The 72,089-nt window shown below is 39.1% G+C and overlaps 2 protein-coding genes across 2 annotated transcripts; both read right to left on the reverse strand.

The window, feature by feature from the left end:
* Nucleotides 1–46,026: 46,026 nt before the first annotated feature.
* LOC121924197 (E3 ubiquitin-protein ligase Topors-like) lies at nucleotides 46,027–48,245 on the reverse strand. The gene has a single exon (XM_042455393.1). It carries the CDS (start codon nucleotides 48,243–48,245, stop codon nucleotides 46,059–46,061), a length of 2,187 nt encoding a protein of 728 aa, XP_042311327.1. The 3' UTR covers nucleotides 46,027–46,058.
* Nucleotides 48,246–57,353: 9,108 nt separating this feature from the next.
* LOC121923949 (E3 ubiquitin-protein ligase Topors-like) lies at nucleotides 57,354–62,497 on the reverse strand. Its single transcript, XM_042454911.1, has 2 exons — nucleotides 62,380–62,497; nucleotides 57,354–59,196 (listed from the first exon to the last, which is right to left on the reverse strand). Exon 2 carries the CDS (start codon nucleotides 59,194–59,196, stop codon nucleotides 57,433–57,435), a length of 1,764 nt encoding a protein of 587 aa, XP_042310845.1. The 5' UTR covers nucleotides 62,380–62,497; the 3' UTR covers nucleotides 57,354–57,432.
* Between the last annotated feature and the right edge of the window lie 9,592 nt (nucleotides 62,498–72,089).

Here is a 72,089-nt window from a genome sequence, read left to right on the forward strand (position 1 = left end):
TTCACAAACATCAAATTCCTGGGGCATCTTTAAATTTAGATTATTTCATAAAACCTAATCCAATGCCAGGAGCATGTAGATCAAGGTTGGACAACTGCAGCAAAGACCACATTTTGGCTCAGGCACAAGGCTGAATCAATAGGAAATTGAAACTTGAAGTCACTTGTAATTTCTGGTTTCTAGTAAGGGCTTCTTGTATGTGTTTGTTGGGGGTGGGTGGGTGGGCGTGAATAAAGGCAAGTTGTAACTCCAGGAATCATGGTTTGCTTTTTTGCCTTTTGAGTGGTCACAGATTACCTGAATTGTTTTAAATGAGGGTGCCAAGATTTTGGGGGGGCATCTTGTGGAAACCTTGGGACACAAATAAGGTCTTGGATGACACCTCTAACTAGGCCATACTGTCCTGCCTGTGATGTACAGTTAGGCCAGTTTTAGAGCCTAAACGTATTGGGGACTGATGTGACTATAAGAAAAAACCTGGATCAGAACCGGGTCGTTCAAGTCCAAGTTCCAATACTGGCCAGCCACAGATGCCTCTTAAGAGCAAGACATTAAAAAAGCAGGGTTTTTTTAGCCATCATTGTAACAATAATTCATACCAACACCCATTCACAGACTTTTAAGAGCCATCATACATTTGTCTAATTCTCCGTTAAAGTCTAACCTGCAGCATCTCTCATCTTTGTTTTTTTTTTTGTTTTTTTTTATTTATATACCGCTATTCCAAAGATCATAGCGGTGAACAGCAAGTAAGCTAATTAGCAAGTAAGCTAATTTGCCCCCAACAATCTGGGTACTCATTTTAGCGACCTCGGAAGGATGCAAGCCTGAGTCGAGCTTGGGCCCTTTTGCTGGTCTTGAACTCGCAAGGTTATACATTATTAGAGCTTGGAATATCTGGTTATAAATAATGAATTACTTGTTATTGCTTCATTTTTGCAACAACCAAGGCATCACTTAATTTTAATGTAACTATTATTTCATAGACTTCGTCTAGTTCCTCAGATGCCCCTCTTTCTCTCAGTTAGGAAGGAAACAGATGGGAAGGAGGGGGTGGCTTGAAGTCGTCCCTTCCAAAAATGCATTGGGGCCATGGCAACTACATGCCATGGCCCCAGTCTGCCTTGAACCCGGGCCAAAAAAAGGAGCAGCAAAGATCTTCTCCTTTTTGAGCCATGGAAAAGCTGACTTTAGTGGCTGTGCTGCATCCCCATGGCAGCTTCAAGATGCTCTGACATTGTGCGGCATCTAAATGCCATACTGTAAGAGTATTGAAACCATCCACATCTGGGCAGCTGCCTGGATTCTGAGCAACTTTAGGACATCATCAGAGGATGCAGTGTGTAAATGCCACATTCCTATGATGCCCTGAAGGCATCATTTAAGTGCTGTCTGTTCTGGCCCTTACTTTAAAAGGTGCTACAACATCCCTTTGCATACTGATACTCCAGACACACACACTTATGTCTCCAGTTTGACACCACTTTAATTGCCATGGCTTAATGCTATGGAATTCTGGGAACTGTAGCCATGCCTCTATTCAAGCCAATAGGGCTTGAATATGCACGATTTTCCATTTTCGCAGGGGGGGGGTCTGGAATGCCCCCCCTAAAATGGAGGGAGGACTGTATTTTAATGTGGAAGCTGCCACTTTGGGGAAAAGGTGGGGTAAAAATAAAATTGATGATGATGATGACGATGACAACAAACCATGAGCTCCACCACTTAGCTATAGCCATTTCTTGTTTCTATAACATAAAGATCTACCAAAATAATAAAATAAAATGCAATAAAAGCTCCAGACCCTTACAGGGCCAATTGATAAAGAAAGACATTGAGATCTTTTTATAGGGATAAATAGCTAATAATCTAATAACAAATTAGATTGCTATTTAATTTTTCTAGAAGAATGAAGTCTGGTGCCTTTCCCCACAGTCACTGTCTGCTCTGTAACAGGTTGTAGTGCTCTTATGACATTAGCTTGAAATATATTTCACTCCCTCATAATTTCAAATGAATCATGCACAGAAGAGAGGGTAACTAATGTACTTTGCATAAAATGCCACTCAAACTGGCACTGGCCTTAACCTTGCAATGTCTTTGCAAGAATACATAAGGGACTGCTCTCCCCACACCTTGCCATTAGCCCTGAAAATCCAAATTGAAACCACCCACTCAGTTTCACATAAAGCATTTTTTAAAAGATTACTTCAGTTTCATAGCTTTAATTCTCCAGTCTGAACTTCATGATTTGAAGAAGAAGAAAAAGAACCAAAAGGAAGGGCATTGAAAGACAGAGCATGATGTGCTAGTACATAAAGGGTCTTTGTGTGAGTTCCCCCCACCAATAAAATAAAAAGGTTGGCCTTGTTCCTGTAATTTCCCCCCTTCCCAATAAAATCTTGCTACAAGTGATGTCTGAGTTTGATATGACCATGAACAAGTAACAGCATGTTGCTACAAAAGTAAGAAGTCATATATTATCTTTGCTTTATAGTATGGAAAGAGATACACATTATTTGCTGTTCTGTACCTTAAAATAATTTCCTACTCATAGTGACCCTAAGGTGAACCTATCATGGGTTTTTCTATGACTGTGAATGTGTGATTCATCCAAGGTCACCCAATGAGTTTTTACGGCTGGGCTGGAATCAAACCTTGATCTCCAGATTCATAGTCCAATGCTCAAACCACTACATCATGCTGTCTCCATTAAGTGCTAGAACCATATCAAAGTCAGCATATGTAGTGGCATTACACCCGCTATCCATTGCCAATGCACGGGCCAGGTACCCTTTCTGTTGGCCACATGTCTGGATCAGCAATTATTATTATTATTACTATTCGTAGTAGCAGTAGTAGCAGCAGCAGCAGTAGTAGTATTTCTTACCTACCTCTCTCCATGGATCAAGCTGGGGAACAACAACAATTAACAGACAAACAACATCAGTTAAAAGACATCGGTTAAAATATACATCAATTTAAAAGGACAAATAAGATATATACATATTTAAACAATGCAACAACAACAACAACAACAACAACAACAATGGCAGAGGGGTGCTACATGTGCATACATATTTCTGTGTGTAAAACTGTGAAGATGCACCAATAAATGTATGGATTTAGGTATGGTACAAGATGCACTAAAAGAGGTGTGCCCCTCCTGCTTCTTGCAGTAAGGGAGAGAGAGTGAATTTGAATGCAGAATTACAAACATCTAAGTGAGAAAGCCATCTGTTTGCCAGACTTTTAATGCCATGCAGGTTGGCCTGACATTTCCTATTAAAGTACTTTAATAGAGGCCCAGGAACTATCAGATTCTAAAGCCATAAAAAGACTCCAGAAGTAGTAGTGGTAGAATAGTTTTGCAAATGAAATGTCTGACATCAGCAGCAGACAGACAGCATCCATTTATTTAAGAGTTTATATACAGAAGTTTTCTTCTGAGTACGTTTGGGGGTTTTCTTGTTCATTATTGCAACAACAAAATAATGCTTCTCTGTGCACTGTGCATATTGGTATGCAAATGCACACACCCAAATGTACACACAGGATTTAGAAGCGGAATCTGTCCCTATAGATTCTGTGTATATGTGTGCCTAGTCAGAAGGAAAATCCACTGGATGCATTGGTTATTACTGTCTAGAAAGTGAATACACAAGTGAAGGAAACAAAAGTAATCACTTTTGAATTTGCAGGCACTGTGTATATCTGACTCTTTGTAGTTACTGATATGTTAGAACATCTGAATTCTTATGTGAATTCTGTTCAGATTTTTTTAACATCCCTAAAGTGAAGGGAAAATGTATAAAACCCTACAGACATTAAGGAAAACAAGTATACACAAAGGGTATATTGAGGAAAATGGCTTGCAAAATTTTATATATTAGAAAAACAAGTAAAAATGTGCACAAATATTTCTGTGCACTTTTTTAAAAGGCAAACTAATGTGGAAACAGAAGGGAGTAGCATTATACATAGTCACAGAATTGTGTAAATGTTAACAGAAATCAAAGCAGACAAGATTCATTCAGTCCTTAAGAGAAACTCTTCAACCTTTGACTGAAGAAAAAAAAGTTCCAATACATGACTAAGAGGCAACTGAAAATATATTATTTTTTATTACATCTTAACCCTACTCTTCATTCAAGGAGTTCAGAGGGCCCTTTCACACTATCCAACTATGATAGTATGGTCCAAAACACACTGTAGAAATAATCCAGTTTGAGACCATTTTAATTGTCCTGGCTCAATGCTAGGGAATTCTGTTAAATTAGTTTTGTGAGACATTTAGTTTTCTCTGTCAGAGAGCTCTAGTGCCACAATAAACTACAGTGGTGGTTCCTAACAGGTAAAGGGGTCAGGCAAGACTGCATCCTATCACCCTATCTGTTCAACTTAATTGCTGAAAACAACATAAGAAAAGCAGAATCAGAAGGAGGAGAATTGCAGATAGGAAGAAGGAACACAGAGACGAGTTACAGACTTCCCAAAACGGGCGTTCTGCCACCACCGCCAGTTGCGATGTCCAGGAACTGCAGTGGCCAAACCGCATGGTTCCTGGGCGCAGCCAGAAAGAAGCGCTGAAATGGTGCTTCTTTCTGGGCCCTGGAAGTGGTGCCGCGAGGCACTAGTCGCGCACTTGCAGCGTCACTTCCGCCGCACAACATCCAGACGCTATGCGTCCGCGATGTCAAAATGACGCCCCCCATGTGGACGGGCGCCGTCATTTTGTACGGAGTCGGTCCGTACTAGGGTTGAGGGGCGTCAGGAAGTGACGCCCCTTCTCAACCCTAGCACGCCCCTTTCAAACCCTAGCACGCCCTTTTGGCGCATCTGTAACACGCCCAACAGTTTAAAATATGCTGATGACACCATAATATTGGCGGAAGACATCAAAGATTTGGATGAATTAATAGGGAAGGTCAGTGGTGAAAGTGCAAAGGCAGGTTTAACGCTGAACATGAAGAAAACAAAAATGATGACCACAGAAGAAATATGTAAATTCAATCTAGACAATGAGGAAATTGGAATAGTTAAAGAATTCCCATACCGAGGATCAAACACTGGCCAGAATGGTGACTGCAATCAAGATATAAGAGGAAGACTAAGAATGGGAAGGACAGGTATGAAAGAACTAGGAAAGATCTTGAAGAGTAAAGACATACAACTCAGCATTAAAGTTAGAATAGTCCAGGCCACTGTATTGCCAGTCACCATGTACAGGTGTGAGAACTAGACAGTGAAGGAAGTAGACAGAAAGAAAACCAACTCATTCCAGATGTAGTGCTATAGAAGAGTGCTGAGGATATCATGTACAGCCAAAATTTCAAACAAATGGGTCTTTGAACAGACCAGAGCTCTCCTTGGGAGCCAGGATCATGTTGAAGCTACCATGCTTTGGCCACGTAATGAGAAGGCATGTGTCACTAGAAAAAAACAATAATACTAGGGGAGATAGAGGGTAGATGAAGGAGAGGAAGACCATAGACCAGATGGATGGACTCAATCAGAGGGGTTACGGGTATGGACTTGCAGGTCATAGCAGAGCAGTGGAAGATAGGGGTTACTGATTATGTCTCATCCACAGGGTTGCTATGAGTTGCAATCAACTTGAGGGCAGCTAACAACAACAACAAAGCTGGTCTTATGCATTTATATGTCTTGGTTTAGATGTTGGTCAAAGAAGATCACTCTCCCAACATCTGTGGCACTGCTTGGTCATTTCCCCCCTTTGTTCCCAGATAGCAATCAGCTGCAGCAACATCTCACTGGTTTTGACAGCTGTGGAGAAAGAGGTGTGGCTGTAGAGCGCTACACATCAGAGTGCTACAGTCTGAACACTCCATTGTTGAATCTCAGCAAGGGTGAGATGAGTCCTTCCTGCCTGCCTTCGCTTCAGGGTACATGCAAAGGGTATAACCCCAGTGATGTATCAAAATCCCAGATGTCAAAACTATCTTCAGTCAAAACTTTAAAAGATTCATTGAAGTCAGTGTCACTGCGGAGACCATAAGTCCCTATGTGTGACTAGATATCCACAAACTAGGCATTTCAAGATGACCCATTGTCCCGTGCATTAGAACCCTGACTGTTGCGGTACCTGGCTATATAGATTCCATTCTCAGACCACATGCCATCAACAAGTCAACCTACTGTACATGAAGGATACAACTGATTTCCTGAGGAAAATACAGCCCACCCACAACCTCCTAAGGAACACATTCTAGTTACTATGAATGTAGAATCCCTATACATCAACATTTTATACCAGAATGGACTACAAACCATCAAGAATACCATCCTGAGGCTACAGTATACCTAGCCACCACACCCTGGCACTTAGTAGTCACTCATAGCTACTTCACTTTTAAGAATAATATTTACTTCCAAGTTAGTGGCACTACAGTGGGCAACCTCATGGCAAACAAATCAGCCAAAAGAGTGGCTTCCAATGTACATCTACAAAGCATCTGGAAGCCGCTCTGAGGCTGCCTAAGGCAGCCTGAAGTTGCCATCAAAAGCAATCAGTGGCCTGTTTGGGACCATGACAGCAGCCCACATTGTGAGTGGTCCCAGAGTGATCATAGCCAGGGCAGCCAGAGATTGCTCCTTCTATGCCATCTGCTTTGGCCCACGGCATGCAAACATCTTCATGATGGACCTGGAACAACATTTTCTCAACATGAAAAAAAGGTGAAGGGGAGAAGGAATGGGGAACCAAAGGAATATAGGAGCACATTTTGACTAACTTTAAAAATTATTTTTGCATGAGCTTTTCTTGATATAAATTCACTTCTTCAGAGAACAGAGTGATAGTAAATGCTCAAGTATAAAGCATGTTTACACAGCTGTGGGAGTGAGATGAAATATAATAAGATCCAGAAGGATGCCAATCATCATTCTTCTCCTAAATTTTCCAAGTGCTGGGTGAGGTGATCTTTACAGTGGTCCATTAGATGTGTAAAGGCAATAAATCTAATTACTAAAAGTCAGTTTCCTTGAGTTCAAAGCCTTCTCTGAAAAGATCCCTTTTGTTATATGTGCAGTAGAAAGGACTCTTGTATTAAAGCATATAGTATGCCAAGAAGCCATTGTTCAAATCTCAGTTAATGGAGTTAGTCTTAAAGGTACTACTATATTCTTTTTTCCCTTCCTCCTCCCTTCCTCTTGTTTGGGTTGCAAGAGACTAAGGAGTTTATTGCATCACTAAAAACTCAGCTTACCTTTCCCATTTTGAATTCAGGATGCAGCCGATTTTGCCACCCATGCTGGCACTGGATGAATCCCGGCTGATTTCTGGATAGAAATCGCACTCAGCCAGCCTCTTTTCAAAACTAGGAAGCTCCCGGCTTTGCAAATCAGCTGGCTAAGTATGGCTTCTAGCCAGAAGTTACCCAGGATTCCCAGGATTTACCTGGAAAAGGTAAGCCAGGTTTTTTAGTGATAAACTCCTAACATAGCTACTGCATTGTAAACTGGGCAGGTATCTGCAAAATTCACAGTATGTTTTGCACTGGGTTTTGAAGGTTATTTTGTTGTTTAGCGGTCAGCTTAAACCACATCTATTTTAAGCAGAGGCTTAATATATGCTATTAGGCCACACATTAACTAGAATATATTACACTGAGTCTTGTTGGTTAGTCCTAACTAAAGCAGAACTATTCAGTCCATTGTTGAATGGTGAGTCAACACATGGGTAAATTCCATTTATTCTCTGGATCTGCTATAGCTCAGGCCAGCATAATATTTACTATAAAACCTAAGGCCATATCTTTTCTGTGTTTGAAGAGTATCAGCTGTTCTGTTCTCTTGTTTCTCAAAAACATTTTATCATGATTCTAAAAAAGGAAATAACTTTCAATGGCAGCAATGAAGGCCTGGCTGGAGAAAGAAAGGATAATAGATGTGATTTTCAAATTGACTTGCAACATATCTCAGCTCCTCTTTTCAAATATGCAATAGAATGCTTATATCTCAATAGAATGCTTAAAAGAATAGATTGCTCCAAATTGAAAAGCACAGCAGATATTAGCTATAAAGGGCAATGTTTGATTTGTCAGTGGCTGGTATTGTTACTTCTCAAACTTATACCTGCTTTAAAATAAAAACAAGCTAAAACTAGGCTTATCCCGCCTTGGGAAATTTGGACAATTATAACCTTCATGTTAATTCTGCATAGCCCTGCATCTGCGAGTCATTATTGTTTTGGGGAAGAGACTGTGTGATGTTTTTTGGTGTTTAAGACAAATAGGGAGAAAAACCATTATGTTTTTCACATTATAGTGGAAGATAATGGCTTGTTCTGTACACAGCCTCATCTAATCAGAATAGGAGCACTAGACAGAGAAGCAATTGCAGAGATCCTATCAACAGTACTTCTTCACTGCTAGTGTGAAGCAACGGCATGGGTTTTGGAGAAAATTGTGGAATTACAATGCCAGTCTGTCTTCTCTTTTTTCTTCAGATGGACAGAATAAGTCAAAAGAGCAAACAGAAAATACATTTTCCTGTATTTCTGCAAGTTATGTCTGCATTTTTTGTTTGCTCTTTCATTATATACACACTTGCTTTGTATTTTGATGTTGGAACTGCAAAACTGTAAATTTTTTGTTGAAATGCAGATTGTGTGAAATTCTGCCCCATTGTCATTCTGAGGATGGCTGACATAATTTCATAATTTTGTAATATTGGAGTACATGTAAAGGCCTTCTTTGTCAGGGATGACATAAAGATTCACACAGTTTCCTCTCTGTGAATTCATATCAAACAACCAGAATTAAATAAACATACAAGAATTAGATGGAATCCTGTTCATGCCTTGCAGAGGCAAAAGGGTTATTTGCATAAGTGACTTTTTTGACCAGGGCCTAGCAGCAGCAAGGAACAGCAATGAAAGTTGTTTCAGTCAGGAGATAAAATGCATCATCTTGTGTCTGGGAAGCTGAGATGGTTTATTCCGGGTGGGTCTGCATTGAATAGAATACTCCAGGCTGCTTCTGGAGTGACACCAGATGGCTGTCACAAATGAGAGGCCCAGCATTGCTAACATGGCTGGACACTTCACTGTGACCTCAGAAGGAGTGACTTGTGTCAGTGGCAGAGCTGCCAGGCAGCTCAGTAGTGCACTGTGTAAACAGCCACCTGGCTTCACTCTGGAGTTCTCAAGGTGAACAGTTTCATTTGGCCCATGTAGACATGCCCTGAGAGGAGGTTTGGCATTTCCCTCCTCTAAGGCTGCGAGAGTGTGACATGTTTAAATTCACCACATCGGTTTCCATGGCTGAGCAGGGATTTGTACCCTGGTTTCCTGTAATCCTAGGCCAACACATAATTCTCTACTTCATGCTATCAGCGTAGTGCACCAACATACCTCTGTCCATAGTAATTAACATTAGTAACACCACAGGAGGTATTTGCTTCCACATTTTAAAAATAACACATGCATTTGAAGGCAAAATTAAATCAGGAAGTTTTCCTAAACTGATTAATTAACATTTCTATAAATTAAGGGGCTATACAGATGCCCCATGGCATGAGGTGGTCTGCAGCCACCCTTTACTGGCCAGATCGGAGCCGCAGCCACTTCATGCCATGACCCTGATGAGGTCTCTGAGAGCACAAAAAGGAGCCGCCAAAAGACTCTCTTTTAGATTATAACTTTCCTTAATATTTTCTTTGTCCTTTTTACCCTCCTTTTATGGATTTTCACAAAGACAAATTAATTCAACACCAAAAACAATAAGTTCTAATAAAACATTTAAGGCTTACTATATTACAGTAGCACTCGATTTTTTAATTATTGTATTGGATGTCTGTGATATTTCCATTGCACATTATTTAGCTGGGATGAGGGGAGCGATTGTTTTTATTGGGTGCATTTCCGTTTGACATCACTTTAACTGTCATGGCTCTATCCTACAGAATCTTGGTATTTGTAGTTTTGTGAGAGACCAAGACTCTTTGGCACAAAAGATTAAAGATAGATAGATAGAGAGAGAGAGAGAGAGAGAGAGAGAGAGAGATGATAGATAGATAGACAGACAGATAATCAATATACGATTAGAGGAGATTTAGTGGCACTGTAGTTAAATGTCATTACCACAGCCACTCATAGCCACAAGGTTGTTAGTTCCAGGGTCCACTCAGCCATCCATCCTTCCGTAGATCAGCAAAATGAGTATCCAGCCGGTTGGGAGCAATTGGCTTACATACTGTAAACCGCTCAAGGAGTGTTAGTTCACTGATAAGTGGTATAGAAATGTACTTGTCATTGCTATTGCTACTGCTATAATCCATTATTCATACATATATTTTTGAAAGTTTGGCTGTTTCCCAACCTTCTTACTGGAACAACAAGGACTGTTTGAATTTAAACGTTTTAACTTTGACAGCTTATTGGCAGCTGTTCATTGTTAGAACAGTATCCAAGGTTGGTTACTTCTTTTTGATCATTTTCCTTAATAGTGCAAGAAATGCCATTCAGAAACAAATCCTTCAGTTAATGTAAGTTCAACCAAAACAACTTGCTTTAAAAGAGCGCTTTTTAAAAGAACAACTATTATTTAAGCTAGTGGCCTTAACTATTTATTGTTCTGATTTAGTCCTATATTGGTGTAGTGTCCTGCACATTAATGCCCAAATAAACAAACAAATCTATTTTTTAAAATGGTTTAAAGAGGAGAAAAAACAATGGTTTAAACAAACAAGCAAACAACAACAACAAAAATCAAATTTTTAATGTGTGTTTTTATTCCAACTCTGCTGATATCCTTTTTCACGACCTTTTTCAAGGTACTTGAAAGACCTCCCTTCTTCCATATTCAACCTTTCTGGATATGTTTTTAGGTGTATTTTTTAAATTTGTAAGCCACTTTATATTATAGTTTTGGGGGGAAAGCAGGATAATAATAATAATAATAATAACAACAACAACAACAACAACAACAACAACAATTTCAAATGTTTTTATTCATAAACATGGTCATCATTATCCATATATCAATTACACTCACAGTTTCATTAATTATATAAAAGAAACCCTATCCCCCATCTCCCTTTATTCCATTTCATGTTGGCTTTACTCTTGTATTTTGAGTGCATCTTTCCTCTATTTCTCCTGTTAGTTAACAGTTAATATACATTATGTTATGATATAATATTATGCTATTATATTATGATATAAGTGGAGACAAAGAATAAGGCATATAAATAGGTACTCATCTAGAATGCATAAAAGCTGAGAAGATAAGAAGAACTTACTGATATTAAATAACAAAGTGGTATGAATTACCAAAATTAAGGGGAGTAGACATGAATTGGAAATCATTAAATATTATATAGCTCTATTACATATAAGATAACTTCCTGAACATTTAGACATTGGAGGCCTTTCTCAGGAGATCATCACCAGGGAAATGATTGGAAAATAGCCCTGTTTCACTTTTGGCAAGGTTTTTTTTATAGAACTTATTTCTTGGTTGTTGCTGTTGTTGCATGCCTTCAAGTCATTTCTGACACATGGCGAGCTTAAGATGAACATATCATATGGCTTTCTTGGAATATTTCTTCACAAGGGATTTGCCATTGCCATCCTCTGAGGATGAGAGAGTGTGACTTGCCCAAGGTCACCATGTGTGGTTTCCATGGCTGACCTGGGATTCAAATCACAGCCTCCCAATGTCCCAATCCAGCACTCAAACCACTACATTGTGCTGGCCTTGGACAGGCTCATTTTCAGTTCCAGTCCTACTATGAGGCATAACTAAACAACTACCCAAAGTGATTGATGCTGAGTGGTACAAACTCTTAGGGGTTGTACGTACTGGCAAAATAAAGTGGTATTAAACTGATTTCAAGCCTGTCCATACAGTGTACAACACACCTATCCAGATGACGTATGATGTGAAACTGGGTAGAAACTGGCATGAAGCCACACTCCAGAGCTAAAATCCAGAGCAAAAAGAAGCTCTGATACTCTGCTGTAATGCAGAAAATGAACATCATTGCACATGCATAAACAGTACAGTGCAGGTGTGAGAATGAAGGAAAGCCCAGGCAGTATATGGAAGCATCCTGAAGCATGTACCCTGGGACCAATGTGATGCAGCCATTTCCATTGCTCAACATACAGTTTTTCAGTTTAGCATACAGGTGCATGAGTGGCCAGCTGCACCACTGACCCATCACACCATCGACTTGTCACACACCTGTGCAAAAGTATGACAAAAAAAGCAGGTCACTGTGGAGAACTGGTAGAGGTGGGCCAGCCAAGCAACAACAAATAGGAAGAGAGCTGGTGCCAGCCAATCACAGTGAAGACTAGAGAAGATAAATAGGGCTATTGCTGAGAGGCAGAGTTAGATATTATTACTATTATTATTAACATTTATTATTAACATTTATTTATAGAGAGCTGTAAAGTTTGCACAGCGCTTTACATTGTAAAGGTCAAATATTTTAAAATAGGAAAAAAAGAATTAAAACCTGCGAAGTGGCATACAATCTAAAACAACAACATTATGTGAACTGCAAACATTGCTGCAAACTGCCTGTGGGGGTTCAGCCCACCTTTGGAACAGCTGTGTTGACAGTGTAGCTTCCACCTGCTTTCATGAAAACCAGTGTGGCCCAATTTTTCCTGTCTGTCTGCTCAGCCTCTGCACAGCTAATCACTACTACCCCTTTTTGACATTTCCATATTGTGCTGCATTTCTTCCTGGAACTGAAATGGAATTAACTGGCAGGATTGCTACTCGATGTACACAAAGCGCTCAACAATGAAGGTGCAAAAATAAACGAACAAGAAAGAAAGAATAAAAACCCCAATGTTTTTTCTGCAAAATCCTATATAATTTTTTATTTTAAAAATGGGTTTTGTACAAATAGAATGTCCACATAGAAGTCCTGAATGCAACAAACAAACAAACAAACCTTGCAAACAGTTCTATTTTTTCCCCGAACACTGTATGAATGTGCTGCAACAAGATTCTACCATAGTGGTAGAGTCTCCTTCTTTGGAGGTGTTTAAACCTAGCTTGGATAACTATCTGTCAGGATTGTTTTGATTGTGTTTGCCTGCATGGTAGGGGGTTGGACTTGATGGTTCCAACTGTATGATTGTATGATTTACTCTTCATCATCAAACGTCTGGAAATGGAATGGTCAATGTATGGCCCTCCAAAGGCTGCTTGCTGCATTTACCATCCGCTTTCACAATTGGCTGTGCTGGGCTAGGGCTTATGGAAGCTGCAATCCAGCAATTATCTGGTAGTCTACAGGTTGTCCAGGGATGCGGTAACTTAGTAGTTAAGATGCCAATTCTGCTGATCAGAAGATTGGAGGGTTAGCAGTTCGAGGCCCACGTGCTGCATGATAGAAAGAGCTCCTGTCACTAGTCCCAGCTTCTGCCAACCTAGCATGTAAAAGTGGAAGTAGATTAATAGATGCCACTTTGTTGGGAAAGTAACAGCGTTCTGTGCAGTCATGGTGGCCAGATGACCACCAGAGTAGTCCTCAGACAACACCAGCGCTTTGACATAGTAAAGAAGAGACTGGACATTCATGACAAGGGACTAACTTTACCTTTATCTACAGGTTACCCACCCTAGGAATGGAATCTGTATGCACGTTCTATGCTAGAGGGAAGTCCCATTTTGTTTTATTGTTGCCGTTGTTATTTGTTACTAAATGGACTTTGACATATGGTTGCACAGTAAACAAAAGACCCCCAAGATCCCTGGTAATCAAATGCCTTGTTCAGGTCTTCAAACTCAGGGCCATAGGTTCCTTCCCATTTTGTAGCAGCTCTGAAATTTTCTCTTGAGATGGTAATATGCATCTCTAGTGATGAGAGAGATGCTTTATTCAATTCAGTTGCCTCATCCATGATGGCATTTTAGTTCAAGCTCTGAGCAGGATATTTCAGATCATCCTCGACAACAAGATTTATTTGCTTGGCATCAATCATTGTCATAAATCCGAAACCCACCATTCATTAAGGGGAAAATTGCTCAGTATAATCACTTACCCAATGTTAATTAAAAGGTGCTGTTTGGAGCATTAATATTGCTTAAAGCTTTGTTGAACATTCATCAATCTTTTGTATGCTCCCTGTGCACACTAACAAGCAAGCCAAGCATGTAAATGAAAGAAAATATTGCCGATCCAAATTATCCAACCTGTGCTAGGCATGAAGAGCATCTGCAATGTAGGCAAGCTTCCTGGATGCTTTTCTATTACACTCAGGTAAGATTTTTTTAAAAAATGTGGGCATGATCCATGTGAAGCTAAGAGCATTTAAGTATCTGTGATTTCAATAGGAACACTACAATTCACACTAGTAATTTTTTCAGCTCATTAAAAAACAAAAAAACTAAAAACAAAAATCGACTACATTGTGTTCTTGGGTCCTATCTTGGGTAGGATTATTTAAAATTTTATTTTATTTTATTTGGTCAAGTTGAGTTGGACACTAACCAAATATACTTGGTATTTGAGAAATATAAAAAAAATACAGACATTTAAAAAGTGTGCATAAAAGTGGTTTGAATGTTGGACCAGGAGACCAAGGTTGGATTTTTTTCTGTGCAGAAAATAATATTTGCAGACCAGGGTTGGAATCTTGGCTCAGCCATGTAAAACCACTGGGTGACTTTGGACAAGTCACACTCTCTCAGCCTCCAAGGATGGTGATGACAAATCTTGCCATGAGAACCCTATGATAGGTTGCCTTAGGGTTGTCATAAGTTGGAAATGACTTGATGACACACAAATCAAAATATGTACAATACACCACATGAACATGCTTTAGAAACAGTGAGATAATGTATACAATTAATGGATATAATTTGAAAATATATGCATAACACACATATATGTATCCATAAAGGGACCGGATTTTGGCCAGTAAAAACAGCCACTCTAATGAGACAAAACTGGGTACAAATTGGATGAAAAAGAAAAAAAGAAGGAACACTTCAGATGCAAAGTTGATAGATATTGATATTAATAGATACTGGAAATGATTTTTTTTAAATTTCACAGTCCTGAACAGTTAGAGATTCTGTATGCTTTTAAGTTTTAAATAAATGTTTACTTATTATAACTTTATGTGCACTTAGCTAAGTAGCAGAGACACTAAGAAGCCCTGTTAATGATTTGCAAAGATACTTATAAATACAAAAAGAGTGCCTAGTGCACATTGATGCCTGATGCATAGCAGCATGGATACACATTGGTGCCTGATGTGAATCAATCCTATTATGTAATGGTCATTTTGCCAGTCCTGCTACATAGTAACATAACAGCAGCGCTCCGCTGCATATGGACATTATGACACATCTGAATATCCACTTACAAAGATTTAACCTCCATATAGGATTCCGACTGGTATTTCTTTGTAGAAATATTATTTTCTACCCTGAAAAAAATGCAAATGTTGTACAGACTAAGTTCCCATCAGCCCAGATTTCTCCTCATCAGGCTGTCCCAACACTCAACATCTGATATGGGTGTGTGTGTCTGTGTGTGTGTCTGTGCATGTGTGTGTGCATGCACGCGCACGTGTGTGTGTGTGTGTGTGTGTATATTCTAAATATTTTTTTTCATTCCTAACCCCCCCCCCCCCCCCCCCGCAACCTTGGCTGACAATATAAAGTGAGAAGAATGGTTATTGCTTTAAATTAGCTCCATCGTATTGTTTTAACTGTTGTGAGAGTCTGGAACAGGAAATAAAATTGGACAATCCTGTTAAAATGGGAGGAAGAAAAATGGCTTCTGTCTTCTTTTGGTTACAGCCAAACAGAAGGAAACTGGGGTAGTCAGTAGTGAAGATCATGACCTCTGTCACCATCAAGATGGGTAAACACTTCACTTCAGTATTCAGCCCCACTCTTACAATAGTCTATGTGGGACCACCATCTTTACAGCCTGACACATTCATGGAAAAGCGGGAGGAATAATGTACTCCTGTACTTAAAGCTTTTGTGCAAAGAAAAGAATATCAGCACTTTAGTATTCTAGATTGGTATAATCTGTGTAAATGAAAACTTTATAGTCAAAGTAGCACAATAATGTGCATTGTGATGGGGAAGAAAAACAGATTCATACAGAGAGTTGAAAGCTTTGGCCTGTGTGTTCTCAGTTCTTTTGCCAGTGGAAGCACTTCAAACAATAACACAGTCTTCTGAAGTGCCAACTGCCTTTGCTTCAAAACAAAAAGACCTTGAGAGCTTTGTTAAGGTAGTGTGTGTAGGTCTCCTTGGAGTGGAAATCAACAAGGCTAGCAGTCTAGTTTACATTTCTTGTATGGTATGTGCCAAAAGCCATTGAGAACCGTCTTCTATTCTGAAAGTGAGGAAACTATCAAAAGTTCCACCACCCTCTGGCTAAACAAGGGCTTGAATGAACTTTATTGGGAGAGAGTTGTATAGTTCCTTAAGGAACAAAGAATATTCGCTGCTTGTCTTCTAGCCATTTTCTTACAAAAATTTACCCCAGAGTGAATAAGATGATTACAAGCAAAGCTCTCCACCCTTTTTTAAAGGAAGATTCTAGTTTTACTTTCCCCCCTAAAAAAATACTATCTCAACTAAATTACAGTGGGTCCTCATCTACTGGAGTTTGGTTCCAGGACCCCCCATGGATGCCAAAATCCATGGATGCTCGAGTCCCATTAAATACAGTAGCATAGTGAAATCTTGTCCCTTATATAAAATGGCAAAACCATGGTTTGCTATTTGGAATTTATACTTTTTTTGGAATATTTGCAGATTGTGGATGCTTGAATCCTTGGATAAAGAACCTGTGGATATGGATAGCTGACTGTACTTCAGTTTGTTCAGATAACAAATTACTTGTTATCAAGTTCCAAGTGACTACCCTTAGGTTTCTTGTTTAGCAGCAATCTGCCTCAAAAGTAGATCTACTTTAAAGCCCAGTTAGAGCTGTAGAAAGATGTTTGGCATTCATCTTGAGGTTATCTATAAATAATGGGATCCTAGGTTAGAGGGTTGCTTCATTTTTGGATTTTCGTGGCAAGATTTATTCAGAGTGGGGCTGTCATTGCCTTCCTCTAAGGCTGAAAGAGTGTGTCTTGTCCAAGGTAACTGTGTGGATTTCCATGGTAGGGCAAGAATTTAAACCCTGGTCTTCAGAGTCCTACTCCAACCCTGAAGAGACAACATCATACAAGCTGAGTATCCTTTATTCAAAATGCTTGTGACTAAAAGCGTTCTGTATTTTGGATCCCCCCCAGACTTTGGAATACCTGTGTGTGTGTGTGTGTGTGTGTGTGTGTGTGTGTGTATATATATATATATGGTGGAGACTGAGAATCTGAGAAACTGAGAATCTGTGAAATGACAGGAATCCAAACATAGTACCTAGCATGAATCCACACCTTCCACAGTTTCTCAGATCCTTGCTTCTCACTCCAGCAAATACAGTACAAGTATGTAGTTAGAATAGTTTTGGACTTTGAAATTTTGGATAAGGGATAATCAAACTGTACTAGCTCTTTATCAAATCAATGGTAGTGTATCAATGGTACACTAATCAATGGTAGTGTCAATGAACTATTTTTGGGAGGATGCAATTTGTCTACTTGAGAGTTAAATCTCAATAACTGCCTTTTTACTTGGAACTATTGCCAAAGTGCTAATTAGTGCTGAATATGCAGCTACATCTGTCAGATCAAGGTAAGAGCCATGCCACACACCTGCTCTCATGGCTAGGAGTAGACTGATATGAAGACGTTGACGTCTGTATACACATATCCCCTGTAGCCGAATATGAAACCACTAGCAAGATGTGGCTTGTCTTAGATGGTGTGTGTGTGTGTGTGTGTGTGTGTGTGTGTATGTATGTATATATGTGTCTATATATATATATATATAGAGAGAGAGAGAGAGAGGGAGGAAGGGAGGGAGAGAGAGAGAACTGGAAACTGGCATTTATTACCCTTGCATAAATATTTGTACTCTGAACTGGAGATGTAGTCGACAAGGTCACCTTTCTCCTGGATTTATGAATTTTAGATGGATTACACAGAATCAGAAGACCTCTGTATACAAACAATGTAAAATGTCATCCTTAAATTCAAGGGCAAGGAATATGTGTCACTATAGATGTTCTTGAGGTGCAATTCCTATTATCCTGCAATGGAGGAAACATGGTCTTGTTTAAAGTGCCCTAGACTGTGTCTTTCATAACCACTGCACTTAGGGATCATGATGGTCCCAATGCATCCTAATCTAAGAGTCTGTAGAGAGACTGAAGTATCAGAGTTCCTTGAGGATGGAAGTGGGTTAAGAACCTAATGGGCAGAGTAGAGAAACCTCTTATTTTCTATGGCAGAAATTACAAATAACAGAAAACATGACACATAAATTTGCTTTGGTTTTTTAATAATGAAAGGAAATGGCTTCACATTTTTGCTTTCAGTTTATCATGGTCCAAACTCATAATAACATTTTGGCATAGCAAAGACAAAGCATTGAATTTAAATATTCTTTTGCCTCATCTCTGAGGAATGATCAAAGAGTGGAAAGAAGTTGCTATTTAAAGCCTGGGAAATTTTTGCAGAGAAATTAATTCTTATTTGCAAACGTAAAGAGTTTGAATGGATGAGGTGTAACTTCCACGGTATTGCATGCAAGAGGAGCTTCAGTTTGCAGACTCACTATTTTTGGAAGAATCAAAGATTAATCCAACTATCAATTAGCTAAAACAAATTGATTGTTTAGGCAAACACATTGTACGAAATGCGGCACAGGAGATGTAAAGTGCTTAGATTGATTGCTGTTGCCCCTTCCATATGATATAACATGAACAAGATATAAAAACTTAAATGGTACAATGAATGGGATGAAGACTCTGGAATTGGCTTCTTCCTCTTTCCTGCACTGATGAATTTCAGTGACATTTTAAATTTCCATTAACGTCTTGGTAATGGGAGGGGGAGCTTGTTCTATCACTATTCTTTCTCTGCCATTTAGTAAAGCCTATAATCATCATGATGACCTTTCCTTGAAAATCTGCAAGAAGATTCAGAGTTTATATTAAACAATGGTGTCTCCTGGTTGGATGGCTCAATTTTGGCCAATAGACAACTCCTGGTTGTTTTTTTCCCCTGTGCTTTCTTTTCCTTCTCCCTGGGAGAAACAAGACAGTCAACCGTTTTGGCTAAAGGATTTTATGTCAGTCTTATTTTCACTGTATTTTTAAGAATGCAACAAGTATTCTCATCTCTTCCCAGTTCTAAATAGAGTGCAATTTTGTTTGTCCTACACCAAATGTATGCTCTTTCCTTTGACTTCTCTTCAAAATGCATAGTTTTGGCACACATTTTTACTAATGTTTGTATTCTTGTTCAATTTCCCCATTGACGAATGTGTGCATATTTTCTAAAATGGATCCCTTTTTTAAAGCCCATTTCCTCAAATGCACAGGAGGGAATTTTGTTCGTAATTTTTAGTCTCCAAAATATATTGGAAGCCTTATAAATGTATGAATTCCCTAGGCAAGATAGATTTTGTCACATTGAAAGACATTTGAGGTGTGAAATGGATATTTATGGAGCAAAATGTGAACCCAGTATATGTGAACCTAAAAGTGTTTTTCTTGAGTGTTAGGAAACCCTGACAAGGGAAACCATGGATCTGACAAGATTTTTTTGCAGTTTGTGACTCAGTCTGTGCAAAATTTGCACATTTGGTTGGAGGTTTTATGGCACAGAAAGCTTCAGTACTCAGGAAACCTAATGTTCTGTGCTGTTTTCTGTGCAAAAAATATGTGAAGTCAAAGGCTTTCATGGCCAACATCCATAGCTTTTTGTGGGTTTTTCAGGCTATGCGGCCATGTTCTAGAAGAGTTTATTTGTGACGTTTTGCCAGCATCTGCTGGCAAAACGTCAGGAATAAACTCTTCTAGAACATGGCCACAAAGCCCAAAAAACCCACAAAATTATGTAAATTTTGCACAGAATAAGTCCCAAACTAAAGTGTTTTCTGTAATTCTTTTCAGAAAATTATATTTCTTTGAAGAAAAGGCTGTTTCTGCACAGAAGTGGTGTTCAAAAACAGTTTAGTTTTCGAAGACTTTCTTAAAGAAAATTGCTAAAATGTCCTGCTGCTTCCATCAAAAATCAAACTGTCTCGGACTAGGCTTTTATTCCCATGAGTCAAGAGTGATGGGATGGTTAGGCTAGAACTAGGGAAGCTCAGGTTCTAATCTTAACTCAGACACAAATCTGAGTTGAAGTCCTTTCATGCTACACAACTGTAGTACTCTGATTCCACTTGAACTGCTTAGACTGCATTCTATGGAATCTAAGATGAGGAATTAGGACTATCTGGCTAACAATTCTAAATTCCTTTTCCTGAACTGCAAATCCCAGGTTTCCATGGGATGTAACCATGGTATTTAATTTTGTAGCATGAAATGGCCAAACGTTCCTCACCTTGATTCGTTTTGCAGGTCTATTGTGTGGATTAAGGGGCAAGAATGATGTTTCGAGCTCCTTGGCAGAATGTGGGGAGGGACGAATAAATTATAAAGTGGTTTTACAACATGAAGAGATATTCCTTCACCATTTGTTGGGAAATGTACAACATAATGTTTAGAACAGTAGTTAGAGTACATCATAAGAATGTATTCAGTAGATGAAGGTTCAGACTGTATCACATATGCATGAAGCGCACTGCATGAAAGCTGTTTGTGTTAGTACTATTTCATCACATAATGTACCTTATGGAGAAATTGAGTTAATGATAAAATCAGTACTTGTAATTGGAGCTAGGATTGATTTTTAATTAAGGAACAGATTACATAAATCCATGAATAAATATATTATTAGATTTGTCTTACATAACTATCTTTTTGTATGTCTATATCAAAGAATATGCAGTTTTTATTAATATGTTTTTGTCCACACATTCATAAGAACCACATCCCCTCTATCTTTTTTGGATGTGTGAGCATTGTTCCTTACCATGTATGGTATCATATGACCTTTAATTCTGCTTTACTCTTGGCTGTGTATGGATATGAAATTCATTGCCTGGGTATATATGCTTACATTTCCCTATGAAAACAACCATTTTTCACCTCACAAGACTGATGCCAAATTATGGGCAGCTTCCCCCAGAAGGTCATAAACTTTCAAAACATAAGATGTATTTTGGCAAGGCAGAGGGAATGCAAAACCATGCACACATTTTTCAAATGTGCACAACTATCTATCTTTCTGTCTATTAGCAAAACATTTTACTATGCGAGGAAAATGTGTAAAAATATATATACTTTTCTTAACAAGTATATGAAATGTACACATGGTGAGGGGATAAGCATACATTTCCACAGGAGATGAAGGTTTTTGACAAATGGAAGTAGTCAGTAATAATTTGTTACGGTCCATAGATCCAAAATTGAGGATTTCAGTCAAGATATACAAGTTCTCAAAATTTTGCACAATAAAATTCCTCACACTAAACTAGAGGAGATGAAACAGCTAAATATAACTCTAACTCAAACTCTAATTCTAACTCTGTCACCTTCTGCCTCAGAGAGAAATTTGGCAACTACAAGAGAGAGTGACATCCGGGCAAAAATTTTGCATAAAAATGGTCTAATCTTCTATTCGTCTTACTTAGTAATGGCTAGATTTTTGTCTTGTCAGATCTGACTGTAAAGACTGCAGCACAATAAAATATGTTGCATAGACTCTTCTACTTATGGAAGTAGCATGGGTGAAAGTATGCTTGTTGGTTTCTGAGAAATATAACACAAATTAGATTTTCACATCCTCTAATCTTGACAACAGGGGAGCCTTACTTGCTTACTCCTATACTAACAATTACGACATGAAAACCAACATCAAAAGTCTAGCTATTTTCACCTGTCAAAAACTGAAGGGTAGTGTGCTAAACAATGATACCAATAGACAATATATAAAGAAGTATATATAGAAATTATTTTCTAACGGAAACATAATAATATCAATCCAACGCTAAAGTGTACCTGGTTTGTTTTCTGAAATGTTACACAACACATCTTAACTGAAAGGCCTAGCATTTCATCAGTCATAATGTTCCAATTAACAAAACCCACAGCAAATGTGGACATACACGATATGAAACAACTTAGGCGCTACTGAATACAAAAGGTTTGTTTGTCACTTTCTTTAGTAAACTCAAAACTGTTGGCATCTTTTAAATTATGCAACTTGATTTATGCACTCAGTTCCCATATTATAACCACAAGAATGAAAGCAGATCATTAACTCATGATTTTCTCTTCCATTAAACTGACTCTCTTATTTTTCTCGGCTAAGGGAATACAATGACAAACTCACTTGTATACAGACTGCAAAATGAAGATTTTTGAGAGGTATTTTTTCTTTAGGGCAACACAAGAGAATTTAAAAAAAGAAATCCTGAAAATAAACATGTTCAATACACAAAGCTCCTCCAGATGTAATATCACTGTGTTTCATTTCCTGATCAAAACAATCTCTTCCTACAGTATCTAAAAGAAATTTGCAAGCTACTTTGATCACATAGTGATGTGACAGCCTGCCTGCATGCATGTGTCTGTCTTTAAAGGAATTAATATGGGCAAATGGTGTTGTCACCATAATGGTGACAATTAGTCTGTCACAGTAAGCCCCAAGATGCTACCCTCATTTCAGCTCACTGGTCTGGTGAATGACAGGACTGCTAGGTGAAAGACCTATTGCTGGAAAAAAGTACAATCATGATCATAAAAATAGTTATTTGATCCTGCTATGTATAGTCAGTACCTTCGTGCAGTAATGTTCCTGCATCATAAATTGGAAACAATGTCCTGGTACATACCTCCCTGAAAGGGTGGGCTAAAGGTGGCTGGTTTTCCTGCGGAGGGACGCCACAGCAGCCAAACTCTGCGGCATTCCTCTGCCCCAAAAAGAACTCAGAAAAACCAGGTTCTTCTTGGGATGATGCTGTGCATCACTTATTCACGATGGTGGCCCCCATATGGATATATGCCATTATGCTGCCGCCATGACGTCGTAGGGTCAGACAGAGATATAAAATAAAAAAAGAGTAAAGATTTATTTCATGACCAAGAGTTCAAATACCAAGGATTTAAGCTAGGCCTTTATTGATTTCAATGTATCTGGGTAATACTGATGTAACAGCTTTCCCCTGCACCCCTTACTTACCTTTTCATTATCATCTCACTAAATATGTACTTTGATCTCATACAGATCTCTGGCCATGTCCACATGGACCAAATAACATGTCCTTGCCTCTTCCTCATTGTGATCTATCTGGACACTGCAGAGCCCAATCCCCTCCTCTCGTGCAGCCAGTTTAGCACTGAACCCATGCTAAACCACCATTAACATGGATTAAATAAACTGACCTTTTGCTCCAGGCTGCAGAGATGCTAGGCAGCTGTTTACCTGTTATGTCACCCACCATCACCAGTGCAAGATACTTCCTCTGGGGTCAGAATAAGGTGCTCAGCCATGTGATCAATGTTGAATGCCTCGTTGTTAGCCTTAGAGAGAGCAACCTCTGGCAGTGGCAATGGGTGGCACAGCAGGACACGCATACAAACAGCCACCCCATGTTACACCAGAGTACCCAGGTAATACGCAAGGGGGCAGGAAAGCTTTGGGGCCAGAAAACTTGAGACTGCTCCTCGAGTATTCTAGCCCATGCACCGTATCTCCATCTGGCCCTCTTTGTTAGCTAAACAAAAATACCTCGTGATATGTCTGCCTTAGGGTTGCCATAAGTCAGAAATGGCTTGATGGCACATAGCAACAATCTAATATAAAGAAAGCAGACAAACAACAGCAATGACAAACATATTTTTCTCTTGTAAGAGCTCTGAAATGGTTTTAATAAAAAGAAAAAAAAGTTTATTTCAGTTTACAGTAGGTCCCAATTGAGTAATATGAAAACAAATAAAGAATAAATGGATTCCTCGAATACTCTCTAATCACAGACCCTACAAAATAATGGTCTCACACTTTTCCTGTTCTCTTCCTCCCACTTTTCAGGAAATAGTTTTCTCCAGAGGTCCACTGGCAACCTTTGCCTTCTCAAATTGTTCACCCAGAGATGAAGCCTCACACTCTCACTATTTCTCTGCTCCTGGTTGCTTTCTTGGCACCTTTCTTGTTGGCCTACTTGTCTCTCTGCTTTGCCTTCTGCCTTCTTCATCTTTCCTTGTATCTCAAATGTTCTTCCAGCTATCTTTCCATTGTTTCAGCTCAGGTGTCACTTCAGGGGCTTTTCCCCCAGCTCTCATATTCACCCTCTCCATTTCCTAGGCTTAATAGCACATATACACAATATTGCTTTCTCCTTCTATAATCCGAAAACACCTTGTACTTTACAAAATGAAATTTATCTGCTGAACATTCATCCCCAAAACACCAATGCAAAATAGCATTAAAAACTATTAATCCTCCTTCCCCTCCCCCCACTTTTAGTGTGTGTGTAGCTTCAAGTAGCTTCCAATTTATGACAACCCAAAGGCAAACTTATCAAAGGGTTTTCTTGGCAAGATTTGTTCAGAGTGGGGTTGCCTTTGCCTTTCTCTGAGGCTGAAACTTGTCCAAGATTATCCAGTGGATTTCATGACTGGCGATTTACACCTTGTCTCCAGAGTCATAGTCCAATGCTGAAAGCACTGCAACACATTTGCTTTCATTAAAGCCGTGCACATGGATAAAATAACATAAAGCAGTGTTCCTTTCCCATACCTGTAGTGCTGAAATGCAAAATTTTAAATATGTTAATAAGACACAGTTAAAGTACAGTTAACAAAGCTGTTGTACCATGACTATTATTAGATCTCTATATAAATGGTATTTCCAGATTTTCTTCACTCTCCAGATTGAAAAACCCAGGGGCCCTTTTACATTACCAAATTATAGCACTATGGTTCTTTTTAAAAATGCCATGGCTGCATCCTATGGAATCCTGGAATTTTTCATTAGATGAGGCAGGAAACTCCCTGGAAGATTATTCTAAATATGCCCTCCTCTAAACTACAAATTCTAAGCTTCCATAGATTGTTGCCATGGCAAAGCAGAATCAAAACACTTCAAATGTGTAATGTGAAAGGGCTGCAGAATTTCATAGGATATTCCCATAGCAGTTAAAGTGGAAAACAGTACTAGATGTGTGTAGTTTGAAAGGAGATGACAGCAGAAAGAGAAAGAGAAAAGGATAATGACCAAAAAAGAAAGGCATCATGGCCCATTCCATTCTTTTTTTAAAAAAACTGGACCTATGCAGCACCATCATGCGCCCTTCCTACAGATTATCAGAAAGCTTCCACATACTTGGTAGCTCCACTTGACTATGGGGCTAAATGCATTGACCAAATGGCTTCCCTCTGGCCTGACATTGTCCTGTATGGACAACACAGGTCAGTAGCTCTGGGATGGGAAAGGCCAGATTGGACCTCAATCTGGCAGTTCCAGCCCAACCCTGGACCAAAGGACCTTTGGCACAGTATAAAAAGACCAGTTGTTTGTAGCTGAGGTTCCTGGAAATTCCACTGTGACAGACACCAGGCCACATGGCTTCATGCACACCCATCAGCACTGCTGTGTTCCCTTTGAAGGACCCAGGCATAGCCTGTGACATTGGAAGGGGGTGCCTGGCCATGTAGGTGAAGCTACATGTCCTCTTTTTGTTCTTATGGGCTGCAGTGAGATTCTTCAGAGGGAATGGAGCAGGCAAGGTCTGTGCAGTCGTAGAGGCTCTATGGCACAGTTGAGGGTAGTCATGTGAATACCTGCCCATCTTCGCACCAGCCCAAGGGTGGGGATGGGCCAGAACCATGGGTGTAGTACCAAGGGATTAGCCATGGTATCTTACCTGTACTCATAGGCCCTATATCATCAGATGGCCAAAGGAGTCTAACTGTAATGTGCCCAATATGAAAAATTCCCTTCCCAAGTTTCTCAACTTTTCTCCTGGCACAGTGTACCAGATACAGTGCATGGCATGAGACCCAATAAAATGAACTGGCATCATACATTTCAGTAGGCTTGCACACCGTTTTTGCCATGTGCCCAGCAATAAGATCAAAATCTTCACTTTGTCCTCCATGTTTTGTTCTTCTATGCTAGAAGTGTCCCTCTAAGAAGCTCCTTCCTATAAGAAGCTCTTCTCCTAAGAAATGAGAAGCTACTAATACAGTACGTACCTTCCCCCAAAACCCTTTGGGGCTGAGAATAATTCCCTTCCCATGGAGAGCTAGAACTTTATCGCACGGGCCCTGGAACGGGCCCATTGCGTTCTAAAAAGGGGTCATTCTGGGGACAGAATGGGCCCCAGAACGCATCTTACCACACTTTGGAACGCCACTGCGACCACCGGACATTCCAATCATGGCCCACATCCGTTCCAGGGGGCGCGATTTCTGAGAACACTTTGGAACAGTTCTCGTAAATTGCAACCCCTGGAATGGATGTGGGCCACAATTGGAATGCCTGGCGGCAGTGGCGGTATTCCAGAGTGCAGTAAAATGAGTTCTGAGGCCCATTCCATCCCCAGAATGACCCCTTTTTAGAACGCAATGGGCCCATTCCAGGGCCCATGTGATAAAGTTCCTAGTCTGTCATGATGAACTGAGTTCCACCATAAATGTCTTATCTGATGAGCCTTAGGATGAGAGAACCAGAACTGTAGACTATAATGTACTCTGATTCAACAATAAATGTAAACCTTTAACGTGCTGTGTTTGTTAAATAGTCTGATTAGGGAGACAAACAATTCAGAATAGGAAGCCCTGCTCATTTCTCCCATTTTGCATGCTTCTTCTGTGTTTTGCTTAACTCCACGTTAATCTTTATTTGTTTCTGTCATAGGTGTAAGTAAACTCAGAATGATTTCTATAATAGCTTGTCAAGCCTTGACATTTGTTTATATATTCTGAATAAGATTATGGAGCCATTTTCAGTGCTGACTGCAAAAGCTAGACAGCTCACAACTGTATTTCTGGATAGCAAAGATGTCATAGAACATCTGCTTGGCTATGCCAAGTGGATGTCAAGTAAATTTAAGATGAATTGTCAAAAAGATTTGGAGGGAGGAGTGGAAATCTCCAAGGCAAATGCCATAAAATAAGGAAGTGGGGGGTTTGATGCTGCAAGTAATTTATGGCAGCCTCAGTAGAGTCATGCAGTACAGGACAGAACAAATGTTATTTAAATCATTTTAGATAGCATGGGGGGGGGAGTGCAGGGACAATGTGTGTGCCTATATGTGTCTTTGTGTATACCTGCAAGTCCATAAATAAATTATATTTGAGAAGACAGAGATTATGGTTTTGGTTTTCAGTCACATTCCTTCCCTCAGCCTTTAAGAGGATAGTCAAGACAGCTTCTTAACAACTGCTGTAGCTTCTGTTTTACTGGTATGAAAATGTTCTTGACAAATTTATTTTCGTGAGTATTATTTCTTTGAAGAGAAATCTGCACTTCCAGGCCTTATCACAGTGATTCTGGTGGAAGAGAGAGAAGCAGGTTCAGATCTACTGTTTCAAGGTCCCTGCACTTTATTATTGAACTTGCCCCACCCTGCAATCATCTGAAACACTGTATTTTTCCCCATTTGAAATTGATTGGTAACAGTAATCTAGACATTCACAGCTGTTATTACTTAATGGCAGCCCTTCAGTCAGAAGAAAATTAGCATATCAAGCTGCTAGAGAAAAGGAAGCACGCTGGGAATAATTGTATAGTGATGGAGAAGGCACACTAAGAAAAGTAGTTGTGAAATATTTTGAGATTAGATTACTGGGGCTGATGACATTTTAAGGACCGATGGGTTTTCACATTCTGTCTTAATTCATGGGATCTGCATTGCTTCCAGCAGTCTCTGGAATGACTTAATTAAAGCTATAAGTAAGTCCTCTCCTGGCCCTGGCCCATCCCATGAGGCACTAAGGGAAACGGAGCTGTAGTTAATACAGGATCGGATTGGACAGTAAGTCAATTCAGGCCTGTCTTATCTCAGTGCATTAGGAATGTGAATCTTAACTAATTTCATGTTCAAAGCAAGCAATGAGCAGTTCTACCAATTTTCCTCCCACTGTGAGAAAGTCTTCAAAAACTATGGGGTTTTCAAATAATATCTTCAGATCAGGACATACCTTATATACTCGAGTAAAAGCATGATCAAGCCTAATCCATCAGATCCATATCTGGTCTGGCAGGATCGGACTGTATTTTTGCAGTGTGGCCGCAGCCTTAAGTGTGGATTCACTGCCCCACTGTCATGGAACCTGTCAGCTGGTGCTGGAGAAATTTGTCCCCGCTCCACACAGACATACACAGAGTGGTGGATAATACATTCAAAATTGTCTACAAAGGGACTTTCTTTTCTGTGGGAGAAGGTAACGAGGAAGAGGAAAATATTCTAAATTTTCTGTGGAAACAATGTTTTCTGAGACATTTTATCTCAGTTCTTGTTCAGACCTCTTCTTGTACTACACATGTCTATGTGATTATGTCACTTTGTCTAAAAGCACAAGAGCATTAATACACTTGGACTGAAATTGATAGGTAGATAGATACTAACATGAAGCACTTTTCACACTAACCTCAGTGGCAATCAGCTCTGAAGAGTTCATTATTATGTTGTTTTTTCCTGGGAAGATTTTTGTTTGTTTGTTTATGGCTGCTTTATAATAGCAAGCCATTCTTGTTTATAATGAAATAGTCACAGATGCATCTTGTGGCAGGTCTACATTCACAGACATCAACAAAAACCCATCGCGAAGTTCACATCTATCCACTGTAGTTCATGCTAATTGTTTAAATTATACAACGGTGTTTTACATTGCCCTTTGCAAGCAGATTTTCTGGGTAGCAATCAATCAATATAATGAGTCCCCCCCCCTTCCTCCATGGTTGAATTATGGACATATTCACTGGTCAGTATACTGTTTCAGTTACATTTTTTATGATTAAACCAGATGAATGGAATGATCCCACATAAATGCTGAGGCCTGGTGTAAAGCCTCATATAATCATGGTTAGTATAAAGGGCATATCTTTTCTCAGTGCATATGTAAACGCCTCTTCTTTTAGGTTTTGCAAAACTGTCATTAACATTTTGCTTACACAGACTTTCTAACCTTGGCTCCCTCAAACTGATTTTGCTTCTAAGCATGGTTAAAAGATACCCATGGTTATTAGAAGTAATGGACATTAGAAGAAAAAGAAAACAATGCAAAAAGTTATGCTTAACATGAGTAGTAATCAAAGAAAAGAATGAGAAAGTATTCATGTGGGAGAGAAGATAATTTAAATGGGAGACATTCCTGATTCTGGTTTGGTTGACACTACTCTTGTTTTCTGATTTCCTATAACAAAGATAAGCAAGTTAAAAAACTACTGGAGTGTTGCAGTATCTGAAGGATACTTTGGGGGTGTTTATTAAATAGATCTGTAACTGGGGAAGGCAGAGTATGGACTGCAGGTCTCATGTTGACCTCCATTATTGTTGCCTCCAGAGCTTCCAACCAATCCTCCAAAACCCTTCAGTGTCTCCTTTTAAAAAATGTGTGATCTTCTTCTTCTTCTTCTTCTTCTTCTTCATCATCATCATCATCATCATCATCATCATCTTCTTGCCTGAAATCCATGCAAAAATACTTTTCTATTCCTTTGTAATCCCTTTCAAAATAGTGACAGAAGGTAACACAATGGATTTTATCACACGGAAGACTGAGTGCCTAAATCCCATGCAAAAGCAGGATTTAAATCCTGGAAAAATCCTGCAAAAGCAGGATCATTTTCAGACTCATTGGGGGCATTGTGCATTAATGTGAAAATAACCTGTACAGAAAGTGGACAAAATCGGCCACTTTTTACTTTTGGGAGAATCCCAAAAGTAAAAAGCAGGTTAATGCTGGATGAATGCTCAATGCCCCTGAAGTCATATGAAAATAATCCCTTTTTTGCAGTCTTTGTCCACTTTCTGTGCACATTAATGCACAACGTCATGTGAAAACAATCCTGCTTTTGTGGGGTTTTCCCTTTTAAATCATGTTTCTTTTTTTAAAATTTATTTTTAAGAGAAAAAAGTAACAATTATACAAAAACTACATTTCAATACATAGATTCATATATTTTTAAACAATGATTAAAACTCTCTCCCCCCCTCTTTTTTTCCACCTTAGTGCTCTCCTTCAAATCCTGTTTCTGCATGGGACAAACAAGCCCCATGTGATAAACTCCAATATCGCTTCTGGTTACCATTTTGAGAGATATGACAAAGGAAAACAGGATTACTTTGGTTTATTGTGAGGGGGATCCATGAGATGGTTGCAGAGAACTGACCCTTCACCTCTCACAGCTGCCTGTTCCTAATTTATAAGAAAATGACCGGTTTAGTTTTCAACTTTACCAGACCATTTCCTGGGTGCCATTTTGTGTGATAGATCTAAAAGTTAAAAATTGTTAAATGTCACTCTCCACCCAACCAGGAAAACCTGTCCTCTATTCTGTAAAAGAGCTAGGGATCACTAACCATTTTTAACTTCCTTTCTAAACTACAGTAAGTACCAAATATTATGTAGGGATGGAGAGAATTAATCATGCCATTTTAGTGAAATTCTGTACACCCCTCTCATGGATCAACTTCCTCTAAATTAGTTTACTTCTGAGTAGAAATGTATATGTGTAGGTTATACAGTCAGCCCTTCTTATACACAGATTTTTTAGACACGGATTCAAGCATCCACGGTTTGAAAATGTTCAAAAATAGTATAAATTTCAGCATTGGCTTCCAATCAATGTGGAGATGGCATTGGCCAGCTTCTCTGACAATTTATAAAGGGCATCACTAGCAATGGCTACTCTAGTAATGGTGTCAAAGGCAGGTGTCTTTGAATATCAGTTGCTAGGGAAGACGATCTGGAAAGAGCTGTCGCCCTCATTTCTTGTTTGAGGCAAACAGGTTGCTAAAGTAGGTAGACCTTAACAATAAAAAGCTGACACATAACAAGCTGCCTAGACAGGACATATACCTATGGATCACTTGTTAATAAGGAGCCCTGGTGGCCCTGCAGCCCAAACACTGTGAGTTCCAGTCCAAGGCTCCAAGGTTGACTCAGTCTTCCATCCTTTCATAAGTCAGTAAAATGAGGACCCAGCTTGTTGGGGGCAATTGGCTTACAAATTGTATACTGCTTAGAGAGTGCTGAGTTCACTATTAAGTGATATAGAAATTTAAATACTATTGCTATTGTCAATATCAAAACAGCTTTCCCCTTTGCTGTGGAATGGTGACCAGCACCTCTATTTAGCAAACTGCCTCACCAAGTGCCACTAGTTCTTCATAGATCAAAACCAATAAAATACAATACAAGTAAGAAAATTGGATATACAATTGGCCCTTCTAATACACGGATTTTTTTATACACGGATTCAAGCATACATGGTTTGAAAATGTTCAAAAATAATATAAATTTCAAATATCAAACCTTGATTTTCCATTTTTTAATAAGGGACACCATTTTGCTATGTCATTATATTTAATGGGATTTGAGCATACACGGATTTTGTTATACACTAGGGATCTTGGAACCAAACCCCAGCATATAACAAGGGTCCACTGTATGTATTGCAGTCACATTAAACATTATTAAAGCACTCCTACAGTATCGCACTCTATAGTTGCTACTTTACAAGATAGAGTAATTCCAGCTACCTATCTCTCACTCCCAAAGGGAAAGAAAACCCAGCTTTTATTAAGCTGATTCACCACAGGTTACTGGCTGTTTTCAAGCCTGCTGTTAAAGAAGGGGTGGACCATATAACTAGTGCATAGCAGGTGGATCTGTAGGGTCCAGGACAAGCAGAGTAGATGTGGAAGAGAGATAGTTAAATTTCACCATAGTGGATTCACTGTCCTGCACTGACAAACCATCCCTGGTCCAGGTGACACATGTGGTCCTCAAGGATAGTTTAAAACAAAACACTTCCAGGCTATTTTTTTTTTAAAAAAAGCACAGTAACAAAATCCAGTGCCAGTATATGAAAAAATCCTTTAAAATAAAACTGTAATCTAGTTTAAATATGTATGTTTATTTTGCAGTTTGCTCCCAAATTTCAGTTGTGTAGTGGTGGCAGTGGTGGTGGTGCTGGGGAAGTTCACAATGGGTTCCAGGTGAAGAATTGGATCCATAAAAGTTGGTCATTGCTATGTTAATGGAACAAGAGCCTTCTCATCTGCAGGATCTATTGAGGGTGCAAGAAGTGATCTTGTTCTAACAGGATGCACATTCAGCCAAAACTAAACACAAACAGAATTAATTCAATCTGTTCCACAATGAAGGAACATAACAATCTCTGCCCATGAGAATGGCTGTTAAGCAGGCAAAAAGCACGTACTTTATGCACTCGAACTCATTGTCTTCTATTCATTCCATCAGTTGCTCTCTAGTGAGTTATAAAGATGAGCTCCAAGGTCACCACGTACAGATTTAAACATGCTCCTGAAATCATATTAACATCAGATGAAACAGACAGGTTGACAACTAAATGGATCACTGTCTATATAAAATAAGGAAGACAGAGTACTACGGGAACATTTTAACAGCATTAAAAAAGAATGCCACGTTATCTGCTCTCTCTTGTACATTAATTTGGACAGTAAATTGATAACATCACTTTACAAGTTGCTCCCCTCAAAAAAGTGCAAAGGTAAATAAATGACTGCTCATGTGACAGTAGGCAAGTTTTCCCTAAGACTGCTAAGGGACAGTCTCATTGGCAACTTAAATTCAATAAGGACCAAATGCAAAATGCACAAGCTAGTGCAAAATGCACAAGCTGGATCGCTCACTTGAATTCCAATCAGATATCACTGAACTCAAGTTCTGAAAGAATTGCACTGGCTACCAACACATTTTTTTGTTCTGAATTCAAGGTGCTGGAAATAACATTTAAAGCCCTACATGGCTTTGGAATTGAGATCTACTGGAAGGGCCCTCCTCCATGTCCCATCAGTAGGGGAAATACATACTGGCAGGACCCCCCTCCTCCTTGATAGTTTGTGCCATCCTAGGTTCTGAAAATCCCATCATTTGTAAAGTAATCAGCAGAAATTAAGCTGTGGATAGAAAGTGGCCAGGAGCAGTCAGGCTACCAAGTGACTGCATGAAATGACTGCACCCAGGACTTATGCTGCAATGAAATCTATGTAAGCTACTGCCAACAGCTATAATTGTAGTTAACATCACACTAAGATGTTAACATCACACTTTAGCATTCTCTGTCTCCTCTGTCTAATCCCCACTGAGAGTTGATAACCATGCTGGCTGTGAGATTCTGGAAGTTATACACCTGAATCCTATTGTCAGTGCCAACTATAGGAACATGACTGAATCAATGGAATTTACCTCTGTGTTGACTCACCACTGAATTATTGATTCAGTGGATCTACTCTTGTTGGCAGTAATCAATAGGAATCAAACCAAATTCCAAAAAGGTAAACTTGACAAATTGTGTACAATGAAAGCTAGTTCTTGAAAAATCTAGAAGCCATTTTGTCCTTGTTAAAGTACTTTAGCTGATCAGGGATGTAGCCAAGGGAGGGGGGGTCCTTGGGGTCCGGACCCCCCCCCCTTTCCATTAGAAAAATGAATGGTGTGTGCTGCTGCGCCGCTGCGCCCAAGCTCGATTATAATGGTGGCACTAAGTCTGGACCGCCCCCCCCCCCCCCTAACTCAAATCCTGGCTCCGTCCCTGAGCTGATAGTCAGTCCTATATCTACACACAAAAAAATTAAGTCCAACAAACTATGTAGTAAACTTTGATATTTGCAGATGAATCTATAATGAAGCTTCTCAGCAATTGTTTCCACAATAAAACCTAAAGCAAAAATCAAACCATATGTGATTTTGGAAGTAGTACACCCTTGAGGAATTTCATAGGAAGCTGAAAGAGGTTCAGTGAAACTGGCAGAATTTCTCAGAGGGGTTCTGCATCCCTAGGTTGTCACTGAAGTTCACCTAAAGTTGGATTTGTTCAGAAACTTTCTGTTTGGGCATAATGTCAGAGGAATTACTAAGGAAGCCAAATGAATTCCAACTCTCTTTTTCAATTCCCCTGATCAGATTTCTTGAGGGATTCCATGTATTTGTATTTCAAGACTGTAGGTGCCCAGTTGTATTCCACCCACCTACTTTTCACTCTTTTCTTTAAAAATGCAGGAGAGCAGATTTTCCTAATGCCAGGTTCAGTATCCCTTGTCTGAAATGCTTGGGACCAAAAGTTTTTGGATTTTGGATTGTTTTGGATTTTGTAATATTTGCTTATATATCATGAGATATTTTGGAGATGGGACTCAAGTCTAAACATGAAATTAGCTTATATTGCATATATACCTTATATACAGAGTCTGAAGTTATATACACAACATTTTAAATAGTTTTGTGCATGAAACAAAGTTTGTGTACACTGAACCATCAAAAAAAAATGTCACTATCCCAGCCACCGATGTGGATAATTTTTATTTTGGTGGATTGCAAATTTTGAAATTCCAGATAAAAGATACTCAACCTTGATTCAGCTTCCACAAGACTGACTGCAAATCTAGAGGATCAAATCCATATAACTCTTATTTCCTGCTATCTATTACATGACTTTTTTGCATCACTGCATTCATGACTATTATTGTTAACTGCCTTCAAGTCAACTTTGATCTATGGTGACCCTATAAATGAGAGACCACCAAGTCACCTTATCCTCAACTGTCCTGTTCAGCTCTTTCAGATTCATGGCTGCCATGGATAGACTCTGACTGAGTGTATCCATATGGTATATGTCTTCCACTTTTCATATGGCCTTCCTATTTTCTTGTTGCTTTCTACCTTGCTAAGCATTATTATTTTTTCTAGTGAATCATGTCTTCTCATGATATGGTCATAATATGGCAACCTCAGTGTAATCACCTTTACTTCTAGGGATAGTTCAGGCCTGACTTGCTCTAGGACAATTTTATGGATCTTTCTAGCAGTCCATGATATTCACCAAACAGTTTACCAGTATCATATCTCATAAGAGTTTATTTACTTCCTATCAGCTTTTTTCACTGTCCAGTTTTCACAATCATACACAGAAATAGGAAATACTATGGTGCTGGCCACCCTCACTTTAGCATTTAGCAATATAATTTTACTCTTCATGATCTTGTATAGTTCCTTCATAGCCGCCTTTCTAAGTGCAATCTTGTTCTGATCCCTTGACTGCAGTCTCTGCTGTGATTCACGATTGAGTCCAAGTATGGAATGAGCTCAAAGAACTAGTTCAGTGTCTTCATTAGTTACTTTAAAATTATGTAGATTGTTTGTGGCCATTATTTTTGTTTTCATAATGTTCAGCTGTAAACCTGCCTTTGCGCTTGCTCTGACTTGCTGCAAGAATCTTTCCAAATCTTTGTTATTTTCTGCCAATATTATGGTGTCATCTGCATATCTTAGATGGCTGTTGTTTCTTGCTCCAGTTTTCAGGCCTCTTTCTTCTGAATCTAATCCTGTATGGTTAATAATAATAATAATAATAATAATAATAATAATAATAATATTGTTTCCATCATCTTTTTATTTCTTCTTGGTCATGTAACTTGTTCCCCTGCTGGTCATACAGTACCCCACTCCTGGTTTAAATTTTCCTTTGATTTCTCAAATCTGTTCTTTTTTTTCTTTTTCGCTTCTACTTCACTGAATTCATATTTGCCTATATTCTTATTTAGCCTGTCTCACAGTCATGAATTGTAGGATTGCATGGCCACTCTAAGATACCAAATGCTTTGATTCCAGTGACTAACTCCTCCCTATTGGTTAAGATCAAGTCTCCTGGTCCCTAGTTTGAGTGTTTCTCGTTTAGATATTGGCCCAAGAAGACTTCTGGTGAATACAGACCTACACATTATTTTTATTATCCCAAGGAAAGTTTGGTGAAAGAGCCATAGGAATATTGCTCAGTTTTCTATACCTCCTTAAAAGCAGCAATTTAGATTATAAGACATTATGGCACTGAGGCAAAGCCAAGGAAAAGCGACATCAAGTTGGTCTTTTGCTTTTTCTAGATACTACTGGGTTTCTCACTGGATGATGGCTTCTACACAGATCAGGCATCTCCAAGTGTTTGACCTCATGTTCATTTTTGGAAAGTTAAGTATGCTGACCCTTACATTCTTAAGAACTCAAATTTGCCATTTAATAATATTACCATTTAGCATGCTACCATACCGCAAATGGCAAATTGTAGGAATTAAGTGATAGGGTAACCACTTTTGCACGTTATGAAAAGTCATTTTACAAGAATTGCAGGAGCTAGTTAATTATCTCAATTTTGTATGGTAGATAGATGCCCCTGGCAGGATCTTCTTGCATTATTTTTCATGATGCAAGTTCAGGGTGATCCAACAAAGATGTTGGGTTATAGCTGAGGGAAGGGTCAATATGAGGTTTTAGAGGGAGTTTCCAGTTGATTTTAGTAGAGTACCAGTTTGTAGGAAAGATATTGAACATAAAATGGGGACTACACAAATCAGGAAGTATTAACTTTGGAGTATATTTTACAGGAAAATGATGCCGTTGTTTGTTTGTTTGTTTGTTTGTTTGTTTTTGTGTCAGGCATGTGAGGCAGCTGGGATCAAAGTTGAACTCACATTCCTGGATTTTTCCAAATGTGATGTCTGGTCCTGGCCTTCTGCATTCACAATTTGTCAGTCCATTCATAATTTGTCAGTTACAGTATGGCCCTAGTCATTGTTATTAACTTGCTGATCAATAGTTGCCCTCTTGCCATGTTCCTGGTCCAGAGGGTTAGAGGTCTCCAGTATCATTGTTTCCTAGTTGGTAAGCAAACTTCTGTTGCAGGTTTCATGCATTTATTTCTCTGTATCCCACCTTCATTTTATTCCTGGGTTTATTTCATATGGGATTGTGAGAAATTTTTCCCTACCCCTATATAAATTCATAATTTTTAATTTTTATTTTCCTCAGTGCATGTATTTAACTCAAAACACTTTGTTTTTGGGTAAACTTTATTTCCCTTTCTTTTTAATCCCCTAGAAACACATTTTGAATTTTTTTCTCCAAATATTCTGGCTTCCACTTTTGTTGGTAATGCACATAATTTCTCCACATGGTTTCCCCCAAAACAGCTTTAGGTATGGGGCACAGCGAGGAATCCAAATGGTGGCATGACTGCCAGTACAGCTGCTATTATTGGCACTTGCACTGGCAAGAGGAGAAGCAGGAGAAGGCAGAAAATACATATTATTTTCAAGCTAATGGTGAGCCCCCCACACACACACACACACAATAAAATTGCTGGAGAATTTATTCTCTTCCTGGTAAAAAATGGAAAATGGCAAACAAATATATGAGGTAAAATGGCCCCTCACTGCTGCTACAAGGAAGTTATGTGACCACAGATAGGGTAAACATCTTTGAGAGTACATTTGCTTCCAACACTAATGTCAAGCACCTGACAGTTGACCATAAGTGGCTAATAACCTGAATGTCTTGGCAGATTATAAACTGGCTTTGATTCCTGCATTATGCCTTGTGTGGAAATCTATTCTGATGGAGCAATGGTTTTTCTCAAAGCTGTCTGATAGAGATAAAGTTGTACTTTTGGCTTGAAAGTGAGACAAAAACCAAATTATGCATCCAGAAACTGCTTGCAGGTAAACATCAGGCTTTGGGTAGCCTTCACTGCCAAATATTCTTTGAACGCTTAATCTCCTCTACATGCGTTCCCTTAGTGTCAGTAGCTGCCTCATTGCTTCATCCCATCTAGCACTGTATTTTACTGAGCTTCAAATGAAAGCTAATTTCATGATAAATTGGCACAGCTCTCAGTGCCATTTAAAAAACAAAACCAGAGTGCTCAGCAATGGCTCCTCTTCATCCTGGAGAGAAGTGACCAGTGGGGTCTCACAAGGCTCTGTCCTGGGTCGGTGCTATTCAATATCTTTATCAGTGACTTAGATGAAAAAAATAGAGGGCATTCTTAACAGATTTACAAAGGAAACCAAATTAGGAGTAGTTAATACCCCAGAGGACAGGATCACAATTCAAAATGACTTTAAAATGTTAGAAAGCTGGGCCAAAACTAACAAAATGAACTTCAACAGGGAGACATGTAAGTACTGTACTGCACTTAAGCAGAAAACATGAAATGCATAGATACAGGATGGAGGACACATGGCTCAACAAGGCTACATGTGATCAAACAATTACAAATCCATCTAACAGTTGCATTGTCTAGTCCACATGTTACTAGATTGTTTCCAAGAATCTATCAGTTTGGCTATGTCTCATTTCTCATTTTTTAATAGCAGAAATTCATTTTATTTTGCTTTTCATCGGTTTGAAAATATTTTTTAAAATGGTGTAAAAATTCATGTGAATTTGTATATGAGTTTCTCCTGATATAAGTATTTTTGACTTCTAATCTGGCATTTTCTGTGCAAGAATTTCCTCCAAACTGTTTTTGTATTTCATTTCACTAATGTGCCAATTTTTGTGCATGATTTCCCCTAATATATCCAGCGTACAGTTTATTTTAACTGAAGAAGTGCATTCCAAAAAGGTTAGAACTCATGCAGTTAAACATTATGCATTTCTGAAATATGAATTAAGCAATTGCATTCAAATGCAAACCAAATACATTTCTCTCCTATCTTTACATAGCAGGAAATTCAGTTTAACCTTGGCTTTCTTTTACTATTAAACAAAATGAGGGGAGGGGGAACAAAGTGTTTCATTTTCTCCTTTGAAATGTACATTTCACTACAATTAAGCCAGTTTCCATTCAACATTCACATGCAGCTTAAATGATAAGATTTGAAATGGCTGACTTTAGCTACATTTATTCATCTTTATCACCACCATTTCCTTTACTTTTGAACATCAAAATGTTTTAATCACACTCTATTGTCATTCAGATGCAAATTAAATTTCAGTCTCTGGTGTGTTTTTTTTAAACTCTAACAAGCGTTAATGTTCTTTCTTGTGTATTTAAAATTTGGGTTAAAACAGTTGTAAATTTATGGAGAAGATTTCAGTTATGTCAGAGCCAAATCCTTTAAAGCAATGCTATTTTCTACTTTCAGTTCATGGAAGAGTCTATGATCCAAAGAATTTTGCATGAAAGAAATGGAGGGCCTATTGTAGTACAAAGCCCACTAATCTGCCACATGTTTGACATCAACTGTTTTTATAGGCTGTAAAAAAAGAGGTGTGGGTATTTTCTGGTAGTCAAAACTACAAAATCCTCAGTGCGATGTTTGTTTTGTAAGCTAGTCAAATGCAATAGCAGTACTATCATCCCATATATTACCACCTTTGAATCTTGGATCTAACAGATTTGCAGCAGCATGAATTGGATGGCAACAAAATTCTTCTCTTTTTAATAAAATATTTCACTTTATTATTATTTTTTACAGTTATAGGTGGAGATACACTGAGATTCTGAAACACATCTGTTTTTATCTTGGCCATTTGATAAAGAATTTCAGGTAGAAGTGCACTGTCTGATTACAATACAGAAATTGTAGAACTGCAGAAATTGGCTTTAGAATCTTCAGGGAATTCTGCAGCTGAACCCAGAAAACATCCTCACTTTAAACAGTGTTTCTTACCCTCCTGGGTACTTTAAGATCTTCAACTATTACTGTTTCTTTGAGAGCTTCTTTATTCTTTAGCAAACTTCCAAAGGAGATCACAGCTCCACCCCTCTGAGTTTTACTACAGAGCTTCAGTGTCACTTTTATTTTTTGCATTTTTTTCTGCTTCCTTCTGCTTGAAAACTGCAGGTACAATATCAGAAGCTTTTACATGTGTTACATGTTTGCTTCTGTATAGATCATTTGAAGGGCGTCCAGTTTCATAATAGCATTAAGAAGCAATCTTAGCCTATGAGCACATCCTATTGTAGTAATAGGTGGATATTTATCCATTACGAACGATCTCTATTGCTGTTTTCATATTGCTGGCATTGTCAGTCAGCAAAGCGAATACTTTACTGTTCCCAATTTTCTGTAGGACTTCACATATTTTGCAACTGATATACACTGCAGTATGTCTGTTGTCTCCTGTTTCAATGTTTCTGTAGAAAATGTTTGAGGTGTTGTTATCACAAAATTTATAATCCCTTCTCCTCTCACATTTGACCATCCATCTGTAAGTAGTGCAAGACACAATGCTTTGTTGATTTTTCCTTGCACAGATTTCATTACATGTTCATATTCTGACTCCAAAAGAGACTTGATCAAAGAATGTCGGCTTGGCAAATGGTATGATGGCCTTAATAATTTCAGAGTTTTCTGCCAGTACACATTTTCAGTGATTGAAAATTGTGCTTCAGAAAAATATATTGCTCTTGCAAGAGCTTGATCAATTTTTTGCTGATTTTCAGGTGTCATCTTGTCTACAAATGAAGTTACTGCGTATTTTTTGGATGCAGTTGTTTTCAGTATTTGTTGTTCAATATTGAAGATGCTGCTTGTGGGACAACACTTTGTTATGGTGCTGATATTACAGATGAAGCAGGAAGAGGACTTCTTGAACAAGGACATTGAGGAAAGCTATGTGCACATCATCTTTATGGTCCTTTTCACTTAGATCCATGAAGGATTTTTTTTTTAAAAATAAAGTTTATTAAATATTAAAAACATACACTCTAAGTATAAAACCTTACATTCAATCATCTCATCTACATCAAATGTACTTTAAGTACAAGTTTCCACATGTATCTACAACAAGGATACAAAGGTAAAAATAGAGATATAAAGTAATGTATATAAATGCACCCAAATATATGCACTTATATGGGTGTACCTATACACCTATCATATATATTCGACTGCATATTTCCATATTTATACTAATAAGAATGAAGAAATATACCAAAGAAATAAAGTCAATTTTTAATGGTTGATAGGTATTTGTTAACTTTCTTCACTTATGACATTGCATTATTACATTATTTGCACCATCTTTCCTGTTTCCCTTTCCAATTTCCTTCTAATCTCTCCTATTCCACTCAACATTTTTTTCCCATCTACTTCTTCCCATCTCTATTTCCCCCATGAAGGATTTTTTAATATCTACAGGACACTTGTTACATACAAGGATGTGTTTTATCATCCTAGTAGCCACTGGAAATGCATATTTAATCAAACTATTTGCAAATCATATTTTTCTTCTGAGAAGAACTTGTAATGTGAAAATGCCTCCATATACTAGATGTTGATGTCACCATTTTTCTGAGGGGAATAGGAAAGAAAAATAATTTAGTGGGTAGCTTGCAAGAAAACACTAAGCTATGATTGGGGGTGGAGGAAGTAAAGAACCAGATTAGCAGTAATTTAATTATTATTTACCCGAAGGTTATAAACTAATATAGCGAATGAGCCATGGCCTCAGAGGGAGAGAAGGACAGGCCCAGCTCCATAAGATATAAGACATTTCCATGTCATCCCCCAGGATGTCACAACTATGAACAGATGAGACAATTTGGTCCTCCAAACTATCCATGTTCTGCCCATTAAATTAATGCAGATCACCATAAATATACCACACAGTGCTCACCAATCTTGGACCCTTCAGAATATCCACATTCAAGCATCTTGGTTATAATGAAATGTTTCTTCACCATCACAGGAACTTTATGCAACCACCTCAGAGAACAATCCACTGGGAATATCTTGCACAGCTCAATTTATTTCCCTGGTACTAGAGCTTCTCTCACTCTGTTCCATTTATATTACTGTTCCCCCCCCCCCCCATCTCAATAGCTTTGAAATGCAAAACGTGGAGCCTGGGACTTAACACTGTCTTATTCCAATACCGAGAACTGCTATATCTCAAAAGGTTTGGGAGAAATCATTAAAAAGGCTTTTAAGAGCTACGTTTGTATATACCTTCCAAAATGAATGGAGAAGTAGTTTGACTACTCATGAAGAACATTAAACAAAGCCGATCCCTTCTGTAAGCCAGTTGTTAATCCTTTGGCACCTCTGACGACAGCAAGTAAATCCTCTAATTTCCCAGTTGCTTTATTTAATTAGCCAATGTACCTTTGAGTTATTTTTGTTTTAACTATCCTAATCTGCAAACTGAAAAGATGGTGAAGATTTTATTTTAGGTTACTTATTTTCCTTAAATGCCTTTTTATTTTTCTAAGGCTCCAGTTGCAAGATCATATCCTGAATCTATCAAATTAGGATGCAGAATAAAGGCCATTTGCCTGGAAACTGCATTCCTTCCAGTACCACCATTTTATCCTTTCCAACTCTTCCAACCTAAACCCACTATCAAAGAATTAGGATCTGTTTTATGCAATGACATAGACCATACAGGTTTATATAACATAGAAGTAGCCTACATATATAAAATAGATTCCTTATACAGATGTCTCACTTTGATTTGGGGTCAGCAGAACGGAATTGTTCCTTGCTTGAAGGAGGCACCCAAACTCATCTCATGGCATGATCTGAGCATCCATAGTGACATAAAGACACAGATGACAGCACTGGCAATCCGATTACCAGAGTGACAGCAAAGGGGATCCCATGCACAACACATTTAGTAATAAACTTGTAAAGTGTATGCTGTAATTCCCAGTGTTTTAGGAAATTTGCAATTATCACAGGATGGACTTATTTGGAAGAAACAGCTAAGATAAGATGGGGACACTGCAGACCTGTGGATGGATTGTAGTCCCCACCATCTTTCACCTTGAGTACACTGCCCAGGGCTGATGGGACCTACAGTCCCACAGCACCTGGAGAGCCATGTGTTCTCTACCTCTAAAATACCAGAAGGATTTTCTGTGGTTGTCAGCCATATTCTGAATACTACAATAGCAAACAGTTGAAAGTAAAGTTCATTCACAGAGAATGCCAGTTCAGCTCGAAAATGTTTACATGTCAAATGGACTGCCACAAATAAGCATTTAATTTAAGATTAAAGTAACAGGTATTAAAAGTTAATTACAGCTGATGAAAAAAGTAAGTACTTTAGTCAGCAGAAGAACTGTAATGAATCCTGATCTCCTTAATGTTATCTCAGAATTACACAGGCAATAAAGCTGAGCATTTTATGATTAAAATTTGATAGGCTTAATGATAACACTCAGGAATAAACAGCCAATCGCTAATTCACATTATATGCATCATAAGCACTAGTTATCAAAATTCATAGAATTCTGTCCCCTTTGATGGACACAAAATCATGGCATGTTCTATTTTGGGATGGAAACAATTGACCAGAAACCATATAGTAACTAGTAGTGATATATATCTCAAATATTCTTCCTCTGAATATGGAGGTACTACTTAGTTTCATGGCTGCTAACCAGGAACATTAAATTATGTTTATTCTGATATTTTTGTTGTTGTCACCTCCCCTCAAGTCAACTCCAACTCATGGTGACCCTGTGGAGGAGACATCTCCAAACCCCCCAGGCCTCCAGTGTTCCACTTTGTTCTTTCAGATTCAGCCCCTGATCTCTCTAATTGAATCCATCCATCTAGCATGTGGTCTTCCTCTCTTTCTATATGCATAATAAGCACTAGTTATCCTAATTTCCTAGCACCATTGTCTTTTCTAATTATTTGTGCCTTCTCATGATCTGGCCAAAGTACGACAGCCTCAGTGTGATCATTTTTATATGGTGCAAAAACAAAAGTAAGTTGTTCAAGCTCATTTCAGAGAAGAAAGAGGCACTGAGGATCATAATGCAAACCTGTTTTGGAATATGGAACTTGACAAAGGACTTCAGAAGAAATTAAGACTGTGCTGTATAGATTATAGCAAAGACTTTGATTCTACATGGGGCTACCTTTGTACCAGGTTTGGAAGCTTCAGCTAGTTCAAAATGCTGCAGCCAGACTGGTCGCTGGAACTTCCAAGTCAGACCACATAACACCGGTATTAAAATTTTTACACTGTCTGCCAATTAGCTTCCAGGCTCAATACAAAGTGTTGGTTATTACCTATAAAGCCCTACATGGCTTGGGCCCGAGTTACTTGAGGGAGCGCCTCTCCCCATATAGTCCGCTCCACACTCTCAGAACATCAGGAAAGAATTTATTAGTACACCCTAAGGTGAGACTAGCAGCAACTCACCAGAGAGCATTTTCATCAACTGCACCAATGCACTGGAATAAACTTCCAGAAGAACTTCACATGATCCCCATGCTGGATGCCTTTAAAAAGGCTTTAAAGACTCACCTCTTCCGGTTAGCATTTCCTTCAGACTCTTCATAGAGTCTGTCTCCCCTGATACGAGGGGCTAATCACAATTGATAGATTCTTTGCTTGTTTATTGTTTCCTTGTTTTATTGATGTTGGATTTTATTGGTTTTTATTGATATATGCATTGAGACGATGTTTTTATGATGTGAATGTTTTAAATGATGCTGTAAACCGCTTTGATCATCTCGGAAGACCGGTATATAAATAAATCATATTATTATTATTATTATTATTATTATTATTATTATTATTATTATTATTATTATATAGATAATTAAAAAACCGTGGATTGCTCTTTTAAATATGGATGTGCCACAATATCTGATTGTCCTGATGCAATGGAAATCACTTGCCTTGTTTCAGTATTCATGAGGTTACTTTTAATTAATCTGGATGATTTTGTTTGATGCTATATGGTTCATTTGGTTTTTGCTTTGTTTTCGTAGTACATTTCCTGGTCATGCCCAGAATGGTGTAGATGATTTCAACCTATGATCATTTGAATAGATGAAAAGTCCAAACTGTAATGTTTACAACCATTAAAATTTGAGATCAGGTTTCCTTAAAAAGGACTAAAACCAGGAAATTTTCAAAAAACAACAGAAGTGTGATGATTGGTTCTGAATTGGTACTAAAACATCACAGGATGCCAACCTAAGTCTAAATATCTGGTTTGGTCAAAATCATTGTATCAATGTTCCTTCTAGAGAAAATATTGTATTATTCAGATGGTACTTGAAGGTATTGAGCTAGCAGGTCCAAAACCTTACTGTGATCTTTCTTTTGATCCCCTCAAAGAACACATTAACTCCCTGTACACACCAGCCTTAAAGTTCAGGTTGGGGGTGAAATCAGGGCGTAGTGTCTACAGGATGCACAATATGGCTCCACCCCCAGGGTGGTGTGATGCCATGCACCGCACCGCACTGCACACAGCATCAAGGCACTCCTGTGGCACTGCATCTGCATGACACAGTACTGAAGAAGTGGCATAAAGCTGCGCCACCATGGCTATTACACCCTGGAATGGCTGGATCAGGGCCATGGAGTGCGGTTGCTACAGCCTTGATCCTGCAAAAATAAAGTCGCCTGCCTTAGGGGCTGTCTGCACAGATCAGAAGTTTGGTGACTCTGGCTGCCTTTGCACTACAGAAATAATCCACTAACTGTCATGGCTCAATGATATGGAATTCTGGGAATTGCAGTTTTGTGAAACATTTAACTTTCTCTGTCAGAGAGTTCTGATAATACAACAAACTACAATTCCCATGATTCCATAGCATAGCACTGAGCCATGGCAGTTAAAAGTGGTGTTCACCTGGATTATTTCTGCAATGTGGATGCAGCCTGTGATAAATCATGTGAGTGTTTACAACACATTAAATAGAGAGGCAAACACTGTTATAACAATATAGATTTGCTCCCCCCCCAAAAAAAAAAAATAGGAAAGAGGTTTTCTCAGAAACTAAAATACATTCAGATACATATATAAGATTGCAATTTTATTCTTAAGACTCAAAAGGCAAGTCACACTTGCAGAAAAATAATGCATCACTTTCATGTTTGACTTTTGACTTCTCTCAGTGGCCTATCTTTTTGTGAGACTCCTGTCTTGTATTGTTTCACTTCTTTGTTCTTATTTATGTTGCTTTCATGGCTTTTTCTTCACCCCCACACCCCCACACACACACCCCACACACATACACATATCCCGATTTTCATTTTCACTGAGATAGGCAACAGTAGCTTCAGCTGTTCATATAATCCTGGAAATATTGTTTCCCTCCCCTTGAATGTTCTGTCTCCACCTGGTGTGACTTATGTCTCCTTTTCTTGTCATAGGGCCTTCTATCTTGTCCTAGGTCAGCAAACCTGCCTCTGGATCTTCCCATACTTCTGCGCCTTTCCGAAGTTGAACAATGGTGCCAGCTTTTAGAAAGGTTTGCTTGCTTGATCAAGATGTTATTTTCTGGGAAGCAATATGATCTCGCCCTAGAGTTAGTCAACAGACTTGGGCTGTCAAATCTAGTTGGCTCGCCCTTACTGCACACTGGTACTTCATATCTATATCTTTCACAATCTTGTCTGTAGTAAAGTTGACTCCAGTTTGGTTCACTGGAAACTCTGTTTGGAAAATATTCATGGTCTTTGCTTCTTGGTTTCCTAAAATGATGAAGGTTCTGAGACTTTGACTTATTTACGTCTCCAGCTGTAATGCTTTCACTCCTTAAAGGCGGGGTGGTCCTGTGGGATAAGCTCCCATCACTAGCCTTGGAGTTTCTTTGCTCTTTCCTACATCTTCTCTCTCTTGAAAAGTGCATGCTGTGCCTCTCTTCATGGGGATGCCTTGCTCTGCTTCTTCCTCTGGGTCTTTCTCTTGTAGTAATATAGTCTTCTTCAAAAGTGCATTCCATACCCCTGGATCTGCCTTTTTGACGGGCACCCTTTCTGCTAGGAGAGAATGTCACTGACTTTTCTAAAGAGCTTCTCAGGTGTCTTGTGGGGAAATTAGGTGATTGTCTTTGTGTTGTTTCTTCTATTATGGAGTTTTCCATGGTTTTGATATCACAGGTATTGCTGTGGTTGAAACTAAAGGCATTATAATAGCCACATCCTATTATACTTGAGGAATTCTTACAGGCATCAGGAGTCTTTGAGTTCTGAGTCTGAACAGGATGCCATTGTCCAGTGTCCTCATTTTCTTCCATACATCCAAATATCTGAGAGTCAAGAAGTGACCCAACTTGTTGTGTTTTTTTATCTGGTTGTAACATAAGCAGCTTATTCTTAATAAAGTCATCTGTTCTATGGATCTCATTTTCAGTGTCACTGTTGGACAAGTCCTCCAAATCAATTTCTTTATTGTTGGATTTGTTTGTACTGTCTGCTTTAGTAATCATGGTTGGCAGATTCCTCTCTGGAGTAGAGCACAGACATTCCTGGGTTCTATGGTCTGCATTACTGTTGGTGTTAGGTGCCTGTTTGTTATGAGATGTATGGGAATGCTCATCATCTGAAGATGCTGATGAGATTAAAGAATCTGACTCCCCCCTTGTTAGAGTAGGGCATTCATATGAGGCATGCCAGTCATATTTCTTCATATTATATGGAGACCGCACAAAATTGATGAATTCATGCAAGAAGTGAGATGTGAATTGATGCAAGTGAGGTCGTAACAGAGCTTCAAACTCTTTGCTCCGTACATCATGCTGGGTCATGCTGTTGAGAATGAAGTTCTGTAAGGTATGAATTAATGACCTCTGGTTGCCACACAACACCTTTAATTCACGCTTCAGCCATGGGCTTAATCTGTCAACGCAACTTGAATTTCTGCTGAAATATTTTTGGTTGAAATCTGGGTTTTGAGCATTTCTGACCAGAATCCCAGCACGGTATAGAGCTCTCCTAAACAGAATCACCGCTTGGGCTTTAAATTTCCCAAGGCTTATCACATCTGTGTTAGTGGATCTCTTTGATACTGCAAACTGTCTCATGAGCTGATAAATATCTTTCTCTATTTGACTTAGTCCTCCATTAATTTGATTGTGCACTATGCCATTGTCAGGAGGTGATGTAGGTCTCTGAGAATTAGCTGATGAGAGACCTTTCCTGCTTTCAGAATAAACAAAGGGAGTGTCATTCAGAGGCAGAATATCCTTATTCAATGCCCCTTTTGGGGTTACCCTATGGAAGAAAGAATGGAAATGCTGCTTACACAGAGGACATGTGACTTTTTTTCTGGACCACTTCTGTACACACTCAAAGCAGAATCTGTGACTGCAAGGATTCAAATAAGTTATGTCTTGGATTCTTTCTAAGCAAAGGGCACATGTTGGATTTTTTGTCATATCCAGTGGCATTATATTGGCTAAAGAACGTCCATGTGTGGATCTCAAACCAACACGTGGTTTAAATCTTTTATGTGGAGGTCTCATGATCTGAAAGAAAGCACAGGGGGGGAATGGTTTAGAGGTGAAACAGACCAACCAACAAAGATGGCTTCAAGCTGGCTTGGAGGCATGGCGTGCAGACGATGCATGCCCCCAAGACACCCAAAAGCCATATTCATGCTGCCTGGCTGCCCAGATGTAGGCACTTGGTGGCGCACTGTTTACACGCCACACACCACAGGAGCACCGTAAAGCTGCAGCAGAGCAGGAAAAGCTGGCTTTTTATTGGCTCAAAAAGGAGCGGCAATTGCTACTTCTTTTTGGGCTGGCAAAAAGGCAGATTGGGGCCATGGTGTGCAGTTGCCACATCTGGCTTTCTCAGGGGTGGCTCAAAACCTCCCATTTATGGCAGTCCCTTCTGCCCCCCCCCCCCCCCCCCCCCGTCAGCATAAAACTACATTTTCCTTGTACTACTACAGCAGCATGATAGTTCCATCAGACATTTGCAGTGTAGAAGGGGGAAAATGTAGAATATGTGACTGATAAACTGTGTATTTTAATTAGTGGTTCTGTAATTTATGTAGGTGCTCACACTGATATATAGTCTGAGCTAGAAGAGGACCTGCCCAGACTGACCCTGGCTATTTTGTTGATTGAGGCAGGGAAGAAATGGTATCCCCTTGATTACTCATGTCAAAGGACAGAATACTTAAATCCAGCCAAGTTATTTCACCAAAGATCAGAAAATCCCACAAATAATCATTTTTAAAAAATAAAAATAAAATAACTATTTTACTTTTTTGATGCCTGCCAAGGAAGTTACCGCATTTTACCAAATAACAGGGTTGGCTCTGGAAACTATAAACAAACCTTAGTCTTTATCATATGGCTCTATACGCCAGTTCAACACACAGTACCCTTAGAAATTCCTTTTCCTTTTTTAAAAGTGACTGTTCCAACAATTGGCTTTTCAAGGTAAAGGGTTGTTTAGAGTTCCTGCCAAAGCATTTTCTCTCCAAATAGATGGCAAGTTGGATTTCATTGTTTTAAAACATGTTCTTTAAAGGTATTTGAAGTCTGCAAATCATGACATTCCTAATACAGTGCTATTAATATTAATTGAAATGAAATTTTCCATCAGATCAGTGCATCTTTTTTCCTGCATTATGTAGAACCACTGAAATCAATCCAAATTATTTTCCACAGGCTTACTGTGTTGTTGCTGTGTGCCTTCAAGTCCTTTCTAACTTATGGCAACCCTAAGGCCCCTATCATGTGGATTTTTTTGCAAGTTTTGTTCAGAGGAGGTTTGCCATTGCCTTCCCCTGAGGCTGAGAGCATGTGACTTGCCAAAGGTCACCCAGTGGGTTTCGTGTCTGAGCTGGGAATCAAACCCTGATTTCCAGGGTCATAGTCCAACACTGAAACCAATACTGATGGGCAAAATCCAATGGCAGACTTTTGTTGGTAGAGTTGTAGGAATGGTTGGGAGACAACCCCCTCTTCCCACTGTAGTCCACTGTGCAGCCCCAAAGCCTTTTATGGAGAGCCAGAGCTAAGATAATTTTTCAGACTACTCAGAAGGCTTCAGGAGAGAAGAGAAGGAAATTCCAAATGTTTTTCAAGTGGAATATAATATTCATAATATTTTTCAAAACTTTTTCAGAACTTTTTTTTGGGGGGAGGGAGAAGACTTTTTCAAAATGAAATGTTACTCTTCATTAAGAAAATTCAATTTTAAAACTGGATCCAGTAGTACTTCTTTTTTATATATACATATATATATATATATATATAAATCACCTCTGCTAATACTAATTGGTATGGTCCACGTATTTATCTTTTCCTCTCTTGTAGTTGCTCTTTGAAATTTTGTTGCATGACCATGGTTTTCAGTTCATCTGGACCTTAAAAGACATCCGTTTAAGATTATTCCTCATTCAAGCATTCAACAAGGCTATATGCATTTGTTTTTGATTTTTAGAAACCTGATCATTTTAATTCTCAAGCCTGGGGAAAATGTTATCTCATCTGAGATGGAAAGTATATGATACATATTCTTAAAATCAGATTTATTAGGAAGTAAAAAACAGGACATGTAATAAAAATTACTTCCAAGTAGTGTTTAGTACCTTGTCCAAAGTATGGTACAGAAAAGAAGATATTCTTGATGGAACGTTATGTATGTTAAATTACTAAATTGGCATCCATGGGTGAGCCATCTGCTGCCCTATCTGCCTCATAGGGTTATTGTGACAATAAACGTGGTGGGGAGAGTCACTGTGTGGCTACACAGTAGACAGCTTCAGATGCACTGGATGAAAGGCAGCATATATGTGTAAACAAAAATAACATCACCAAAATATTCCTCAGTTTACTAAGGACTTGCACATTGAAAAAATTACAGCTCCATGTCACATTTCCTCTTCCTTTTGGTACTGTCTAGTTCTACGCACTTCATGTTCTGATATCATTAAATCAAGTATTTTCTAACCTACTCCACGTTCTTGGTTGTCACTGGTAAAGAAAGAATATATTCAAATGAAATCAAGACACACTCCTTTTTTATCTATTTCTTTGTTAACCTGATGAATCACATCCTCTACCTACCATAATGAGTAAAATGTAATGCAAATTTTGTGTTTCCCATGGCCATTAATATTCATTTTGTACTAGATGGGTGTGTAGGTGATAACATCACTCAGGTACCTAGTACTTATTTTAAATAAAGGGCAAATTAAATTTTAAGCAGTAAAATCTAGCCATCATCCACAAATTGAGAAGCCAAAGTTGTCTTATTGCCAATATTATTTCAATTACGCACACAGAAACTAATTTCATTTTCTCTCAACCACCCAGTGAAAGCTCACTTATGCTTACCTCTTCCAAGCTATCATTCTGAATAAGGTTGTGCATTTCAGTTAATAGTTCTCTTTGCCATAGAAACAGAGATGGGTAAATAGAACCTGATGTGTCTTCTAGCTGTGACCTCACTATACAGAAAAGCAAAATGGGTGCTCATTTTCTTTTGCATAATCTGTTTTCCCCATTCCATGCAACCATTTACTTCCTATGTAGAAACTTTTGCCAATACTACAGTCAGCCCTTCATATCCATGGATTTCTTATCCATGGATTCAACCATCCATGGTTTGAAAATATTTAAACATATATGTAAATTCCAAAAAGCAAACCTTTTGCCATTTTATATAAGGTTTGCCATTTTACTGTCCCATTGTACATAATAGCACTTCAGCATCCATGGATTTTGATATCTTGGGGGGGGGGGTCTTGGAACCAAACTCCAGCAGATACCAAGGCCCAACTTTATATTATTGTTTGCTGTTGTGTGCCTTCAGGTAATTTCCGAATTATGGAGACCTTAAGGCAAACTTACCATGGGGTTTACTTGGCAAGATTTATTCAGAGGGGATTTGTCATTGCCTTCTTCAGAGGCTGAGAAAATGTGACTTGCCCAAAGACACTCAGTTGGTTTCCATGACTAGTAAAACTCTAATCTCCAGGATCCTAGTCCAACATCCAAACCATTACACCATGCTGGTGCATGCTATAATGTTAACATGCCCTATACTCCTCTCTCTAGAACATGGGGTTTCATATTTTCATATTTTGATATCTAGAGTCAGGCTTGTTTTTAAGAGGTCATAATGACCTTCAGACCACTAGGAAATTTCACATGGAAAAGCATGGTGGCCTGAAGACATGCAGAAGACCTACATAGCATTAAATAAAGGTAAAATGGGCATGCTGATCACTCCATCCTCCCCCAGGCCTTCTGTATATACTGTTGCAATAGGGACTGATTGCAACAGAATATACACAAAGCAGTTAAGGCTTATCTCCTGTTCAGACATGATCAGAGGATGAGGTTTTTCTGGCCTGTCTTTACAAGTGCTGGGAGCTAGGAGGCAGGTTGAGGCCTCTTTGTAGCAGCTCTCCTTCTTTTTCCAGGTGGTGATTGTTGCAGATTCCATATCCATCAGCTGGTCAGGGGCGGTTTTTGCTTGGTTTTGATACCTATGCTGGGTTGAGTGCCGGATTTTCTACATCATGTTTTAGTTATGCAACTTGGGGTAATGATTTGGGGGTTACTGAAAGGCAAGGCCTGATTCTTCAGGACCTACATGATATGAGGCGTATCCATGAGAGATGGCCTTTGGTTTGGTTTGATCTGCCATGTTACCCCAGCAGATTTGGAGTGTGGCAGTGATCCATGTGCTGAATAGATCCTGGAGGTGGGCTATCACCAAGATCCAGAAGGCAGAGAGGGAGAACATGGTTTTTTCCCTGCCGCCTGCTGATATTGTGCTGTAACGGTGTGATGTACATCTCTCCAAGGGAGGGAATGAGATCTTTCTTGAGACCTGCAGCTGGAAGTCAAGGCTTGTTCAGCTGATCTGGTGGGGGATATGGGGCTAAGCAGACACTTGCCCTGTATCTGTGGCATATGTTGGAGGAGATAGAACTTCACTGCTCTTGGGTGAAGGTGAAGTCTCTGGAACTGCCTTTTAGGTCTTGTGACTAAACAGGTGGAGAAAGAGACTTGCCTTGGGACTGGTCTAAAATATAAACCCTCACTTAAGTCTTGTTAGTTAGGTGAGGGAATCTTGGGTTGGCATTCTGGATGCAGACCAGCCAGAGAGCAACCCAGTTCTGGATTGCCCTCAGAGCTCAGGTGTTTTCACCCAGGGGAAGCTGGGAAGGTAGTCCGAGGCCTTGTTCCCACTGCATTTAAATAGGGATCAGGATCTGGGCTAAAGGTGCATAGTTCCCACTGAATCTGTTTTTAGAAATCCATTCAGAAAGAGGGGGGCAAGCTTTCTCCCCTTTTTGCCCATTTAACCCGCGTCAAAAAGACGCTGGGTTTTTGCAGTGTTTTTTGAGCTGAATTGATTTATTTTCAAATAAATCAATTCAGCCCAAGTGGGAAACAGGTGGATTTGAATCGGATTCAAATCCACCCTGGTTCCCACTGGCAGCCCGGCCTGGCCCTGCTCGTCACTGGCCTCTCTTGGCCCCATAATCCCTGGTCCACCCTCCTTATTGGCTTCTTTGGCCACTGACTGGTTTCCCTGTGACTTTTAAAAAATTTCCACAAACAGGGAGGCCAGAAGAAGGTCACAGAGAAGCTGGAAGCCTTGCAAACTCTTTCCCACCTTTCCTCCAGCTTCTCTGCGACCTCCTTCCGGCCTCCCCAGCCCCAGGAAATTTTTTTAAAAGGTGCAGGGAAGCTGGTCAGTGGCCAAAGAAGCCAGTAAGGAGGCTGGGGGAGGATTTGGGGGCCAGGAGAGGCCAGAGACTGGCTGGGCTAAGCTGTCTCCCACCATTTGCCGATTCCTGAACCGATTCCTGAAACTAGCGCAAACATAATGGGAAATACATTTTTTCAGAACCGGTTTCAGGAATTGGTTCAGGAAAAAGATTTTCCAGTAAGTGGGAATGGGCCATGAGAGTGGACCACCTGCTCCAGTTGCTCCCACACTAGGTCACTCCCCTAGTTGCTTGCATATCTTGAAGAAATATGTTAAATAGGTGGGTTAAATAAAGTTGCCCATTTATAACCCAGTTCTCTGTGTCTAGTCTTGTTATTTCCTGGGTTGGTCAGCAAAGACCATATTTTCTTCTCCCCCTGGGCTGTGTCCCTATTCACTCCATCCTATCTAACCATCCAGGGTTGTCTCAAATCCAATCAATGTTTTGTCATGCCAAACTTCAAACCATCAGTCATTCTGGAATCCAATTGTCAGTTCAGTGGAAAGACCATCAAGTCTTTTTTACACCATTTGGGAATGTGAAGTACTCCTTGAGGTACAAAACAGGGTAAAAATCACTGCCCCACACATGCCCTCTTCACTACTACAGACCAAGGCTCTGTCCCACAAGCCAGAGCTTTGCTCTCTGTATGTCTCTGTATAGTACTATATACACACACCTATCCAGTGACAGTTTTCTTTAGTGATGGCTTTAGAGTTAGCATGATGCATGTTACAAGCAGAAATGACAATAATGTTTAGTAAAGTGGGAGGCAGTAAGAAAGGAGGAAGGCCACTGGCTAGACTCAGTCAAGAAAGCCACAGCACCAAGTTTGCAGAATCTGAGAAGGGAAGTTGATGGCAGGGTATCCTGGAATCTCTTATTCATATCTGACTTGATAACAACTAACAACAATAGAGTTACAAACAACACATTGCAATTAATTTTTGAAGAAAGATGGCTCTGGAACAAACACATTACAAGCGATAACCCTGGCCAAGATGCAATACATTTTTAAGGTAGCGTACTCTGGACCCCACAGCAATGTGACCAATTGCACAATGAATATTATAGCTTGAGGTCATCCCTTGCATAACCCAGTCAAAAAAGAAAGAAAGAAAGAAAGAAAATGAGAGGAAGAGAGGGGGGGTGTCTGTGCTTGCTGAACAATTGGCTGCATTGCAGTCAACACACAGCCTCTGTGAAAATGCTTGCATACTTTTTTTCCCCACTCGTATAGTGCCCCAGCTGGAAATCAGCCATTACATTTAGGACATAACTGTAAGCACTGTTTAAGACTAATAGATAATAGACTGCCTCAGAAGGAGGTAAAGTCTCCTTTTTAGAGAACGCCAAACAAAGTTAGGATGGCCATCTTTGAGGAGTGCACTGGTTGTGCATGGCTAGGGGCTTGTGTGGGGTGCAATTTTAGTTTCCCAGGGTGTTAAACCTTTTAAAGGGAAACAAAAATATGCAAGTTTGAAACTTAAACTTGTTAGAGTTCAGCATTCATCTGCAGAACAACGAAAGTGTGGGTCAGGCTATTATTTTAAATCAGAAGAAATTGACAGCACACCAACACAGGAAGCCAAGCTGATCATTAGAGACTGGAATGCAAAAGCTGGAAGCAAAGAAGAATCAAAAACAGTAGGCAGATTTGGATTAGGTAAAAGAAATGAAGCAAGTGAGCATCTGATAGATTTTTATGAAGCCAACATCTTATTCATTGCAAACACATTTTTCAGACAACCAGAAAGAAGGGTATAGACATGGGCATCATCAGATGATCAACACAAAAATCAAATAGATTATATAGTTGGAAGAAAAAGATGGCAGAATATAATGGTGGCCAGGTTAAGCCATTAATAACAAAGACTGCAAATGATGGCTGAAAGTTCTTTCAGTTGATGGCTAAAAATGCTTTTCAGTCTGCTGCAGTGTGAAAGTGATTTGCATGATCCCTCTCTCTTGTGCTTCCCTGCTGGGTCAAGTGTGGGTCTGTGATTGGGTGGGAAGGATGGGACAGGGGGGGATAATGACGTCCCGCCCCTCATGTGATAATCTCCTCAATCTGTGTCCACACTGCAGAAATAATGCAGTTTGACACCATCTTAATTGCCATGACAATGGTACTGAATTCTGGAATTTGTAGCTTTGCGAAATATTTAACATCTCTGCCATTGAACTCTGGTGCCACAACAAAATTCCCAGAATTCTACAGTACTGACTCATGGCACTTAATGTGGTATACAACTGGATTATTTCTGCAATGTGGATGCAGCCATAACTTCAAGATTATCTCAGGATAATGAGAGTTGATGCCAGCGCCACTTTATCTCCAGGGCCTTTCTCATCATCTGATACTCGCTTGACCTCTGTTAAGTAGTGGTCCTGCACATGGTTTCAGGTGCTGGCATTTCTTTCACATCAGTAGGATTTAAACAGTCTAGCCATGAGCATGAGTTCAGTTATACCTATTAGGTGTCCCAGTTTGTCTTACTTTTAGTAATATGGAAGCCAGAACAACCCAATTCTTCCTTATATCATTCAGTACCTATGATATCACGTGTGAAGAGTCCATGGTGTAGCTCTTTATTACAACCATGTTGCACTTGTTCCCAGGGGCTGTGATGCTAGTGTAAGGAGAAGCCAGCTAAACTCAAGCTTCTTCTCTTCTTAAAATGTATTAAAAAGTACCTTATTTCAGCCAATCCCATGTAACTCAATAGTTATCTTCAAAGGATGCCAAGCTTTCCTGTGAAGGTGCCATGCTTTACCACTGATTCTGAAACTGTTAAAGCTTGTCATTTTCCTTAATTTAACGTGACACCCTGCTTGTATTTGATGAATCTGATGGCTACTTCACATGCTAGTCCTTGAATACTGATCATCTCTTTTCAAATGTGCCTTCAATTGTCTTTGCTGCTTCAGCGATGAAGGATATTCCTGATCAGCCTAATTTCACTTGTAAAAAACAGCTGTAAATACAGTGCTCTAACAAAGCTTTGAAGCTTACATGCTTATTCCGAGACAGCATAAGACATTTTGGTAGACCTATAAAAGAACCCAATTTAAAATGGAATAAAAGCCTGCACTGAGTACAACTGCACCTGTCATCCTCCTAGATATGGGATGGTTCTCCAGATACTTTGGCATATAACTCCCCATATGCACCACCTTTTGTTTTTGTTGTGTAGCTTCAAGCCATTTCTGACTTATAGCAACCCTAAAGCAAACCTGTCACGGGGTTTTCTGGGGCTGAGAGTGTGTGACTTGCCCAAGGTCACCCAGGGGTTTTCCATGGCCATGCAGGGAATCAAAGCTGATCTCCAAAGTACTAGTCCAACATTAAAACCACTACACCATGCTGGTTCTCATTATGTACTATCTGTCAAAAGTAAGAGATTGTAAGAGATAGTCCAGAACATCAGCTATGCCAAAATTCCCCTATCTCTTTACTCAGTGTATTGTTTTTTCTGCATTGGACATCTGATGAATGCACACAAAATAAGAGGGGAAGTAACAGACTGGTTTTAATGAACATATTTGTTCAATGGTGTGATACACACATAAACCTTCCCCAAAGAGCTCTTCTTTGTTGTTGGTCAAAAATAAAAAATAAATAAATAGCAATCTGATGTACTGTATGTTCAAAATGTAGAAGCACTACCACTTTATAAGCATAGAAAATTAAGCATGCAAATATGGTTTTGAAAATTGTGTCAAATTTCTACAGAGGATTCCAACCCACATAGCTGTTTAGATAAGTTATGTGATGCTATTTTGATCATGAGTGCTTCATTTAAGAGTCAAACCAGATTTCTGTTATCATGGATTAAACACTTTTTTTTCATATATATGAATTTATTGGAGTGAGGGTAACCATGTATACCATCAATAAGAGCACCACTTAATATGTTCCCTTGTGGATTAATGGACTGGAGTTCCTGATTTACAAATCATGGTCTTCTAATATATGAAAAACATCCATCATCACAGATAGTAGAAGAACCACCTGGTGTGATGTCTGTGGAAGAGTGCTGCTCCATAAAGTTAGATGTTTCTTCACCTTGCCATGGAAGCTGAGTAAAATCATCCATGTTGCTAGTATTCAATTCTAGATGCTCAATAACCAAAATGTCTTCTGTCTGGGGTTGAAGTATCTCAATGACAACTATCTCCTTCCCTTTGTGATGGATCAGCTTGGTGCTAACTACCTCCTGTTGATCCAATGATGGCTGTTCCATACTATCTGTTTCTTGCTCCTGAAGTGGAACCTGAAGACTATCAAGCATTTGATTACTGGTAACAAGATGGGCAACATTCGAGATAGTTGGACCTGTACTGCTATGAGTACCACTGCTAAAACTATGACTTCTTAAGACCTCTTGCTCATCCATCAACCCATCTTCATCGTCATCATCAATATCATTTTGTGCAGCCTCAATACATTTGGGGATGGAGTTACGCAGTATTGGTGTATTCCCATCAGTCTGGTCAAGGCGACATTTATGTAATGAATATTGTCTGTTGTATGCTCCTAATTGTGTATCCGCTTGGAAAAATGCATGCGTATTGTCATCACTTCTTACCAGTTCTCCATCTGAAGATCCAAAAGGAAGAAAAAACTCATCCAGAGTCTGATCTGATACAGAACTGGCTGATCTCTGGATTTCATCATCCCATGTCTCTTCCTCATTACTTGTCACTGACTCCCCGTCTTCCCCCACATTTTCTTCTGAGTCTTCACTTTCTCCTTCCTCCCCTTCCTCCTCCTCCTCTTCTGAAGATGATGTTGTAATTGATGAATTAGACTGCAACCCATCATCATGTGCAGGAAAGGGTATGTCATAACTGGCTCGCCAGTCATAGGCCCTAATGTTGAAGGGGGAGCGGGCAAAATTGATGAATTCATGCAGGAAGTGATTGGTGAAGTGGAGCAAATGTGGGTGAATAATTTCAGCAAAGGCTGGGCTATCCAGATCATAAATTGTTATGTTATTCAAAATGATATGTTGGATGTTGTTGATCAAAGATGGATGTGTTCCATACAGCACTCGCAACTCACGTTTCAACCAGGGGACCAACCTGGTAAGGCGGACAGGATTCCTATGGAAAAAATCTGCTGATATATCCCTATAAAAACCTCCACTTTGGACATTTCTGACACGCACTCCAGATTGATAGAGGGCCCTTCTGAACTTAATCGTAACATGCTCTCTAATTTGCCCAAGGGATATCTCTCCTGGGTAAGATGGCCTCCTTATGCCAAGCTGTCTCATTAGCTCATCAAGTGATCTCATCCTTCTTTGAGACTGGGGAACTGAGTATCCTGCATACAAAATCCCATTATCTGTTAGAGATTCAGGTCTTTCAGCAGTTGTTGGTCTCTCCCCACAAATGTCACAGGATGCATTTTCAGAAGGAACAATGTATTCTTCAAACTCAGTATCAGATCTGATGGTGTGAAAAAAAGAGTGAAAATTCTGCTTACAGAGTGGGCACTCTGCTTTCCTGTCTGACCATTCTAGGATACAAGCAAAACAGAACCTATGGAAGCATGGGTTTAAGAAGGCCACGTTTCGTATTCTTTCCAAGCAAATGGGACACCTAGAATCTGAAGGTCCATCAGAAGCTATGGCAGTGTTCTCACTTGCTGTCCCAGGCAGGGATGAAAAACTATGGTCAGAAGAACTGAGCTCTTCATTCAATGATGCCATCATCTAAAAAATTAGGTTCAGAAAAGAAGACCAAAAAAAAAAAAGAAGAAGAAGAGAAGGAGCCTGGTCAATATAAACACTTATTTAAGTGCAGGTTTCTAAATCAAATTTGCTATAAAAGCCAATAGTGCAAAATGTGATACATTTTATGATGCACTTGCCAGAAACAACAACAATAAAACTAATCTAAAGTCCAACTATATTATTCTTGAAATAGCACCAGATCCTCACCATTAGAGCTGACCCAAGATTTCTTAGAAGAGTTGTTGTTGCTATCATTATCATCATCATTATTAACCATTTCACACCACTAGAAAGACATACTTTTGTAAATGAATTATTTTGGGTGTCCCCCATTATTTTTTTGGGTCGTTTCTATTTTTCTCCAAAATGCTCTGTAATTTAACTAGCTCCAGTCTCAAGCCATTGTGAAGAATGCAAAGTGGTATATAAAAGATATAGGGAAGCACAAAGGATTGCATGATAGAGCTCTCAGATCTTCAAGAAAGTCCCTTGTCACTGTCCCACTACTTTCCCAGGCTTATTTGGTGGGAACAAAGAAGAAGACATTCTTGGTGGCTGCTCCCAGACTTTGGAACTCCCTCTTTAAGCAGGATGGCTTCCTGCTTGCTCTCTTTCCACCATTCATGTTCTGTCGGGCTTCAATGTGATGGGGTTTTAATGGTGTGTGGTGCTGCTTTATTGATTATATATATATATATATATATATATATATATATATATAGTATTAGAATTTTTAAAATTGGTTTTAACTACAGATTGAGCAATTGATTTTACGTTACTGATTTTTTAATTGCATTATTAATTTGAACTATTTTTTAATAAGTTGTAAGCTACCTTGAGTCCTATTATTGGTGGGCAAGGAGGATATAAATGATTTAAATAAATTGTGGGGTGGTGGTGGTGGTAGTATTATGGTTTAGGTTTTAGCCATGTGGTGTTGGTATCTTCAGTTTATGAGTATATGTATTATAGTAGCAATTAGGATAGCCCTGAAATTTTTTACATTAAAAACAATTCAGTCTTGACAATCATTCAGCCAATCACACTGACTAAGTCCAGTTAACATTTTCCATTGCTGGGCAATTTCTGCCTGGCTGAAGAAAGGAGGAATCCAATGAATCCCTCAGGTTTGAGTTGTTTGTTCTGTCTGGCAAATATTGTCAATAATAGTAGTTCTCCTTGGGAATTTTTGTTTTGATTTGTCATATGTGAAAGAAGAAAAAACTGTTTGGTCCCCAAAAGATTTCATTGTTGGGCATTCTATCCACATATATTTCAGGGATCCACATTCGCTACATCTTCTCCAGCAGAGCATGGGGAAAATATATAAATATGTGAAATCTAGAGCGGACAGAGGTGCCACCTGTGTGTAACTTTCGACTCATTTTCTTTTGCCAAAGTAGTGGTAGATGTATCAGGAGAAGAAGTCAATTTTTTTCTTCCAAAATGTCTATATTTTAATCTCTATTCCATGTAATCTTAGAACTGCATGGTTTATCAATTTAGGTTCTAACAGCCAATTTTATAAAGTTAATACTTGCCGCCTTCCAGTACTAGCATTAGCGAGAGATGGAATATTTTTCATAAGTGGTTATAAAGGTCCTGTTGCCTGCTGCAGTGATATAAATTTTAATAAAGGCTGCATCCACACTGCAGAAATAATCCAATTTGACACCACTTTAACTGCCGTGGCTCAGTGCTATGGAATTGAGCTCTCTGACAGAGAAGGTTGAGTGTCTGACCAAACTGCACATCTCAGAATTTCATAGCATTGAGCCATGGCAGTTAAAGTGGGGTCAAATTGGGTTATTTATGCAGTACAGATGCAGCCTAAATGAAATAATTTGGCATTTTTGAAACCAAGTGGCTTTGAAAATTTCTAGTTTGTTGCATAATTGTTCCACTGATATTGGCTTTCCACCAACAAACAAATCTTTTAATCTTCACATTCCTCTATTTTTCCTTTGGACAAATTGAGCAAATTTATCAGAAAAGAAAATGTCTGGAAGTAAAAGGAAATCACCCTGTACTCTGGCTGCTGATCTCACTGAAACCAAGTTTTTAATGTACATATCAAAAATGGATTAGTAGTACTGTGTATCACTTTGGCTCCCCATGCTAAAAAGTTAATATATTGTACTGTTGACTAACACCATCAATTTCCACTCTTCTTTGATAAATTAAATAATATTTTTGATTTGGAATGAAAAAAAATAGATATCTAATTTTGGGACAGCTAATTCTCCCTTTTCAGTGTGTGAGTAAAAATATATATGCTAGGAAATGTCTTTTTAAAAATGGTAACGACATTTTTTCATAATTCTTTGCCAGAACTTAACTTTTGATTGTCCTGGATATACTGAAATTGTTTGGAAGAGTTATAGAAATCTAGCAAGTATATGTGACTTAATTGTTGCAATTTTACCTAATACTGATAAACTGAAAAACCGCAAGTCCTTTAAATTTTCTTTGGTCAATTTGAATAATAAATCAACATTTCTATACAGCAACTGATTTATATATTTTGTTAACATGATGCCCAAGTATTTAAAACTAGAAGCAGAAAATTAATAAAAATATGTTATTCCTTTATAATTATGTTCAAACACATTAACTTCAATTTTGCATAGGTTACCAGAATGCCATCCAAAGAGATCTATGATATTTTAAATCTATGGTAATGTCTCCATTAGATCTGAGAGAAGTGTTGATTTATCAAGATACCATCCCTTCAGTTGAAGCAGGAATAGGATTTAGGGCAGTGTCTAAGCCTGCATCCTCACTGCAAAAATAGCCCAGTTTGACGCCACTTTAATGGCCATGGCTCAATGCGATGGAATTCTGGGTTCCATAGTTTGTTGTGGCACCAGAGCTCTCTGACAGAAAAGGTTAATATGTCTCAGAAAATTACCATACCCAGAATTCCATAGCACTGAGCCATAGCCATTAAAGTGGTACCAAACTGGATTCTTTCTGCAGTGCGGATGCAGCCTAAGTGTGCTAGGAAGTATTCTCTTCCACCCCAATTTGTTTTCCTTTTAAAGGTAACCAAAATTCTCTTAGTATGCAACTTTTTACAACCTTATCTGGCAATAAATTGTTCACCCAACTGTGAGTCCAGAAACACAGGCACATTACACCAAGCTCCTCCATCTTACTTACAGATATTTGCTAATACTTTTCTTCCTTCTTGTTTAGTATCCTTTTTCACTCCACTCTGAGATCATTTCTGGCCTCCTTTTCTCCTCATGTCTCTTTCTTTCCCCTTAAGGATCCATGTCTCTTCTCATGCTTGGGATAAGCAACATTCTGACTGGTCATTGTGATGATCTCATAATCGCTGGCATCAAAATAACTAGCTCATAATGCTGCCATTACTGAGGGGGGGGGCTTTTCTATGGAGAGGTGAAGTAAAAGTGACATCTCAGAACCCCACAAAGAGGTTAAAAACAAATTGGAGAAACGAGTCGGCATATATGATTATTAATTAGATAAGATGCTTATCATGAGAAAGAATGGACCTCAAATTATAGCCAGCTTCTTGTTTGTGACATTCACGATTGCATACAACTATTTTTAACATGTGTTTTTTGAACAGAAGTCTGGTTTAATTGTGTTTTAAGTTTTGTATTAATAGTTTATTTTAACTGCACTGTATTTTTAACTGCTTGTAAGCCACCCTGAATCCCATGATAGGAGAATAGTGGAATAAATAAACAAACAAATCCATTTTGGGAAGATCATTGTAGAGGTTGGTATTCTCTTCCTCCTTCCACAATATCCAAGACCACAAACTTTTGAGATGATTCATCTAAGTGCAGCAGGAGGAGAATTTAGGATTTAGATTTCCCTCCTTTATAGAGCTTTATGATAGGTGACCAGCATCTTAGTATAACAAAATGTGAATTTAATCACTCTGCAAATAGTTCAACTGATATAAATCAAGGTGCTCCCAAAGTAAACAACATAAGAACTAGATAGTTTGATCTAATGGGATCATCTTTTCCAGGAAACAAGCTGAGTCAAACTCAAAAAGACAGAGGAAAATGCACAAGGCTAATTCAAAGTAATTTAGACTTTCAGCTGAGATTGGTTCCTGATCCCGACAGTGATATATAGCCTTTGCTACAGCTTATGGCCTCATCACACTTAAACTAATCCTTCTTTCTGTTCTCAGCTCCCATTAATTCCTTTGGGCTCCACTCATCAGTTTACATGGCTGGGCACAAAGGAGAAAAATGTACAGTGTATTTTTCAAACTCCTTCAAAATGCATAAACTGCTTCTTCAAAATGAGCATACAAGGTTAGCTAAAGCATTTTCCCCTTAGATTAATACATTGTCTTCAGCCATGCCAAGCTGAGACAACCAACAGCAGTGAAGTAAACATCTGATGGATGGCTTTCATTTCTTTGCTAAAAATGGCTAATTGCTGTTCATATCATATCAAGATATGATTTATTTCCTATTTTTCTTTGATGTAAATTATCTGTGTCTATTCAGTGTCATTGATTTGGGTACACAGCTGGATTATTTGGATTCCTTAATACACAGTTCACAGGCTGTGTACACTGACTATTTCATTCATCTCCATGGAAGACTTTTTGTTTCTCTTTTGTTGCTGAACAGCACCCCAATACTGTAAGTGATATAAATTGGAATAGTCTTCCATTATACTAGCATGTGTCTTGGTCAGTGTGGAAGCATATATTAGTACCTCCTTGCACAATTATGCATCTCAGAAAAAGTAACATCCATCAGCCTTCAAGACCCAGAGGGGTGCAGACAGCACAAGGTGACATCCTAAGGGATGGTGACACCTTTGCTGCTCAAACATCTCTGCCTTTTGACAGAAATGGGCTGTAGCCTGTGGCATTTATCTGTGTCCTTATAAAATGCTGAAGAAATGGTGAGAGTGGAGTTAGGCTTAGTGGGAAGAGAAAGGAGAGGACCCAGCTTTTAAAATTGAAATTTACATTTAAATTTTTTTAATTCTTTAAAAACGTCACATTTTACCAAATTTTCACTTCAACCATACAAAACTATGTATATGTAAATTCATTTAGCCAGTGCGTATGATATTGTAATTTAAAGGTATAATTTTAATTTTGCTAGTTGTTTATGTCACAAGTATTACCATTACTTTCAACAATATACAGAAATTATGATTAACGAGTAACATTAGTACAATTTTTTTTTTTACTAAGGATTCTATATGGTGTGGTATGGGAGGAGGTCAGTGGGGATGGGGTGACACCATGAGTTGCCACACCAGGTGACACCAAACCTAGTGATACCACTGCCTGGACCTTGAGCAGGTGTTCCAAGAGTTTGTCATCCATTCCTTTTTCTAGACTAGGTGATAGCTAACAGTCCCCCTCCCCACAGCCTGGCTGTGCTGGGTACCTTGATACTGTCAGACTGCATTGTTTAGCTGGCAACTGTAAAAACCCAGCAGAATTACTCTACTCTGGACCTGATATCCACTGTGTATTGTGTTCTTTGAAAGGGTAAGTGGAATTGAACTTCCAATAGAAGACAAAGGGTATAAGGACATTAGCAAAATCACACAGCCAGCACAGCAACATTTTACACTGTGGTTGTACTGTTGATTTAACAAAGGCATCCAATGGCATCTTCCAGTGGCATTATGACCTTCAGTTTTGCTTGGCCTCATACATATTGGCTGCCCATTTTGTTTTAGCTTTGGATAGGGGATTTGTCTGTTTGCTGGAGAAAAACAGTTGATAGAAATGCTATATTCATCACCTGGAAGGTGCACTAGGAATGTACTAGTCTGCATGCTGCTGCCTTTTTAAGGGAGCCACTCTAGGCTTCAGAATAGAAAGTCAAAAGGACAGCATCTATCCAGCTTGATTCTGTAGAAATGAAACAGCCTATACCATTCTTCCAGGTGAGGCCTGAATCTTTAGGTCTTGCCAATATGGCTCATACTTAGAAATGTAAATATTCTTTTACTTCATTCTTGTATGGGAGAAAAAGGAATGATGATATTAAACAACAGAACCATAAGGCCCCTGATAGGAAATACCAGAACAAAAGTAACAGGTATCAACATCTAACAGATAAATGAGTTTATCATTTATGGAGTCTCCTTCCTTAAAGGTCTTCAAACAGAGGCTGGATGGCCATCTGTTGGGGATGCTTTGATTGTGATTTCCTGCATGGCAGGGGGTTGGACTGGATAGCCCTTGTGGCCAACTCTATGATTCTATGATTCTGTGATGATTCTATCTATTGTATGTTCATACCTCTTACATTTGTTCTAGAATAAGGAGTAAGAGCTGGCATTATTTTGGTCAGTTAAGATGGTGTAAATTGCAGCTCACTTTTTCCACCGTTGCAGAGGTGGGAATATGTTACTGTAGAATGTGAAGATGATTGGTGATGCATCCAGCTATTTTTCTATAGTTGGAAATGCTGGCAAGGTCCCCTTTGGAGATCTCTGCAGATGCCTGTCACAGTAGTTTCAGCTACTGGAAAATAATTGGATGCATCCCTGTTCATTCCCCCACTCTCTGACAACATGGAAATTGCCATGCCATGCTATTTACAAGGTGGGTTTATGAAGGTTGGCATCAGGGATGTAGCTATGGAGGTATAGCAACACTATACATATACTTCTTCCAGTTCAGGATCTCAGCTAGTGATTCCCCCCCCCACCCTTCTCCACTGAACCAAGAGAAAATATTTGCAAGAAATAACTTTATGGAAATGATACAGTTAAATACCTGCTGAGTTTTAAAAAATTGAATGACTGAATGGTTTCATCGTTTTGATAAGTCCTCCCGTACATGATGTAGATATGCTTCACAGAGGGAAAAGGCAGTAATTTTGGCCAGAGAAAATAGCAAAGATTTTGACAAAACAATGCTTGTTGCTTCATTCTCATGCTGAAGACAGGAAATATTACCAGGAAATATTTCCTCACATCCCTAGACAAAGTGGAAATTTCTCTAACCTTTTTCTTTGCCTGTCTAGCCTTGTCCCTTCAAATAGCTTTGCTGGCATCAGCTGCAGACACCACTTTTCTGAAAATGGCTTCTGGAGTTTTATGGCTATAATTGTGTAGATATTTAAATTTGTTTCTGCTGCTAGTGCCCACAGCCAAGCACTCAGAGTCAATACAATTTTCATGCTTATTCCATGCTATTTCCTCCTTACACTGTCATCACCAGCCAAGGATAAGCAAAATCCTCCTTAAGTTGAAACAGTATCATCAGCTTGTAAGTGTATAAGACCTGCTGATGTATTAGCATTTATTTTTCCATCCAATTTTATTCTGTGCTTCCACTTTTCGGTTTATCACTTCTACTTCTTCCATCCCTTTTGGCAAAGACACACACACATACACAAAAATTGAAAAATTATTTGTGTAGTTGATATGTGATCTGAATTCCTGAATTCTATTTTTGGCGAGTTGGGAGATGGAATAGAATATAACCTCTAAACCTAGCTCTGGCTTTGAACCTGAGGAGCTGTCCCCTGCTTTCAGGGAGCCAAAGACTGTAATGTGCCTGTAATATTTACTTTGATTGGCAATTAAAATGCAAGAAGGGCCCAGCATTATGTTTATGGTCTGAGTTAGCATGGCAAGGGATTTAATCAGTGGTCCAAATGTCACTTCTTAGTAGAATACAACTCTAACTGTTGCTTCTTGTTATAAATTGAATAGAGGATTATTGTTGCTGTGGTTTCTATATGGGAATTTCCCCACTGATGTGGATATTTTTTAGATTTCACAGTGAAAACATAAAACACAAAACAAGAAATATTGAGGCATCCATCAAATTGTTTGTAGAGGGTCCCGCAAATAGCTACAGTAATTTTCTCACTGTTGTGAAATGGAAATATTTGGTCTGCTGAAGAGGCTCTCTAGATCAACCATCTGCTAAAAAGGAGTTTCAGAATATATCCTTCCAGAGTTATTGTGTTGGAGGACCGCCAAGCCTACCCACTTCATTTGTATACTGAACAAAAAGAAACTAAGGCCCAAGAACCTATTCAGTGCCAGCAGAGCATGAACCTTCTGCCAGGTATTTCCGCCAGGTTTCTCTCTTTGTTTCCAGGATCTGAGGCACCTGGGAATATCCCATAACTGGAGGGAGGACTCTGCAACACAATGCAATTGCAATTTTACATCCAGAAAAAAGGTCACCTACCTGGACCCCCAATGTACCTCCAAATACATCAGTTTCCTGGTTCTCCATGTTCCAGATACATTACATTTTGTGCTTCTTCTTCAGAGAAAAATGGGTATAGCATTTACCCACCTATTTCATCCACATCAGTCCATGGTCTGAATTCTATTACTAAAGTAAATCCTTTGAATTAATGGGATCTACATATACATTGATTCATCATTCAGCAGTTGATTCAGTGGCTCTATTCTAGTTGTGAGTAGCCAAGTTTCAAGCTGCTGCTGTTTCATAAGAGATAAGAGAAAAAATTAGTGAGTTTAAATATTCAGTACCCCCAGGTGTGGCACAGTTGACAGTTTTGGGTTAGAAGGTGTAACCTGGCAGGTCAAAGGATTAAAACAGATTAATGCATGCACAAGCAGACTTTATAAACTGGGTTTAAAAGAACTAAAGCAAGGATGTGTATCTGTTTTGTAAGTTTCTTAAGCAACAGGCATTTTCACTTTTGATATTGAGAACACTCTAAAACAGAGTAGGAGATTATATATATATATATATATATATATATATATATTAGCTTCATGTAGGAGAAAATCTAAATTTTAGATATGTTTGGTTTCTTGTACTCTTTAAAGGGGACAGGCTTCCCCCCCCCCTTGCCTCTTTCTCCTACCTTTCTCCTGATACTTTTGCAGGAGGGAAAGTCACTAGGATTTTAGGCTGCATCAATAGAAGTATAGTGTCTAGATCCAGGGAAGTAATAGTGCCACTCTATTCTGCTCTGTTCAGGCCCCACCTGGAATATTGTGTCCAGTTCTGGGCACCACAATTCAAAAAGGACATTGAGAAACTGGAACGTGTCCAAAGGAGAACGACTAAAATGGTGAAAGGTCTGGAAACCATGCCCTATGAGGAATGACTCAGGGAGCTGGGGATGTTTAGCCTGGAGAAGAGAAGGTTAAGAGGTGATATGATAGCCCTGTTTAAATATTTGAAGGGATGTCATATTGAGGAGGGAGCAAGCTTGTTTTCTGCTGCTCCAGAGACTAGGACCTGGAGCAATGGATGCAAGCTGCAGGAAAAGAGATTCCACCTGAACATTAGGAGGAACTTCCTGACAGTAAGGGCTGTTCGACAGTGGAACAAACTCCCTCAAAGTGTAGTGGAGTCTCCTTCCTTAGAGGTCTTCAGACAGAGGCTGGATGGCCATCTGTCAGTGATGCTTTGATTGTGATTTCCTGCATGGCAGGGGGGTTGGACTGGATGGCCCTTGTGGTCTCTTCCAACTCTATGATTCTATGATTCTATGATTCTAGGAATACTGAGAGTGAGATTTTTTTATATGTCAAGAATAAGTATGATAGCTTCAGTTAAAAATGACTAGTGCAATGAATGTAGAGGGTGCACTAGAGAAATCTTCTGAGTTTTAGGAAAATGTATCTGGAAGCTCCTGGGAGGATGCCTCATCAAAAATTAGGAAGGGCTGGTGGCTCCAATATCTCTGGTAGAGTGGATCTACATCTCCTTTGAGCATGAATGTTTAAGGGCCTATACAAGGTTCTGCACCTATTTGGGAGTAGATTTTAGTATCTTGGATACTTCCTTTAAAGTTGAAACTAACACTTGGAAGAGATTAATTGCAGTACTGGCATTGAAGCCACCACTTCCCTGGCTTAGAAACTCACCTTTATTAAAATCTGGCGAGGAGCTAGTGATGAATAAATCCTGCAGTCCAGAGGTGTCATTAGTGTTCTCAAATCTTCCTTCCTTTGGTAGTTAAACCACATCTATTCATCTCAAAATTTGCTTCTGGTTTTCCTTTTCAGACAACTCCAGGTGGAATGTTGATCTTGGATGACAGAATCCCAGGCTTGTATTACAAAGCTCCTTTGAATTCATTGGACAGTATGAATTATAGTGAATAAATCTATCCCACTGGACTAGGTCCAAGTCATTCAAATCCACCATTTGTCCACTCTTCAAATTTCAATTACTTGGGGCTTCCTCATTAAGTTCTTGATTAATATATTACTATGTAAATTAAAATCTCTAATTAACTTAAGATATTTTTATGACATTCTTGAGTTAAACAGATAAAGTTTTACTGCCCTCCCCATATACTTTCCATGTTTTACAGACATTTCAACAACAGCTGCCTGGAAGAAAACATTATGCAGCTTTAATATCCCACCTGCTCTCCAAAGGTGGCAAAAATTGTTATAAGAATTTTGCAGTTGACACATTGGGTATGGGAACATATTTCAATTTCTTCAAGCAGTCATCCAGTGAAAAACTCTAGTATGGTCTTCCTAGACTTCAAAATGCTAACCTGTAGATTTCATTATGGGAATGTAACTCTGCTTGATCAGATTAATAATGAGGTCATGAGAGTAGCATTTAGACTCCAATTTATACCTTACATCATAATAGAGTTCATTACTTCCTCATTGTTTAAATTTAGAAATTCTCAATATGTCACATTATTAAGAGAGAGGAAAAGAGAAACAAAGAGACAGAGAGCGATTGAGAGTCAGATGCCAGTGCTTAATTTCTTCATCAGTGCAGTCAATGATGCTGAATAACATCAAAGTTTCATATTTGATAACCCAAATCATTCAGATTAATGAGACCCCTCTGGATTACCAAAGTACATAGGCTGAGCCTCTCTGTCTACTTACTTGGAAGTAAATCTCATTCAGCTCAGCAGGAGTACCTTGAGAGCAGTTGTTGTTTGTTGTTGTGTGCCTTCAAGTCATTTCTAGTTTATGACAACCCTGAGGCTAACCTACAATTGGGTTTTCTTAGCATGTTTCTTCAGAATGGAGTTGCCATTGCCATCCTCTGAGGCTGAGAGAGTGCAGTGTGCCCAAGGTCTCCCAGTGGATTTACATGGTCGAGCTGGGATTTGAACTCTGGTCTCCACAATCATAGTCCAACACTCAAACCACTATACTGTACTGGCTCTTGAGCAGACATGTATGCAATTGTGCAGTTAACAGAAAAGGAGACAAGACCAGCACACATGTGTAGGAGTGATAGGATTATTTTTTTATAGTTTGCAGAAAAATTCATTTCTTAGAATTCATGCTGAGGTACAAAGTTTGTCTCCATTGAGTTCCGTTTCAGAATTTACTAACTGCTGAATAAGTTTTGGACCCAAATTGGACTCTAAAGTCTCATGCTCTCAAGAATTATAATCAAGACTGAGGGAGGGAAAGTTTACTTCAGGTTTGGTGACTATACACATGGGAACTGAAGGTGAGGTCCAGAATTCTGTTTCTTGTACTGGACAGTAAAGCTTGGACCCAGGGAAGACATTTTTAGTCTAATTATAAACAAACAAAAAAACCCTGCACATATTAAAAAAAAATACGTATCCCAGCCTTCTTTCCAGCTGTGGGCTGCTTGCTCTCCCTCTCTCTCATGCAACAGCAGAAAACATTTCTTCACACAACATGAAGTTAACTTTTAAACATTTCAAGAATTTGTGATAGCCAACAGGTTAGGTAGACAGTTTAAACGAACTCAAAAAGGTTGACTCAGTGGCCAGCAAACTTTATAATTATGACTCAGTTCTTCTCACTTAGGCTTGTTTGTGTTGGGACCACATCATCACTTGACTTAGAATCATGATGTTTTAGGAAGAAGTAGCAAAGATTCTTTCTGAGAGGTCCATTTTTGCAAATGTCCACAAGTTCAAATAAACAGAATGTTTTAAATGCAACAACAGAGAGGCTACGGCTACTAAGAGGCTTTCTGCACTGTCATTTGGGATGTCCGGAGGATGTCCCATTTTAAAAAAGGGGCGTCTCTTTTAGACGCCCCTGGCCTAGTACGGACTCCATCCGTACAAGATGGCGCCGGCCCTTCTACAGGGCCAGCGCCATCTTTGCGTATCGGACGCTGAGCGTCTGTACGCGTCGCGTCCTTTGTGACGTAGCGAGTGCGCCCCTGGCGCCTTGCTACGTCGCAAACGCGACTCGAAAAGAAGCTCCATTTTGGAGCTTCTTTTTCAGTCCGCAGGGGAGCCGCGCCGTGTGGAGGCTCCGGCTCCCCCACGGATTAGCCGGCGGCGGCGGCAGACCGCCGCAAAGCGGTGGTCTGTACCCCGCCTAAGAGCTTAACATAACAAATTAATAATGAACATCCTGAAAAGGCAAGTTCTTAGCTCCATTGATAATCAACATGGATACCTGAAAATTTTGTTATGCATTTACATTTCCTAGAACACTAAAATGGTGCATAGAAACTGAGGTACACAAGAAAACACTTTTAACCAAAAATCTAGGAATACAAAGGGATCATGTTGCACCTTTGAGACTAACTGAGCAAAACAACTTGTAACATAGCTTTTGTAGACTTGGCCTACTTCCTTGGATGCATGGAGTGAAATGGTGCCCAGGAAGGACCTTCATAGTCAGACAGTATAAATAGTCATACAAATACAAATCTTGTAGTTATGGTGATGAGGTGACCAAATGTAACTATGGTTATTGACATTCAAAGGCAGGAGGAAAGATGTTGTTGATGGCCAGGGTGGGTGGATGATCATATGAATGGTGGAAGTGTTGTATTGGTTGATTTCAACACCAGATCATTTGCAGCAAAGGGTGAGAAATAGGAGACCAGCCAATCCTTCCCCACACATGTGTATCAGCCTAGTAAAAGATGCGACAGAGTCTTCATCCAAAGTTTCATAAAATAGTTTTAC

The sequence above is a fragment of the Sceloporus undulatus genome, chromosome 2 (assembly GCF_019175285.1).
Source record: "Sceloporus undulatus isolate JIND9_A2432 ecotype Alabama chromosome 2, SceUnd_v1.1, whole genome shotgun sequence".
In the NCBI taxonomy this organism is placed as follows: Eukaryota; Metazoa; Chordata; class Lepidosauria; order Squamata; family Phrynosomatidae; genus Sceloporus; species Sceloporus undulatus.

Bases quoted from the DNA above. Each gene is read 5' to 3' on its own strand.
- LOC121924197 (XM_042455393.1), bottom strand. From the start codon at position 48,245: ATGAGACCTCCACATAAAAGATTTAAACCACGTGTTGGTTTGAGATCC.
- LOC121923949 (XM_042454911.1), bottom strand. From the start codon at position 59,196: ATGATGGCATCATTGAATGAAGAGCTCAGTTCTTCTGACCATAGTTTT.